Below are 65,743 nucleotides of genomic sequence, written 5' to 3' on the forward strand. Positions count from 1 at the left end.
AAACTACAAGGCACCACTCATGACATCACGAGAAGGACTTTTCCTGCCATTCCTGGATACTGCCTACAGTTACTTGTCCAACATCAAAAACATGAATGGTCAAGTTATGACCAATACGCGTTTGAAAACCCCCTTCATTGGTTTCATGATCTGCATAGAGAGTGTCAAAATTTTGTATTTCACATATGTCAAACCTGCCTCATCTCCCCTGCGATACCTGCTCACGTACAAAATGAGCCAAGACCACATTGAACTTTTCTTTGGAGCGGTCCGCATTGCATGTGGAAGTGGGAATAACCCAACGGCCCGGCAGTTTGTTGCCGCATATAAGCGCCTCTTGATGCGACATGACATCAAGTCTGCAAGTGGGAACTGTTCTGCACAGGACTCAACCAGAATCCTGAATGCGGCTTCCTTCAAGTGCGTTGCAAAGCAGGCTGTGCCTGACGAGAGTCACGACATGTTGGTGGCCAGACGATACGACCTGGAGTTGAGATCGCCGGCAAAAGAGGACCACGACTATGCGGATATTCCAAATTTTGAGCAACTTTCCATCTTTACAGAGTCATGTGTTGGCTATATTGCCGGCTATGTGGTGAGGATGGTGAGGAAGACTCTGAAGTGTAGCCAATGTCTTTCTGCATTGACCAGTAACAACGAAGAATGGCAAACCACACCAATGTACAGCCTGATTGTTACCAAGAACAGGGGTGGCCTCATAGTTCCCTCGCACAGTGTTGTTCGTGTCTGTGAGGCGACTGAACGCTGTGTCAAGAGGCTCCTGGCTGTAAGCAATGGCAAAATGCCTCGTGAAAGTGGGATAAGAGCGGCAATTTCCACTTCTGTCCTTTCTGAGGTCGGTCGGTCTACATTTGCTTCCTTGGATCGGCACATGTTTGACTGTGAGGCAGACAGCAACCATGTGTTTGCTTTAATACATTCTGTATCACAATCATACAGCAAGATACGTTTCCATCATGTTGTGAGAACACTCGATGATGACATGAAGGAAGAGCGCATCAGGAAAAAATATTGCAAACTGGTCCTGTTTGCTCACCAGTGAGGCAACACCAGAGCAAGCTGAAATATAAGAGCGACCTCATCTCTACATGGTGTGGGTGTGTTTTGTGGGTTAACTGTGAATTGTGTGGGTTAACTACATGACAGCGTTTCATGTCATTTATGTGACTGACTCACTGTTGATGTGTTGCTGACCCATGTCAGTGTAGAATAAACTCTGGTTATCATTATATCTGCGTGGTTTCTAACATCTCGGTAATAGAAACATACACATCTTAGTTACAATATAATGACTGAATTAAGTAACATCATATAACATGACAACAAATCAGATCTTTATATTGAGGAATATTATAGAACAAGCCAAAGAATGGCAAACGACGATGTACCTCAATTTTATAGATTTCTAGAAAGCTTTCGACTCCTTGCCCAGAGAAAGTCTGGGTCATAATGAAGAAATACAGCATACCTGGAAAATTAGTGAACCTTGTAAAAGCCCTTTACCAAGACTTTCAATGTGCGGTCGTCGACCAAGGTGAAACAACAGAATGGTTCAAGGTGAAGACAGGAGTTAAACAGGGGTGTAACATGTCAGGATTCTTATTCCTACTAGTGGGTGATTGGGTCATGAGAAGAACGATAAAGAACACCGAGCGGTAATTTTGGGCACTTTTTTTTCAAACAAGCTCTAAACCATTGGATTCCCCAGGAAAAATGCGTCTAGAACCAACTTCAAACTTAATGAACACCATTTCCTTAAAGAACGGGATTCTGAGCCAGAATATCAGTTCAAATATTAGTATTCTATATTAATTAAATAGTCGGCGGTCCTAAAATTCGCTCCAGCTGCATCATCAGTGCGCCACGCCTTTGCTTTGACAGGCTTACGATCGGCTTCCCAATATGGCCGCCAGACTATTTCCGGTGGCTTCACGGCGGCTAATGCTGCGAGGTGGCCAATTGGCTCTCCATATTATATACCTCCGTGATATCGACACATTGCCGGCGGTGTCATGTTGGGCGGTGTATGATACACCATGACGCTATTTTAAAAAATATATCTCTGCATTTTCCCGCGTGTGTGGAATGTTCTCAATTATTGCTGACACCGAGTCCAAAACCATCGATAAAAATGAAATCATATGGTGAGTTAGATTGGAGATAAAGGCGTGAGAGAGACTCAATGGCCTTGAAGTTACAGGCCTTTGAGAATTCATTTCGTTCTATAAACGGCAACTTTCATCGGATTTTCTTCCCGTTTTTTTTCAACCGAGTCTAAAACTATGTTAGCGACTGTGAAAAATGAAATGATTTATCGAATTTGATTTGAAATAAAACTGGGGGAGAGCAAGACACCACGGGCCTACAAAACAGGACTCAAAGCTATGCGAGTTAATAAAATGGTGGATATTTGTTTATAGCCACTCCCAGAATGGGTGGAGCTATGGGTGGAGCTACTCTGCAAACCGAGTAAGCCACACCCCGGACAGACACCCAACAGATAGACAGACAGACAGACAGAATCATCTACGGCTATTATAATATAGATATGAAGAAATCAAATTAATAATAACATCTGATTTATGACAGCATTTGATTTTAGAATCATTCTGGATCTCTTCTACTATATAAGAGATCCGTTGGTCTGTCTGTGTCACCTTTTTTCTCAGAGATGGCTGAACGGATCTTCTTCAAACTTTCAGAGGTTCATCAGTGAGTGCCTGGGAGTGTTTTCGGCAAAAAAGTTTTTTTTTTTTTTTTAAAATAAATCGCTCTATAGTGCCGAAGCCTTTTTCATTAATGACAGTTATATACAAGTACACATTCGCATAAATAAATACAAAACAATCACTAGACATTTAACCGGAAGTGGTCGAAATTTGGTGCAAGGCTTCTTCTTCCTCTTCCTTAACGTCATCACATCATACTTAACTCAGAAATGTGATGAATGGTACATTCAGCAGCATATATTTAACGAAAAGGTAAAATGATCATTTGACATTTGTGATGGATTCTGATTTGGATGTAATTGCTTTTCCATTATATTTTCCGGGAGTAATGCATTCGATCGTGTCCGTCCGTGTGTGTGTGTGCGTATCTGTGTTCGTATGTTCGTTTGTTTGTTTGTGTGTGTGTGTGTGTGTGTGTGTGTGTGTGTGTGTGTGTGTGTGTGTGTGTGTGTGTGTGTGTGTGTGTGTGTGTGTATATATATCTGTGTTCGTTTGTTTGTGTGTGTGTGTGTTTGTGTGTGTGCGTATCTGTGTTCGTATGTTCGTTTGTTTGTGTGTTTGTGAACAAGATATCTGGAAAAGTTCTGAATGGATTTGGATGAAAGTTGGTGGGCTGATTGCCCTTGGGATAAGGAAGAATTGTTTAGTTTTTGGTGAAGCTTAGGATATTATTCCAGATCCAGGAATTTTTTAAAGGATTTTTTACCATTGGAAGAAAGGGCTCCAACTTGACCCACGGCGGGAGTATGCGCTCTACTGAGTGGCGTTCTAGTTTCAAATATGTTAATGTTTCTTTCTCCCTTGAGCAACGCTGGGTACTTCAGCTATAAACGCTTATATATACTTTACTCGGTATACAAATACAACTTTTCTGGGCGGTAACATAGGCTATGTGGCGGGTGTGTGTGTGTGTGTTTGGGGGGGGGGGGGGTAGCACCAGGAGAGGGGCGTAAATTCTCTATGTAAATGTGTACCGTGTAGTGCCACCTGGTGATGGTGGCAGAGGGTATTACAATTTTCTTTTTTACCTGAGCAACACTGAGGTTAAAGCAGTCTTTGCACAGGTAAATTTTTCCTTCTTCCCTTCTCCCACTTCCTCAAAGCGGAGGGGCCTGTCAAAGCTACCTCCTCCACCCCCAACAAAATATGTATATGAAGTATATCTTTCCCCTCGCTCTCTCCTCACCTCTCCCTCCCTTCCCCTTCCACTCTCCCCACTCCTTCCTCACCCTCCCTCCCTCCCCTGCCCACCCCCCCTCCCCACCCCCTGCCCACCCCCCCTTCCCACCCCCTGCCCACCCCCTGCAACGCCGGGTTCTCCTGCTAGTATATATTACAAACGAAGCTGAGTTGCTGAGATGGTTGCCATGGCAAGATAACTTAGACAATCACAGTAAGTAGAAATCAGCCCATTCACTTCACGTACAGCACAAGACAGCCGCTATTCGCCATTTAAGCTTTTGTCATCAAATTTTCCTTTATTATGAGAAAATATGGAAAACCCCAGATGGCAATAACTTGTACATTTTTTTAGCTGCTGTTTACATCAAGTTTTTGTTCGAGTACAAAGTGGACGTGGACGGACTTAATTACCCTCGCCAGGGGAGAGGGTATTTCATTTGAGTCCGTTTTTCTGTCTGTCTGTCTGTTTGTCCGCACAGAATAAGTATACTTTTCTCTGCAACCGTTGGTCCGATTGACAGGAAATTTTCAGCACATGTGCAACTCCACCTGGATTTAAAAAAATGATAATTATGACGTCATAGTTCATGTGGTATGGGCGCCATCTTGCAAAAAACGAAAAACGTTGCATTTCTATATCTCTGAAAACGCTTTGTAGAAAAATTGAGACATGGCTCATTGTAAAGAACTGTCAATTGTGAATAACATTTGAATGTGAAGAGAGGATTGAAAATCCTCTCTATCTCTTTGCTGATGACTCTACTCTCTGTTGCTCCATTCTTCATCCCTCAGATCGACAGTCTGCAGCCTCCTCACTCTCTGCAGACCTGGACAAAATCACAGACTGGGCAAACAAGTGGAACATGTCTTTCAATCCTGACAAATCTCACACTCTTACAATGTCTCTCCGAAAAGACCGACTGGACAACCCTCCCATCTACTTTCTGAATAATCCTCTCCAAGAAGTTCTGTCACTCAAACTTTTGGGTCTCACTATCTGCCATGATCTTTCCTGGGAAAACCACATTTCAAATCTGGCCTCCAAAGCCAGTCGCCGACTGGGCATCCTCCGTCGTGCGAAGTCCTTCCTTGGCACACCTGAGCTCCTCACCACGTACAAGGCTTTCATCCGCAGCTCAATGGAATACTGCTCTCCCCTCTGGGCTGGTGCTCCTGCCTCACACCTAGCTCGTCTTCACGCTGTTGAAAGCAAAGCATTCAGAATCATTGGAATCTCCCGCGATGAAGCTAACTCCAAGGGCCTTTCACTCACTCACCGCAGGCAGGTTGGTGGTCTTTCCGTCTTCTACCGACTCCTCTCTGGCCTTGCCCCCCCAGCTCTCTCTGGGCTCTGTCCCGCAAATATTCCTACAGGTCGCACAAGATCTGCCTGCAACCCTCTTTTGGTTAAACTGCCGAAATCAAGACTCTCTGCTCACCTTCGCTCCTTCATTCCTCTTTTCTCCCGCCTCTGGAACAAACTCCCTCACCCTCTTCAATCCCACTCCACCCTCCAGGTCTTTAAAACAGCTGTTCACCACCATCTCTTATCTTCCCCCATCCAAAACCTTGATCTTTTCTATCCCCGATAATTCCACCCCAATTCCACTTTTTGAAATACCAACTTCTGACCTGGAAGTCCTTAGTGTCCTTGTGTTTTATACTTCTCCCACCCCCCCCCCCACCCCTTCCCACGCCTCCTCCCCCCGAGCCCTCTCCCTCCCACACATCTCCCTGCTCTCAAATGTTGTGTGCTCTCAAGTGTTTGTGTGCTTCCCATTCTCTTGTCTTCCGCTCCCTTTTTTTATATATTTTGTTTGTCTGGTTGATTTGTTTGTGAAGTAAATGTCAGCTCTTTCACGATCCTCGATTTAGTATACAAAAAACAAACAAAAAAAAAAACATATGTTAATGATGATGTCATGGGTGCCTCCATTATGACGTCATAATTCGACAAGTACAAAACTTTATCCAATCAAGATGAAATTTCTTGAGCATTATCTCGGGATAAATTAGTGGGGGGGGGGGGGGGGGGAAATGATGACGTCATCGGTCACGTGGTTTGGCCGCCATATTTGTTTTAACACAGCAGCCTTTAAAACCACTAAAAGCACACCTGTCGAGGGTCTGCAATCATGTGCTCTTTCTTGTTTAAATTTTGAGATGCTTTCCATGTTAGTCCTTGTTGAAATCATATTTATCTTTTCTATTTCAATGTTCGGCTACCGACTGACTCACTGTCACTGGTAGTTCGACTAAGTTTTTGTTCATCAACTCATTTTTCCTATTACCGTATTTTTACAGGTTGAAGTGCTGTGCACATGAACCAACGTACCACCTGCTACCGCCCCCATTTTCCATGTTGGTTAATCTGGATTCCTCAGATTAGAACTGGAATAAAACGGTCTCCATAGCAACTATATCTATAATAACATTGGTCTTTATACGGTAAGGAGGAATTAACTGTCCGTCAGGGAGACATTGGCAGCTGTCATCGGAGGATTATTATCATTTCTCTAAAAGCAGGACGTTTGAGACTGTATTAACCTTCGGGATTTTCCATAATAAATCAACATGAATAGGCAAGTCATATAGCAGGACAATCTGACATATATAGACTAACGTTGGGTGTCTCGGATTCTGGTACGGGAGGCTTCAAACTTTCAAAATTAATCAGGTGGCTTTTTTTTAGAAACGCTCAGGTATCACGTGATCAATGACGTCATCAAATATTTAAAAAATCCGAATAAAATTATTTAAAACTTTCAGCTATTTTTGATAGCTATTTTGAAAAGCTATTTTGCTATTTTGAAGGTTAAAGCACTGAGGTTGTTTTTTTGCTATTTTGAAAGCACTGAACAGCTATTTTGAAATAAGAATGAGATATTTAGACTCACTTTGCAACAAGCTTTCATTTGATGTACTTTATGTTTTAGTAGATTTGTTGACGTCAGCATTTTATGTGATGACGTCATCACAACTGTGGTTTTCACAGAAAGGGTTTTTTGACACTGAACCAGTGCTTGATTAAGCTCCCTGTAGGCCCTAGACACTTCTGTTTCGGCCCTTTGGTGGATCCATTTTTACCGAAGTTGGATGGAGGTTATGTTTTAACCTCTGTCTGTCTGTTTGTCTTTTTGTGAACAGGATATCTCAAAAAGTTGCTGACGGATTTGTACAAAATTTGCTGGAGATGTTGGGTATGTGACAAGGACGAAATGACTCAATTTCGGTGAAGATCCGAATCTTGATCTGGATCTGAGAATTTTTAAAGTGATTCTTCAACATTGAGAGATCAGGCCAAAAACGATATATAGCACGAAAAAGGTTGTGGACGGGTTTGGACGAAACTTGGTGGAGAGATTGGGTGTGATACACGGACGAATTGATTCAATTTTGGTGAAGATCCGGATCCGGATCAGAGAAATTATTAAAGTGATGAAATCTTCCTCCGTTTGTGATAGGGCTAAAACCGATATCTTATATAGCTGGACATCTCAAACAGTTATGGACGGATTCGGAAGAAGCTTGGTGGACAGGTTGGGTTTGTGCCAAGAAAGGATCGGTTCGATTTTGGCGAAGATCCGCATCCGGATCAGTGGGATACAAAACGTAAATTGTTCAGCCTGGCAGAGGTATGTTCCTACCGAGTGGTGTTCTAGTTCTGGGTGTATCGATTTATATTGGTAAATGAGGATCAAAAATTATCTTGAATACTGTGATAAAGCATACAGTAATTAATAAAGCATTCAGAAACGACCAAAAAACTGGTAAACTATTTAAGCGTTACAGAGACGTATTTGATAGCAGGATAATACTGTAACCTATCAAGTGTTCATACCCTAGGCCTAGAATGAACGAATACTCAAGTTGAAGTTGTTGTTGATGTTGTTTCCTCGCCTCAACAGATGGGTTATGATGTTTTAAGGGAGTGCAAGGTTTAAGGGGGTGCAGAGCATGACACTTGCAAAATCCACCACCCCCCCCCCCCCAAAAAAAAAGCTGACATGACTACATCAAATTGTCCATTTCATCAAGATTAAAATTGACGATCTTAATCAAAGCTCAGGTCAATTGGATTAAAATTGATGATTTTTCAGATGAAAATTGATATTAGAAGTTTGACCTTGAGTTGACCTTTGACCTTTTGACCTCAAAAATGGTTGGTTTCCCAATTCAGTGAGGCACTATGCAATTGATGTTTAATTTTCAAGTTGATAGGATGAAAATTGATGATTTTAGAAGTTTGACCTTAAGTTGACCTTTGACCTTAAATAGTTTGTTTCCTAATTTAGTGACTCAATATGCAAATGCTTTTCAATTTTCAAGTCAATCGGATGAACAATGACAATTTTAGAAATTTGACCTCAAGTTGACCTTTGACCTCAAAATCAATAGGCTTCTTCCTTATGACCAACCCTACCATCTGGTGAAGTTTCGTGAAGATCGGTTTAAAATTATGACCTGTAGGCAATTGACAGACAGACAGACAAACAAACAGACAGACAGACAGAATGAAAAATCGGTCAGAGACCGAGGACTTGCCGGAATTTACTTTTTTGTCGGCCATTTAGGACAAATATGGCGGCCGAACCATGTGACCGATGACATCATCATTAACATATTTTATTCCCCATGGAGAGTTCTTTACAATGAGCCACGTCTCAATTTTTTCTATTCAGCACTTCCGGAGATATATCGAGGTGCTAAGTTTTTTGGTTTTTCCAAGATGGCGGCCGAACCACGTGACCGATGACGTCATTATTAACATATTTTATTCCCCATGGAGAGTTCTTTCCAATGAGCCATGTCTCATTTTTTCTATTCAGCACTTTTGGAGACATGGAGGTGCAAAGTTTTTCGGTTTTTCCAAGATGGCGGCCGGACCACGTGACCGATGACGTCATCATTAACATATTTTATTCTCCATGGAGAGTTCTTTACAATGAGCCATGTCTCAATTTTTTCTATTCAGCACTTTCGGAGATATGGAGGTGCTAAGTTTTTCGGTTTTTCCAAGATGGCGGCCGACCACGTGACTGATGACGTCATCATTAACATATTTTATTCCCCGTGGAGAGTTCTTTACAATGAGCCATGTCTCAATTTTTTCTGTTCAGCACTTTTGGAGATATAGTGGTGCAAATTTTTGCCGTTTTTCCAAGATGGCGGCCGACCACGTGACATATGACGTCATCATTAACATATTTTATTCCCCATGGAGAGTTCTTTACAATGAGCCATGTGTCAATTTTTTCTGTTCAGTACTTTCAGAGATATAGAGGTGCAAAGTTTTTCGGTTTTTCCAAGATGGCGGCCGAACCACGTCACCGATGACGTCATCAATTGGGCACAGTCTATTCCAGGGCAAGACCAATATGTGTGCAAAGTTTGGCGATTCTACGTGCAATGGTGTAGACGCAGTGCTGCAAACAGACAGACAGACAGATGAAAAATCGGTCAGAGACCGAGGACTTGCCGGAATTTATTTTTTTATCGGCCATTTAGGACAAATATGGCGGCCGAACCACATGGCCGATGACATATTTTATTCCCCATGGAGAGTTCTTTACAATGAGCCATGTCTCAAATTTTTCTGTTCAGCACTTTTGGAGATATAGTGGTGCAAAGTTTTGCCGTTTTTCCAAGATGGCGGCCGAACCACGTGACTGATGAGGTCATCATTAACATATTTTATTCCCCATGGAGAGTTCTTTACAATGAGCCATGTCTCAATTTTTTCTATTCAGCACTTTCGGAGATATGGAGGTGCAAAGTTTTTCGGATTTTCCAAGATGGCGGCCGAATCACGTGACCGATGACGTCATCATTAACATATTGTATTCTCCATGGAGAGTTCTTTGCAATGAGCCATGTCTCAATTTTTTCTATTCAGTACATTCAGATATGGATGTGCAAAGTTTTTCGGTTTTTCCAAGATGGCGGCCGAACCACGTGACTGATGACGTCATCATTAACATATTTTATTCCCCATGGAGTTCTTTACAATGAGCCATGTCTCAATTTTTTCTGTTCAGGACTTTCGGAGATATGGAGGTGCAAAAATTTTCGTTTTTTCCAAGATGGCGGCCGAACCACGTGACCGATGACGTCATCATTAACATATTTTATTCCCCATGGAGAGTTCTTTACAATGAGCCATGTCTCAATTTTTTCTGTTCAGCACTGAGATATCGAGGTGCAAAATTTTTCGGTTTTTCCAAGATGGCGGCCGAACCACGTGACCGATGACGTCATCATTTGGGCACAGTATATTAGAGGGGAAGACAAATACGTGTGCAAAGTTTGGTGATTCTACGTGCAACGGTGTAGACGCAGTGCTGCAAACAGACAAACAGACAGACAAACAGACAAACGAACAGATCAACATACTTGCCGGAATCTTTTCCGGCAAGTAATGAAAAATCGGTCAGAGACCGAGGACTTGCCGGAATGTACTTTTTTATCTGCCATTTAGGACAAATATGGCGGCCGAACCACGTGACCGATGACGTCATCATTAACATATTTTATTCCCCATGGAGAGTTCTTTACAATGAGCCATGCCTCAATTTTTTCTATTCAGGACTTTTGGAGATGTGGAGGTGCAGAGTTTTTCGGTTTTTCCAAGATGGCGGCCGACCACGTGACATATGACATCATTAACATATTTTATTCCCCATGGAGAGTTCTTTACAATGAGCCATGTCTCAATTTTTTCTATTCAGCACTTTCAGAGATATGGAGGTGCTAGGTTTTTCGGTTTTTCCAAGATGGCAGCCGACCACGTGACTGATGACGTCATCATTAACATATTTTATTCCCCATGGAGAGTTCTTTACAATGAGCCATGTCTCAATTTTTTCTGTTCAGCACTTTTGGCGATATAGTGGTGCAAAATTTTGCCGTTTTTCCAAGATGGCGGCCGACCACGTGACATATGACGTCATCATTAACATATTTTATTCCCCATGGAGAGTTCTTTACAATGAGCCATGTCTCAATTTTTTCTGTTCAGCACTTTTGGAGATATCGTGGCGCAACGTTTTGCCGTTTTTCCAAGATGGCGACCGAACCACGTGACTGATGACGTCATCATTTACATATTTTATTCCGCATGGAGAGTTCTTTACAATGAGCCATGTCTCAATTTTTTCTGTTCAGTACTTTCGGAGATATAGAGGTGCAACGTTTTTCGGTTTTTCCAAGATGGCGGCCGAACCACGTCACCGATGACGTCATCAATTGGGCACAGTCTATTCCAAGGCAAGACCAATATGTGTGCAAAGTTTGGCGATTCTACGTGCAACGGTGTAGACGCAGTGCTGCAAACAGACAAACAGACAGACAGACAGACAGACAGACAGACAGACAGACAGACAAACAAACGAACAGATCAACATACTTGCCGGAATCTTTTCCGGCAAGTAACAACATACTTGCCGGAATCTTTTCCGGCAAGTAATGAAAAATCGGTCAGAGACCGAGGACTTGCCGGAATGTACTTTTTATTGGCCATTTAGAACAAATATGGCGGCCGAAAATACCGTCTACAAAGCGGAAAATATGGCGGTCTCAATGAGCCATGTCATGTCAACATGAGCAATGTCATGTCAATGTTCAATGAGTGTCAAAGTTTTTCGGTTTTTCCAAGATGGCGGCCGAACCACGTGACCGATGACGTCATCAGTAACATATTTTATTCCCCATGGAGAGTTATTTACAATGAGCCATGTCTCAATTTTTTCTGTTCAGCACTTTCGGAGATATGGAGGTGTAAAGTTTTTCGGTTTTTCCAAGATGGCGGCCGAACCACGTGACTGATGACGTCATCATTAACATATTTTATTCCCCATGGAGAGTTCTCTACAATGAGCCATGTCTCAATTATGTCTATTCAGCACTTTCGGAGATATGGAGGTGCAAAGTTTTTCGGTTTTTCCAAGATGGCGGCCGAACCACGTGACCGATGACGTCATCAGTAACATATTTTATTCCCCATGGAGAGTTATTTACAATGAGCCATGTCTCAATTTTTTCTGTTCAGTACTTTCGGAGATATAGAGGTGCAAAGTTTTTCGGTTTTTCCAAGATGGCGGCCGAACCACGTCACCGATGACGTCATCAATTGGGCACAGTCTATTCCAGGGCAAGACCAATATGTGTGCAAAGTTTGGCGATTCTACGTGCAACGGTGTAGACGCAGTGCTGCAAACAGACAGACAGACAGATGAAAAATCGGTCAGAGACCGAGGACTTGCCGGAATGTACTTTTTTATCGGCCATTTAGGACAAATATGGCGGCCGAACCACGTGACCGATGATGTCATCATTAACATATTTTATTCCACGTGGAGAGTTGTTTACAATGAGCCATACCTCAATTTTTTATATTCAGGACTTTCGGAGATGTGGAGGTGCAGAGTTTTTCGGTTTTTCCAAGATGGCGGCCGAACCACGTGACTGATGACATCATCATTAACATATTTTATTCCCCATGGAGAGTTCTTTACAATGGGCCATGTCTCAATTTTTTCTATTCAGCACTTTCGGAGATATGGAGGTGCATAGTTTTTCGGATTTTCCAAGATGGCGGCCGAATCACGTGACCGATGACGTCATCATTAACATATTGTATTCTCCATGGAGAGTTCTTTGCAATGAGCCATGTCTCAATTTTTTCTATTCAGTACATTCAGAGATATGGATGTGCAAAGTTTTTCGGTTTTTACAAGATGGCGGCCGAACCACGTGACTGATGACGTCATCATTAACATATTTTATTCCACATGGAGAGTTCTTCACAATGAGCCATGTCTCCATTTTTTCTGTTCAGCACTTTTGGAGATATAGTGGTGCAAAGTTTTTCGGTTTTCCCAAGATGGCGGCCGAACCACGTGACTGATGACGTCATCATTAACATATTTTATTCCCCATGGAGAGTTCTTTACAATGAGCCATGTCTCAATTTTTTCTGTTCAGGACTTTCGGAGATATGGAGGTGCAAAAATTTTCGGTTTTTCCAAGATGGCGGCCGAACCACGTGACTGATGACGTCATCATTACCATATTTTATTCCCCATGGAGAGTTCTTTACAATGAGCCATGTCTCAATTTTTTCTGTCAGCACTTTGAGATATCGAGGTGCAAAAATTTTCGGTTTTTCCAAGATGGCGGCCGAACCACGTGACTGATGACGTCATCATTAACATATTTTATTCCCCTTGCAGAGTTCTTTACAATGAGCCATGTCTCAATTTTTTCTGTTCAGCACTTTTGGAGATATAGTGGCGCAACGTTTTGCCGTTTTTCCAAGATGGCGACCGAACCACGTGTCTGATGACGTCATCATTTACATATTTTATTCCCCATGGAGAGTTCTTTACAATGAGCCATGTCTCAATTTTTTCTGTTCAGTACTTTCGGAGATATAGAGGTGTAAATTTTTTCGGTTTTTCCAAGATGGCGGCCGAACCACGTCACCGATGACGTCATCAATTGGGCACAATCTATTCCAGGGCAAGACCAATATGTGTGCAAAGTTTGGCGATTCTACGTGCAACGGTGTAGACGCAGTGCTGCAAACAGACAAACAGACAGACAAACAGACAAACAGACAGACAAAAAATGAAAAATCGGTCAGAGACCGAGGACTTGCCGGAATGTACTTTTTTATTGGCCATTTAGGACAAATATGGCGGCCGAACCACGTGACCGATGATGTCATCATTAACATAGTTTATTCCCCATGGAGAGTTGTTTACAATGAGCCATGTCTCAATTTTTTCTATTCAGGACTTTTGGAGATGTGGAATTGCAAAGTTTTTCGGTTTTTCCAAGATGGCGGGCGAACCACGTGACAGATGACGTCATCATTAACATATTTTATTCCACATGGAGAGTTCTTTACAATGAGCCATTTCTCAATTTTTTCTATTCAGCACTTTCGGAGATATGGAGGTGCGAGGTTTTTCGGTTTTTCCAAGATGGCGGCCGAACCACGTGACATATGACATCATCATTAACATATTTTATTCCCCATGGAGAGTTCTTTACAATGAGCCATGTCTCAATTTTTTCTGTTCAGCACTTTTGGAGCTTTCGTGGTACAAAGTTTTGCCGTTTTTCCAAGATGGCGGCCGACCACGTGACTGATGACGTCATCAATAACATATTTTATTCCCCATGGAGAGTTCTTTACAATGAGCCATGTCTCAATTTTTTCTGTTCTGCACTTTTGGAGATATAGTGGTGCAAAGTTTTGCCGTTTTTCCAAGATGGCGGCCGACCACGTGACCGATGACGTCATCAACATATTTTATTCCCCATGGAGAGTTCTTTACAATGAGCCATGTCTCAATTTTTTCTGTTGTGTACTTTCGGAGGTACAGAGGTGCAAAGTTTTTCGGTTTTTCAAAGATGGCGGCCGAACCACGTGACCGATGACGTCATCAATTGGGCACAGTCTATTCCAGGGCAAGACGAATACGTGTGCAAAGTTTGGCGATTCTCCGTGCAACGGTGTAGACGCAGTGCTGCAAACAGACAGACAGACAAACAGACAAACAGACAGACAGACAGACAAACGAACAGATCAACATACTTGCCGGAATCTTTTCCAGCAAGTAAAAACGAACAGATCAACATACTTGCCGGAAAATTTTTTCCGGCAAGTAACAAACAGACAGACAGACAGATGAAAAATCGGTCAGAGACCGAGGACTTGCCGGAATTTACTTTTTTATCGGCCATTTAGGACAAATATGGCGGCTGAACCACCTGACCGATGACATCATCATTAACATATTTTATTCCCCCTGGAGAGTTCTTTCCAATGAGCCATGTCTCAATTTTTTCTGTTCAGCACTTTTGGAGATAGAGGTGCAACGTTTTTCGGATTTTCCAAGATGGCGGCCGAACCACCTGACCGATGACGTCATCATTAGCATATTTTATTCCCCATGGAGAGTTCTTTACAATGAGCCATTTCTCAATTTTTTCCATTCTGCACTTTTGGAGATATAGTGGTGCAAAGTTTTTGCCGTTTTTCCAAGATGGCGGCCGAACCACGTGACATATGACGTCATCATTAACAAATTTTATTCCCCATGGAGAGTTCTTTACAATGAGCCATGTCTCAATTTTTTCTGTTCAGCACTTTTGGAGATTTCGTGGTGCAAAGTTTTGCCGTTTTTCCAAGATGGCGGCCGACCACGTGACTGATGACGTCATCATTAACAAATTTTATTCCCCATGGAGAGTTCTTTACAATGAGCCATGTCTCAATTTTTTCTGTTCAGCACTTTTGGAGATATAGTGGTGCAAAGTTTTGCCGTTTTTCCAAGATGGTGGCCGACCACGTGACATATGACGTCATCATTAACATATTTTATTCCCCATGGAGAGTTCTTTACAATGAGCCATATCTCAATTTTTTCTGTTCAGCACTTTTGGAGATATAGTGGCGCAACGTTTTGCCGTTTTTCCAAGATGGCGACCGAACCACCTGACTGATGACGTCATCATTTACAAATTTTATTCCCCATGGAGAGTTCTTTACAATGAGCCATGTCTCAATTTTTTCTGTTCAGTACTTTCGGAGATATAGAGGTGCAAGGTTTTTCGGTTTTTTCCAAGATGGCGGCCGAACCACGTCACCGATGACGTCATCAATTGGGCACAGTCTATTCCAGGGCAAGACGAATATGTGTGCAAAGTCTGGCGATTCTCCGTGCAACGGTGTAGACGCAGTGCTGCAAACAGACAGACAGACAAACAGACAAACAGACAGACAGACAAACGAACAGATCAACATACTTGCCGGAAAAATTTTTCCGGCAAGTAACAAACAGACAAACGAACAGATCAACATACTTGCCGGAAATTTTTTTCTAGTGAGACTAGTGCCGGAAAAATTTTTCCGGCAAGTAATAACGCACAAGACCGACCAATATACTTGAAAATTCTTCGATTTTGCAAGTAACAAGTTTTAACAGCTAGTAATTTGGTATTTCTAATTGCCTTATACAGTATTCAAAATGGTTGCAAAATTTCAAGAAGGCAGCTGTCTATTACTAAAATGAGTTGAAACATAATGGTTGAAAATGGAGTTGTGCTCAGGTTCTAAAGGATGGTTCACGGACTGAGCGTTGGCGTGATCAACAGACTTGAAACATAAATTAAGTGAAGAAAAAACGGAATACATTGAGAGGAGGAAGAAAAAAAACATGAGGCGCTCATGTCAGAGAAATACAAAAAATGTCATTGAAAGTTTGGAATTAAAGTAAGAAGCAATTGAGTTATATTAGGAGGTATACCACCCACCACAATTTAGCTTATTTGTCTGAGGTTTGAAGATCTGTTGAAGATGTCAGTAAAGTAGAAAATGGAGTAAATTCACATTCGTGGGTTCCAGATTGTTGGGGTAGGAGGGGGCAAGATTTTCTGCGACTTGCTTGATTTCACGAGTCAAGAGAGAGGCCATTTAGCTTGGACAGGAATCAAAACTTATAATTGATTTCCTTCTATGCTTCTGTTAGGACTGGACGCATCACTTGACAAAACGGTCCAGCTGAAAAATTCAGGAGAGTGAGGAGATATTGATCTCAACACCAAGCAGAATCCGAAGTTAGTGAGACTCATCGGAAGGAGATGCCTTGTTTGCTGCAATCTGAACAATGTGAGCACTACAGCGCTTTGGGATACAGGAGTTGAATGAAGACTGGAGGAGAAAATCCCTGTCACAGATACCGGTGAGACTAGTGGAGGAACTGTTACGTCCTAGCACTGTTGCGTTGCCACTAATAGGTCAGAGATCCCATTTCTGGGTTGGGTTGAAGTGGATTTCCAGCTTCACAGCACAGGAAGTCTGAACAAAAGGCTGTGGATCCAAATGCTGGTGTCAACACTGTCAAGTGGTCCGAATGTAGCGCAAGAACCAATAATAATTGGATACAATGTGATTGAAGATCTGCTTATTGGATCAGATGGGGCACCACCAAGGCGGATAGCAGTAGAAACAGTGAGACACACATTCTCCTTGGACGCCAGAACAGCAGAAGTCTTCATCCAGCTCAAACAGGTGAGGCCCTCCAAGGGTGATGGATGCCTAGTGCGGACAGGACGGTTACCGATCAGCATCCCACCAGGTCAGATGTTCACCATCCAATGTCGTGCACATCTTGGGAAGCTTGAAGAAAACACAGCACCACAGTTGGCAAACGCTCCATGTTAGGACACCTGCAACTAGTGAAAACCGTCTACCCAGCAGCTGTGCAGCCAGTTGAATTGATGGCAAGCTCCCTGACACCAGCCATGACACCTCATACAAGTGGTGATGACAAGTCCTGTGTGCTACCCAATGCACCAAATAGCCAACAGTTCAGTGGAGAAGTGGCGTGGGATCCACCAGTCAGCCTTGATGGCCTAACCACCAAGCAAAAGGCAACGGTGGAGAAGATGTTGCGAGAGGAGTGTCATGTTTTTTTTCCAGAAATAAGGAAGATGTTGGTTTCATTCCATCACAGAAAATACACATCACTCTTAAAGACTCAGCACCAGTCCAGTGGACGTACCTCTCAGTCCCTAAACCACTGCACAAGGAGGTGAAGGAGTACCTGCAGGATATGATGAATTGCAGGTGGATAAAACAATCAAAGTCTCACTACTGCTCGCCCATTGTTTGTGTACAGAAGAAGGATGGGACCCTGCTTCTCTGATGCAATTATAGGGAACTCAATCATAAGTCCATTCAAGATCGCTATCCAAATCTGCGGATTCAAGATATTGTCGTGTGATTGCCGTCGGTGAAGACCAGGCAATCACGGATGGAAACGAGCTTAATGAGGCGACGATCAATGGCGAATTTCCCATACACGCGGGAGGAAGAAGGAAAGAAAAAGAAGCGGCGAGATTTACCTCACGGTCCGCGCGCATCTTCAACCTGCGAAAAGTAACTCACAAACAAAAACGGAATTATGTGCAAAAAGAAACGATTTATTATTCGGAACCCGAGAACAATGGACGCAACGATAAATAAATAATGCTCCTAAATCGGGATCCCGCACACCTCACTTCAAATACAAGCACAGAGGAAGAGTGAATCAAAGAAACTGTTGTGTTCTTTCATGGGGACTTATCTCTGTCTGGCAGTCAGCGTCCGTCAGGAATCGGTGTTGGCGCGAAGCAGGCCTCCCTGCGCCCCCGTTCACCAGACCTCGATGCGTCCCTGTTCACCGCTCCGTCAGGCCTCACCGAGCGCCTCGCTTGCGCCTGGCTCATCACGCTTCGGCGGCGGGCCTCGCCCGTACGCTCATCGTTCGCACGCGAACGCAGGGAAGGAGAATTGTCAGCGCTCCGTCTCTCCACCGTCTTTCGAACTCCTCGTTCCTCCACCAAAGCCCGAAGGCAAGAGAAGGTCCAGCGCAGAGGGACAGTCCAACGCAAGAAGGCAAAGGGAAGAGACAAAATGCCCGTGAGCGAGAGGTTTTACTGGCCATCTTGTGACGTCAGCTTTCTTCCCCTCCAACCAGTGCATTGCTTACTTGTAGCTTTTCACGGCTTCTGCAGTGATTGGTCGAGCGTCTTGCACCTTTGGTGTCATCGGTCGGTGGCCAATCAGTGTGGCACGTCCTTAATCCTCCCTACTCTCAAATCGGTGACCTGCTCTTTGCTCGCCCTTCCCCCTGTCAATCAAAAGTCCTTCTGGGCATGGATATTGCCTGCCTGTTCAATGCCTGTTGCCATGCCGGTGTTGTCAGTCCAAGTGCGTGGTCGCTTCCTGTTGGTTCTTCCGGTCAGTCATTGTGAGAGGGGAGTATTTATTTAATGTGGTGCACTATTGGGCCTAACTAATGTATGTGATGTGTTGCCATAAGGGACACTGGAATGATCACAGAGGGGACGACATACAATGGAATCTTATCTTTATGCCCTAATTCTAGATACCAAGCCCCGCCTCTCGTGGCGGGGACACCGATACGCAGCTTACTCCGACAACCCGCCTAGACAGAACTTATTACAGGTGAGGTTCCCTATCATGACAGCCGGACACCTACCTATGCAGATCTACCGAAATCTATAAATGCCCCTACCCAAAATTCATAACAATATGTTAGACTGTCTGAGCGGAAGTTCATGGTTATCTGTACTGTAACAGTGAAGGCATACCACCATGGGAGTGTGGATAAAGAAAGTAGGCTTCTCACTGCCTTCATCACTCATTGGGGCCTAGATGAGTGGATTTGTATCTCTTTCAGCCTGAGTTCTGCTGCGGTTAAGTTCCAGCGTAACATGCAGGAGTGTCTAAGAGGTCATTGGGATGACATCTGGTTACCATACCTAGATGATCTGGTCCACAGTAAAACCTTTGACTATGTCCACCACATTTGAACGGTACTACAGTGACGCCAACAGCATGGGGTGAAGCTCTCCCCAAACAAATGTGATATGTTCAGGTGGAGTATGAGATTCCTGGGAAAGATGGTGTCAGAGGAGAGTGCACTCTGAACCCAGCAGAAACGGCACCAGTCCAGGCATTGAAAGACCAAAGGCCAACCACAGTGGGGGAGCTGAGGAAGGTTCTGGGTGTCCTCTCCTACTACAGGTCTTACATACAACACTTTTCACGCATCACAAAGCCGCAAAGCCACTGTATGACATACTGGCAGCACGTCTAGTTGGAATGGCCCCTGGGCTAAAGTCACAGTCAAAAACAGAGGAAGAGGGAGGAGGGGGGGGGGGGGGGGGGATCAAGATGCCTGAAAACCACACAAGTTGTCCAGCAAGTATCCTATTGTCTGGGATGAAGAACACCAGCAGGCAGTGGAAGAGATAATCAGCCACCTCACCAGCCCACCTGTCTTAGGTTACCCTCGGTTTGATCAGTTATTACCCTGCGCTCGCGAAGCGAAAAGTGGGGTTAAGCAATCTGTGCATATGTGTGGCATGTCTGCATTTTAAAAATTCATTTTCTTGGCAACCGTTGGTCCGATTGACATAAAATTTTACCCTAGGAGCACCTCTGCCTGTAGATTTTTTTTGCTAATAATTATGACGTCATAGGTCACGTGGTACGGTCGCCATATTGGAAAAACGTTACACCTCTATATCTCCCAAACCGCTTAATGGAAAAAATTGAAACATGGCTCATTGTCAAGTACACCCCATGGGGAATAAGATATGTTAATGATGATGTCAAAGGTGCCTCCATTATGACGTCATAATTCGACAAGTACAATGCTTGATCTGATCAGTATGAAAAAAAAAATTCCTCTGCAACTGTTAGTCCGACGAACACGATTTTCAGAATATGAGCGGCTCCTCCTGTAGAATTGTTATAATGATAATTATGACGTCATTGGTCACGTTGTACAGGCGCCATCTTGGAAAAATCGAAAAAAGTTGCACCTTTATAGTCTATATCTCCGAAACCACTTAGTCTAGATGGACATAGGGGTCCACGCGTCCCCCCCCCCCCCCGGTTTTTTTTATGCCACCTGATTTTTCTTAATCTCAAAGTGTCTACTTTCAGAATCTGCCAGGTATCAAGCTGAAATAATGTCCAAAAGGCTTAATTTTTAACCCTTTATTGCAACGGGCGACGGTTCGTTTTTTCGCAGGTCTCCACGCTCTCCATCGAAATCGAAGTTAAGTCATTGTTCCAATTTGTATTTTCGTTATAACTGTATTTCTTTTATGGTGTATGTACGTATATTGTCCCGTCAAAGATTTTCGGTGCAAATCTTTCATACCTGTATTGAAAATCGCGTTTAATTCGTGTCGTCTCGAGGTCTTGTACAGTGTACACTGTACAACCTTGAGGCTTTGTTTTTCTCTCAGCGCCTGTCGTTTGTGATCCAATAACTTTCGTTCTCTGTTTTCGCAGTCTTTCCACCCCAAAGCCTACTTCCTTATGTAAATCTCAACTCAAAAAACAAAAAAAAAAGACTACCTTCTCTGTGCTCATTCGTTTATTCATTCTTATTCGTTCGTTCGTTCTTCGACCACGTGTTTCTCCCCCATTTCCCCAGATAGATTGTCAAATTTCAATTCGTTATTTTATCGTCCATGTGATATTGTTTGATTTATAGTTAGTTTTGGTTTGAATTTCCTGTAACTCGTAATTAATTAATCGTTTTCTGCTCATCGTGTGTGGCCTTGTAGTTGTACCCCCGTCGGTGTTTTGTTAACTTAAGTGTGTTTTGCTTGGCTCTTGGTTTTTTCCCTTCTACCCCGAACATAATACTGTCTAACGTTCTAAATCCCCACCCCCCCCCCCCCCCAAAAAAAAAAAAAAAAAAAAAAAACATTTATTTTCTTTTCTCCACGTGTACTGTTGTCTCATCCTGTATTTTCTGTCCAGGTGTGCTGTTCGCCCCACCCCCATTATCTCCTTGCCATCCACCGTTTGCCCTGTTCACGTGACTCGTGGTGGTCCCTCTCGGCTCTCCCCCCGTTGGTATTTTTGTGCATATAAGATTGTTCATAGTTCTGTTTAAATATTTTTAAATATGTTTAACCTTTCCCCTTCTGTTTTTTATTCAGTGGTATATTACAACACGCTGTTTTTCTTCCTATTTAAAAGGCTTTTCTCAATTTCCTCTCCAACTCATTCCACTTCAAAAAAAAGAAATTCAATATCTTATACGTCTCCCTCACTACATGGTCTAAATTCACATTCATTCCATCCCTCCTCCATCATCCTGAACCGGATTGCTAACTTGAAAATCACAACAAACCCAATTTGTTATCAATGTTCGTCTTTCATTAATCATCCACTTTCTAAACTCCCCTCTTGCCCCTCCCATCCAAATCCCCCCCCTTGCACCTACACTCCGAAACTTCCCCCTTGCCCCACCACTCTTAAACTCCCCCCTTGCCCCTCCACTCCTGAACTCCCCCCTTGCCCTTCCCCTCCTAAACTTCCCCTTTGCCCCTCCCCTCCTAATCCCCCCCCTTGCCCCTCCACTCCTGATCTCCCCCCTTTCCCCTTCCCTCCAAAACTCCCCCCTTGCCCCTCCCCTCCTAAACTCCCCCCTCACTCCTCCCCTTCAAAACTCCCCCCCAATCCCTCCCATTCAATTCTCCCCCCATACCATTCCTCTCCAATTCTCTCTCCTCCCCCCTCCTCCTCCAAGCTGCCTCCTCCCCACTTCGTCTCCCTTCTATCTCATACCTCCACCCCCCCAAACCTTCTACTTTCCTCTGCCCCCCCTCAAACAACCCCTCACTGTGCCGCATCCCTTCACCAGCAAACCTTTCATCCTCCTCATCCTTCCCTTTCTTGGAACTCTTCTGCAACATCTGAAACACTATCAACTGCTCTCCCTACCTCCCCCTCTCATCCTTCATCTTACCCTACTCCTCCCCTCCCCTGTCCTGTACCCGATGCTCCCCCTCTCTCTTCATTAACGGTATGGACCTTAAACATCCGGGGCCTTCGCTCAAACCTGACTGATCTCTCCATACAGGTTGCTTCTGACAATCCAGACTTGATCTGCTTAACAGAGACTTTCCTCCTTCAAGATGTCTCTGATTCCTTAATATCTCTTCCTGGTTACTCCCTCCTCCGGTATGATAGACCTGAGCCTCGGCCTGGTGGTGGGGTGGCTATCTTTGTCAAAAACTCTCTTCCTCACTCTCCTTGCACTGCTCTCCTTCCTCCTCACCCGCAGGAGTACCTCTGGTTACGGCTTCCTCTCCGCTCCCACCTTTTGTTCATATGTGTTCTGTACCGTCCCCCAAACAGTGATGACTCCATCTACATTTCAATGTCTGACAACATGGACCAACTTCTATCCACTCATCCCAACTCTCTCTTCCTCATATGTGGTGACTTCAACTGTCATCATGCCACCTGGTTGGGTGTGGGTTCCTCTCTCACTAGTCATGGCACCTCAGCAAAGGACTTCTGTGACTCACTGGGATTGACACAATCTGTCAATTTCCCGACCCGGATCTCAGCCAATGGAGTATCTTCTCTTCTAGACTTGGTTATGACAAACTTCCCTGCTAATGTCTGCTGCTCTTCTTCTGCTCCAATCGGTTCTTCTGATCATGTGCTTGTCAAAGTGGACATCTCTCTGGCCATTCTCAGAGAGCCTCCTCAGCGTCGACGAGTCTTGCATTTCACTCAGGCCGACTGGGACGGTCTTCAAGCAGCCATCAATCGTCTGGATTGGTCTCCCATCTCCACTGCCTCTGACATCAATTCTTCCTGGGAATTCTTCCAAAGCAAACTGATCTCTCTCATGCACAGATTTATCCCATCTCGCCTTCAATTGTCTTACCCTTCCTCCCGTCCATGGTACACTGAATCTTGTGGTGAGGCAGTTGCCCTGAAACAACTTGCCTTTGCCTCTTGGAAGGCTAATCCAACTGAAGGAAATCTCAGTTCCTTCCACCAAGCTCGGAACAAGTGTGTGTCTACCCTCAGGAGTGCCAGGAAGCACTATCTCTCCTCCCTCAAGAATGAACTCTCAAACCTGTCTCCTTCCTCCAAATCCTGGTGGCGTCTGGTCAAATCCGTTTCTGGTGTTTGTTCCCCCTCCATCCCCTCCCTTACCTCAAATGGCCACACAGTTGACATCGCACGTGACAAAGCCGAATGCCTCAACTCTGTGTTCGCCTCGAAATCCTTAGTCCCAAACCCATCTCTCTCTGTTCCCACCTTTCCCAGTCGAACCCAACTGCTCCTGGACTCTGTGTCCTTCTCTCCTGACAAGGTGGAGGAGTTTTTGTCAAACCTCGACTCTGATTCTGCAACTGGACCAGACGGCATCAGCCCACGGGTCCTAAAATCCTGCTCTGCCGCTCTATCTCACCCTCTCTCTGTTCTTTTCACCCTATCTTTTGCTCAAGGTCATCTGCCAGCATCCTGGAAATCAGCTAACATTACCGCTTTACACAAAAAAGGTGCAAAAACAGATCCTTGCAACTACAGACCAATCAGCCTGCTCCCAATTATCAGCAAAGTCATGGAATCCATCATTGCTTCGGATATGAAATCTTTCCTCTTCTCCAATGGCTTGATCTCTGATCATCAATTTGGTTTCAGACCAGGTCACTCTACTCTGGACATGCTGCTTCTGCTGTCTCAACAATGGATGGAGGTCCTCAATGCCAAACAGGAAATCAGAGCTGTCTCCCTTGACATATCAAGGGCCTTTGATACGGTCTGGCACCCAGCTCTGCTCACCAAACTCTCCTCCTATGGTATCCATGGAAATCTCCATGCATGGCTTGCGGACTTCCTCTCTGGTCGTAGTCAACGTGTGGCCCTGAATGGATTTCTCTCATCTCCCCTTCCTGTTCAGGCTGGAGTTCCCCAAGGAAGTGTGCTGGGCCCTGTGCTTTTTCTGGTCTTTATCAATGATCTCTCTGACTCTCTGGAAAATCCTCTCTATCTCTTTGCTGATGACTCCACTCTCTGCCGCTCCATTCCTCTTCCCTCAGATCGGCAGTCTGCAGCCTCCTCACTCTCTGAAGACCTGGACAAAATCACAGACTGGTCAAACAAGTGGAACATGTCTTTCAATCCTGCCAAATCTCACTCTCTTACTATGTCTCTCCGAAAAGATCGACTGGACAACCCTCCCATCTACTTTCTCAACAATCCTCTCCAAGAAGTTCTGTCACTCAAGCTTTTGGGTCTCACTATCTGCCATGATCTTTCTTGGGAAAACCACATTTCCAAGCTGGCCTCCAAAGCCAGTCGCCGACTGGGCATCTTCCGTCGTGCGAAGTCCTTCCTCGGCACACCTGAGCTCCTCACCACATACAAGGCTTTCATCCGCAGCTCAATGGAATACTGTTCTCCCCTATGGGCTGGTGCTCCTGCCTCACACCTGGCTCGGCTTCACGCTGTTGAATCCAAAGCTTTCAAAATCATTGGAATCTCCCGCGATGAAGCTATCTCTGAGGGCCTTTCACTCACTCACCGCAGGCAGGTAGGTGGTCTTTCTGTCTTCTACCGACTCCTCTCCAGCCTTGCTCCCCCAGCTCTCTCTGTGCTCTGTCCCCCAAATATTCCTACAGGTCGCACAAGATCTGCCAGCAACCCTCTGATGGTTAAACTGCCGAAATCTCGGCTCTCTGCTCACCTTCACTCTTTCATTCCTCTTTTCTCCCGCCTGTGGAACAAACTCCCACACTCCCTTCAATCCCTCTCCTCCCTCCAGGTCTTTAAAACAGCTGTTCACCACCATCTCTTATCTTCCCCCATCCATAACCTTGATCTTTTCTACCCCCACTAATTCACCCCAGATCCACCTTGTTTGAAATTCCAACTTATTTCCTGGAAATCCTGGCAGTGTCCATATGTTTATACCTCTCCCACCCCCCCCCCCTTCACATGCCTCCCCCCCTTCACATGCCTCCCCCCCTTCACATGCCTCCCCCCAAAGCCCTCTCCCTCCCACAGATCTCTCGATGTCTCCATGTCTCTCGGTCCCTGCTCTCAAATGTTGTGTTTGTGTCCTTCCCCCTCTCTCCCCATCTTGTCTACCGCTCCCGATGTTATTTGTTTTATGTGTCTGTTTGTCTTTCTGTGTGATTAATGTTCGCTCTTTCACGAGCCTCGATCTTGTATACAAAACAAAACAAAAAAAAAAAAAAAAAAAAAAAAAAAAAAAAAACTAACCCGAAACCGAAAAAAAATAATTGATGTAGAAAGAGGCATAACTTTTGAAGTAAACAACATACAGAGACAAATTAATACACTTTTCCATACAATTCTGACCCCAGGAATTCAATGGGATGGTTATTTTAGACATTTGACAACATTATGACTCTATTTCTGGACAAAAACAGCAAAAAAATGCCAAAAATGTGTGTATAACCAACTATCTTTTCATTTTTTCAAGCGCATAGGGTGAATTTTTGTTCACCACCAGTTTTTTCTTAATCATTTAAGTGTCTATTTGAAGATTATATTGGGTACCAAGCTGAAATAATGTCCAAAAGGCTTCATTTTTAACCCTTTATTGCACCAAACTCAAACCTGAAAAATCATAGTATTATATAAAGTTGCATAACTTTTGATGTAAACAACTTGCAGAGACAAATGAACACATTTTCCATACAATTCTGACCCAAGGAATTCTTTATTACTAATTATGTATTGACATTCGACAACATTTTGACTCTTTATTGTAAAAAACAGCAAAAATACAGCCATGAATGTTAATAAGACAACTATAGGCCTATGTTTTCATGTCACTACCAACTAGCTGACCTAAACTACTCATTGTCCTCATCATCACTGAAGAAATCTTCTAATTCGATTTCTTCCAACTCCAGCTCTTCATCCTCATGCTCGTACTCTCCATCCTCTTCACCCACATACAAGTTATTGTTGGCGTAATCAGCCACCTTGTCAAGAGCTGCCTGCTCTTCTGGCTCTGCTCTCTGAGCCAGTACCTCAACAAGAGAAGGAGGGAGGATGGGTCCAATTGTCCAAATGGGTTCCAACGCCTCCGCTTCTCCTGTCTTCTCCCAGCCCATGCCTGGATCACATGGTTTTGGGCTCTCGATTATTGCCTCGTCTGCTCTCTTATAGAAGGCTACTCTGTAGTTGGCTCGCTGCACATGTGGAATGAGACAGACCTTGGGGGGAGGCAGGCGTTCCAGGTCCACTTTTGACTTTGAGTCCAGGACTTTGTCAGCACCGACCATTATTTTAAGCATCTTCACTCGTACTGCGTCAACTGATGTCATCCGTGCTTGGCCATACATGATGCACGTGAAGCTCTCCATCTCCTGTTGTAGCTCATCTGTGACCAGCCAGTCTGCACCAAGCTGCCTGAAAGCGTTGTGGAGTTTGGGATTCTTCTGCAGCTTCTTCAGGGGATTCACCTTGCCTTTGCCTTTAAAAGCGCTGGTACAGTCCTCCCCAGTAAATACATAGAATCCCAGCAGGGTGCTTCAGTAGTCAGGGCCCAGTGATTCAGACAGTTCCGTCACATTTATGAGTGTGCGATGTTTGCCAGAGCCGTGGTCAAGGTAGATGGAGAGGTTGATCCTGCTGGTATGGTAGAGGAGGATCATCAGAATGTCTGTGTCAGGTGTCCTCACCACACAGGACTTGTACCCCCATTTGACAGCCTGGTGGAGGTACAGGACAATACGGCTGTCTGTCTCCTCCTGGTTGGACCGCAGTTCGTAGATCTCAGAAGTCTGCACCTGTAACAAATAAAGAAACTAAATACTACTACACAGTGTAACAAATAATACATATGACAAAAACTGCATGACTTAAAATGTTTAAGAGCCCAAATATGGTCTGCAATTGTACATGTGTGAAGTCGAGAATATTCACATTTCAAGAGCCATTTGGTCTATCTAGTATTGTAGAGTCTAAAGATGTATTTCAAAGCATTGCGTATAGGGTGACTGCTTAAGTCACGCATCTTCTGTCAACTGACTTTTCCATTTGTTGATGTTAAGTCATAGGATCTCCCGTCAACACACACCACTGCTTTCATGCTCTTCTCAATCCGGGATGCTGCCGCATTGCTCCCCCAGACCTTGAGAAGCAGGTCACATAGCTGCTTCTTGTTTAGCTCATTGCCAAGGAATGACTTAAAGTCATAGGGCCTGCGGGTGTTTGGACCATCAATTATGTACTTCTCAGTAGAGCCGCGCCTGAGCCTCTCCTGGGCTTTGATGGAATCTGGCTGGTAGCAATCTGTGGAGAACACAAAATGGTGCTTGGCAACCATTTGGTCCAGGAGCTGCATGCAAATCTCTCCACAGGTTGGTGGGAGGTTGGACATCATGTGGAAGAGGGCATTTCCATCCTGTATTAAGAGGGCATCCTTGGGGTAAGGTACCTCTTCGTCCCTGTCCTGCAGCAGATGGTGAAGGATGGTGGCCTTGTTTGTTTTGGCAAAATAGCCATCCGGAGAGCCAAGGGCATGAGGAACAGGTGAGAGGGGATACCGCATGAGTTCCTCAAGGTTTATGGGCATCTCCATAATCTGCGATTTAACAAGAAGCTGAAAGGCGAGGTTGCTCTGCTCCTTGTATACAAAGAGCTGCAATGGAAAATAAAGAAATGAGGAAGGCATAAATACAACAGTTTAATTTTCTTTCTGAAGAATGTTTTTTTGTGTAATGAAATATGCAATTAGTATAAGTTGAATCAATATCCACCTTCCCCTGTGCGGATGTAAGTTTGACCCTCTTGCTGCAGTGATCCATCGTCTTGAGCTTAAGTTTCTTGAGGCGATCAAAGAACTCCTTCCTCTTGGAAACAAAGCGCTCTTGGATGAACTGCTCCTTGGCAGCCCTGCCTGCAGCCTCGGCCCGCAGCACGTCAGCCTCAACTTCTGGATCGATGGGAGCTCCAGATGCTCGGGAGTACAGTCGGTTTTTGTCTGGGATTCTCCAGGGGTTTGTGAAGCCCTTGATGGCAGAGATGACGCTCTGCACGGCCTCTTCAGACTTTTTGATTTGGGCAGGCTCCAGCTCACGGTGCTTGCCTGCCTTCGGCATCTCAGGGTCGTCAATCATGCCGCACATCTCAAGAGTAAGCTCATAGAGCTGAGCGCGGCAGAGGTTGTGCGGCACCACTTCTGGTATGCGCCACAGTTGTTGAAGAGACCGAGTAGACCACCTGCAATGTAGAGAGGGAGAAGTTTGAATTTTATCATCACAACCAACATGAACCTGTAATTAAATATAGGTGATATATATATATATATATAATATAGTTATTGTCTCCACACACTGACATACCTGAAGACTTAGCAAACCTCATGAATGTCTCCTCCATGGTCTTGTCCACTGCTGCGAGAGCCCCTGGGATCAGTGATCTTGCAACAGCTATGGCTCCAAGCTTGATGTAATCAAGAGCAACAGGATGGGAGAGGTCTATGTTTGTGAGAAAGGCCTCAAACCAGGTCAGGTACCTGTAGGAAATGAATAATAATTAAAGTTAATACTACAAGTAAGCTCCACTTACACATTTTTATATATCGAGTATTTAAGGGAATGAGTGTATAGATTACCTGGCGTAGTTGTGGCCATCATACGCAAAGAAGAGATCTGCCATGGCACCGTTGCAGTGATGGAAGAGCTCGAAATCGTTGGTTTTCACAGCAAAATCCATCATGAAGACCAGCCTTGCATGATCCATCACAGAGAGCCAGAACATGCCCGTTTTGCCCAGGTGGCCCCTGCGTACCTTGTCTTGGTATCAGAGGAACTGATCAATCAGCTTGAGCAGTGCGGGATCCTTCAGAGTGGAGTCAAGGCTCTCAGAAGTGCAGCAGTGGATGAGGTTGATGAGGGTCTCGTATGGGATGTCTGGTTTCTCCTCCTCCAGGAAAACATTGAACAGCAACCGTTCAAGTGCCTCTGTGACCACCTTCAGACTGAAGAGAGCCTTGGCATATGACTTCCCGCTCAGGATGCTTTTCAGGCAATCACTGGTTGCGAGGCCAGCTTCTATGAGGATCTCAGCGTAGCCAGCTCCAAGACACTTGCGCCCAATGAGCCTGCCCATGTAATTCATGGCCGTGTGAAACTTGCCAATGAGGATCACATGCTTACTGAATTCCTCCCCATACTTCCATACTATAGGACAGGCCTTCATGACCACTCCCAGGTCAAACGTGTTGATAGTGTATGACTGTCCAACCTCCTCCGTTGCTGCCTCGGACCTCTTGAGTAGCTCATACACCACTGCGTTGTCTGTAATGGGCTGGTTGATGGGGGTGTAAAAGTCAATTGTAGATTTCCTAGGAGGCACTTTCCCTGGCTTGAAATAAAACCACCAAATCCAGGAACCTGCTGCTTGCCCTGGCTGCTTAACCATCTGCAGAGGAGATGGGCGTTGTACTGCAACATTGAGGCATCATATGACTCTTGGTTTTCAGCAGGAGGGGTAAAGTTGGCCTGCATGGGGAATTTGGGGCCAACTCTTTTGAATGCCAGCTCTGGCAGCGTCTCGGGAGGCGTGATCTTAAGGCTTCTCATCTTGGATGACCTGTCATAGAGAGGAAGGGTCCTGTTCTTGGTGCTCACATGGCTCTCTTTCACCTCTTGAATCATGATTCCCCCGGCGCTGTTTACAACATTTGAGCCATGAACGTTGGTGGTGATTCTGTTCAGGTTGTCCCACTCGCTGTGAAAAACAGTGTTTCCCTCGCCGGTGATGATTTGAGGGGTCAGGTGGGTGGAAATCTCATCAAAAGCCTTGGCCATTGCTGTCTCAAGTTCCATACTGAAGTCATATGTCTCTGAGTGTCCTAGTCGTGAAAGGATGGTTGTGAGCTGCAAAGATAGAAAATTGCTTTATATCAATATCAAATACCTGTATCAAACACAGTAAAGCAATGACAATGTAGGACCTCATAAGCAGTAAATTAGCTGATTACTCACCTGTTTGCTTCGATAGAGGTGACGAAGTGTGGCACATAGGAGGATGTGCTTTGGAAGTTTCCACTTGCTGTTAGTTGCTGCTCGACACACATCTTGTGTAATCGAATAGACCAGCCTCTGTGTCCTTTCACACTTTTCTCCATCAAGTATCCCGGTCACCACTGAGCTCAGAAATTGTACAAGATGCTCTGGAAGCAGCTCATCCATCTTCACAGCATCCAGCTCCTGTGCTGTTGAGGGCCATGGTAGCTCCTTTGACTCTTTGAATGCCTTTATAATGTGAGAATGGAGGGTGAGTGCTGCTTCTTGTAGTTGGTCAGCTGTTCCAAGTTTGTACGCACATCCAACTGCTTCATCTACAGTAATGCTAGAGCTGTATATGAGGCTCAAATCAATACAACCACGGTGGGGCACCTTGGAGAATGTGAGTTCACGAGATATGTCTTTGTCTCCTTGTAACCGTCTTGCCAATTTCTCACTGCGGTATTCAGGATTAGGAAAACCTTCACTTTCCAGTGTCTTCATGTACAAGTTGCGCAGGGATCTTAGCAGGACGACTTCTTTGCGTTCAATCACATTCCTAAGAATGTAATCATTTACTACACAATAGGACTTGTCATGTGCTGCTATATTTCGGGCCTGCAGGCTGTCAATGTTGTCTGCTGCCTTTTCTGCCCTCTTGCTTCCACGCTCATGGTTTTGGTACTCACTATTGAAGTTGTTTCTGTCCACGCTCATGGTTTTGGTACTCACTATTGAAGTTGTTTCTGCAATATGGATGATACTTAGCTTCCATTGCAAAGAGGTCCTTGCCCTGCACCTTGCGATAAAGAGCCTCTTTCTTCAATTCCTGTGCCCTAGGTTCGATAACTTTCCAGGCTGGTTCCTTGTGTTTCCAACTCTGAAACGTTGTAAGCACTTCAGTCTTGCCCTTGAACTTGGTTAGTGCTTTGTCACAGAAAATACACTGATTTGGAAACAAGAAGGAACACCGAGCTTCTTCAGATTGACTTGACAGAGATTTGAGATGGCGCAGGGAGTCCTTTATCGATGATGATGATGATTCACCAGATAAAGAAGCCGTTGACACTTGTAAACGATCTAATTTCCCTGAGAAGCTTTTGTAGCAGTTTTGATGATAGCCAGTTTTATCCAAAGGCAAGCCCTCTAATGTCAATGGTATTTGGTCACGAATATTCTTCATGCGGTATGGTGAAGTGGCTGCTTCACAGAGTCTCATATCACGAATTCTTTGTAGATATAATAGCTTCTCGCTTTGCCCCCCATTGCATGCGTTGAACGCAGTAAAATTACCATAGACAGAAAGACTTGATACATGTAAAATACATGTTTGGGATCGAATTCTCTTTGGAGGCACTTCAGCTGTGATACAATGTTTCCTTTTCCCCAAGGTCGGTATGTATGAAGTCATCAGCCTGAAAATAAAGTAAAACATTAGCTAGCTACCAACTTAGCTAGCTAGCTACCAACACTAGCTAGTCAAGAATACAGTCAGATTTGATTTCTGTAGGCCTATGATAATAATAATAACTGTTGAAAAATTACTTGTAGGCTTGTACATGACTATAAGGTATATCTTAATAATAGTTTCAAATACTTACTAAGAAAATCCTTGAGATTGTTCCAAAAGAGAGAGCAGTGGGAGAGGGAGACTGCCATCTGCATGTACCAACCAACGGCAACCAACTGCCAACCAACTGCCAACAGCATAATATAACTGCTACATATAACTGTTAAAAATAAACCCCATGGGACATTATTTCAGCTTGGTACCCAATATAATCTTCAAATAGACACTTAAATGATTAAGAAAAAACTGGTGGTGAACAAAAATTCACCGTATGCGCTTGAAAAAATGAAAAGATAGTTGGTTATACACACATTTTTGGCATTTTTTTGCTGTTTTTGTCCAGAAATAGTCAAAATGTTGTCAAATGTCTAAAATAACCATCCCATTGAATTCCTGGGGTCAGAATTGTATGGAAAAGTGTATTAATTTGTCTCTGTATGTTGTTTACTTCAAAAGTTATGCCTCTTTCTACATCAATTATTTTTTTTCGGTTTCGGGTTAGTTGCAATAAAGGGTTAAAAATTAAGCCTTTTGGACATTATTTCAGCTTGATACCTGGAAGATTCTGAAAGTAGACACTTTGAGGATTAAGAAAAATCAGGTGGCATAAAAAAAACCGGGGGGGGGGGGGGCGCGTGGACCCCTATGTCCATCTAGACTAACTCCTTGTAAAAAATTGAAATATGGCTGAATGTCAAGCACTCCCCTTTGGGAATAAGATATGTTAATGATGATGTCATCAATACCGTAATAATGACGTCATAATTCGGCAAGTACAACGCTTGATTCGATCAGTATGAATTTTTTTCTCTGCAATTCTTGGACCAATTGACACGAAATTTTAACCATAGGAGCGCCTCCTCCTGTAGAATATTTTAACGATAATTATGACGTTGTAGCGGTTACCGCTGGATGCACACAATCGCCTTGCACCGGCCAGAACACGGCCAGACGCGCCTCTCCCGGGCATGCCCGGACTCACTGTTCCCGGGCACGCCCGAACCTCCCGGGCACGCCTGGTCTCGTCTTTCCCGGGCATGCCCGCTCTCGCCTTTCCAGGGCTCGCCCAGAGCGTCCGGGCATGCCCGCTATCGCCTTTCCAGGGCTCGCCCAGAGCGTCCGGGCATGCCCGCTCTCGCCTTTCCAGGGCTCGCCCAGAGCGTCCGGGCATGCCCGCTCTCGCCTTTCCAGGGCTCGCCCAGAGCGTCCGGGCATGCCCGCTATCGCCTTTCCAGTGCTCGTCCAGAGCGCCCGGGCACGTCCAGCCTCGACTTGCCAGGCCGCAGCCAAACACGCCCGGGCAGGTCCAGACTCGCCTTTCCAAGGCTCGCCCTTGACACCCGGGCATGCCCGGTATAGCTTTTGCCGGGCAAACTTCCCGACATAAATGTGTATATATATTGCTGCCCGATAAACGGGCTTGTCAGAATACCTGAGCTGTTTTGTTTCAATAAAGCAACTCGGACGAATTCCGTCTTTGGTCGCGTCAATTCTTTCGACTCGCGTTGGAGCGCAGTTCCTTCAACGTCATAGTTCAGCAGTAAAGGCGCCATCTTACAAAAACCGAAAAACATTGCCCCTCTATATCTCCGACCCCGCTCCATGGAAAAAATTGAAACATGGCTCATTGTCAAATGCACCTCATGGGGAAAAACGGAAGAGTTCACTTGCACCAAGTACTTCTAAACTAAAGAATGCGCACTTGTGCGCAGGGTAAGGATTCTATGAATACCATCTAGTTTGTTCTGCACTGTGATGCATCACAGGAGGGCTTGGGAGCAGTGTTGTACCAACGGCAGGAAGGGAAACTGAGGGTAATCGCTTTTGGATCAAGAACTGCCACTCCACCAGGAAGGAAGTACAACCTGAATTCAGGGAAGCTGGAGTGCCTGGTATTAAAATGGGCTATATGTGAGCACTTCAGGGACTATTTATATCATTCGCCCTCTTTCACTGTCTACACAGACAACAACCCACCCACGTATGTACTCACAACAGCAAATCTAAATGCCACTGGGCAGAGATGGGTTGCTGAATTGGCGGACTTCAACTTTGATGTCAAGTACAGGCCAAGTTGAACAAACACAGATGCGGATGGACTGTCTCACATGCCTCTTGATTTGTGTAAGTTCATGGAAGGGTGTACAGAAGGAATGAGTCCAGAGGTGGCTGAAACTGTCATTTAAGGGGTGTCCATCACACAGAGGGACTTCATGCCACATCTAACTCCAATTGCCATCACTGTAATGCCCACAAGGATTCAACTTGACCGGCTATCCACTTCATTACATCCCATTCCACTGAGTGAATTTCAATCAGCACAGAGAGAGGATCCTGCCATAGACCATGTGCTGATGTTAAAAGACCAGGATGAACGCCCAAGCAATGTGACAGTGGAAAAGGAAAGTTCTAACTTGAAGGCCTTGCTGAGGGAGTGGTCAAAGCTGCAGGTAAATAGCAAAGGTTTTCTGTATCGCAAGACTGCAACAAGGAACCAACTCGTGTTGCCCCACGGCCACCATCCACTTGTATACAAGTCAATTGGATGAAAATTAACAATTTTATGTGACACTGACATTTGACCAAATTATTCATTTGTTTTCTCAATATTCTCATAATACAGCTTTATTGAAAATTTGATGGCGAAAGCTCAAATGATAAAAAAAAAAGTTATGGCCCAGACAGACACACAGAAGTGATTGCAAAACCCTGTCTCACTGTGCGGGGTATGTGCTAATAAACATGTGTGGCAAACTTCCATGAAACACTCGGTATACAGCCTGAAAAATCTACAGGAAGGGCATTAACCCCTAGAACACGGGAAATGTTGCGAGAGTATTTTCCTAGAAGATGATGTCCAGATTTCCCCCCTCCCCCACCCCACTTCAACCCCTCTTACCCCTCTCTCCTTTCTTCCACCGCCCCATCCTTCCTCTCCCCCGCCCCATCCTTCCTCTCCCCCCCACCCTTCCTCTCCGCCCCCACCCCACCCTTCCTCTCCCCCCCCACCCCCACCCTTCCTCTCCCCCCCACCCCCACCCCCACCCTTCCTCTCCCCCCCACCCCCACCCCCACCCTTCCTCTCCCCCCCACCCCCACCCTTCCTCTCCCCCCCCACCCCACCCTTCCTCTCCCCCCACCCCCACCCTTCCTCTCCCCCACCCCCACCCTTCCTCTCCCCCCCCACCCCCACCCTTCCGCTCCCCCCACCCCCACCCTTCCTCTCCCCCCACCCCCACCCTTCCTCTCCCCCTACCCCCACCCTTCCGCTCCCCCCACCCCCACCCTTCCTCTTCCCCCACCCCCACCCTTCCTCTCCCCCCACCCCCACCCTTCCTCTCCCCCCACCCCCACCCTTCCTCTCCCCCCACCCCCACCCTTCCTCTCCCCCCACCCCCACCCTTCCTCTCCCCCCACCCCCCCCCATCCCTCCCTTCTCCTCTCCTCTCTCTCCCCTCTCTCTCCATGCCTCCTCCTCTCTCTCCCCTCACTCTGTCCCTCCTCTTTAACCTCCTCTCTCCACCCTCTCTCCGTCAGCGAAGCAACATGTGTCATGTGGTATTTTCCGGTTATGAATAATAATAATAATAATGGTCTTGGAATGGATACCTGAGATATCCCACTATTTACATCCTCCAAACCCGACATTCCCCCATTTACCACCATGCTTTGTTTGAATCCGTCCGAACGGTAAAAACCTGTATAAATCAATAATTTCCCCAAAAACGAAACGAGCAAGTTTAACTCGAAGTTTGTAACATTTGGACGAAGCTGAAGGGACAACACTATAAACATTGACAGGTGTGTGATGCAGTCACCAAATGAAACTTGCAGGTGCAGAATGACAGGTGATCGAGATTTTACTAAAGGCGACATTGCTGTCATTCACCGAGTCACGTATTTATTTATTAATGTGGGGCCTGGAGAGGATCCGGGGGGGAGAAGGTGCAGGCGAGCGGCACAGCGGAGGTGGTGTTAATGGTGGTGTTAATGAACCACAAACCAACCAAGTCATGTATTTTGTGTACGGACCATGACATTCTGGTTTAGTTTAAAGGTCGAACCGCAATAAGAAACCGTCACGTGACCAGGAAGAGAGGGGTTCCACATGACCTGCTGTAGCCACGCCCTTCACGCTTCTTCTTCTTCGCAATGGCCGCGATGCTGCGCAAATTCACTTCCCTCGCTTGGCCTGTGCACCGGGTCGCGACGTGCACGGTAAATGTACCTTTATTGATGTCTACATGACATATTTTGTACGTCTCCATCAGTTTCTCGCTTTGTCTGTTCTATGTTCTTGAGATGGTCGTTTTGACTTCTGTGCGCACCTTTCAGATCCTGTTTCTGTCAATGTTGATCTTTCTGTTGTTCGCGAACCTGGTCACCTGGTCACCTGGTCTTGGCCTTTATCTTGCTTTTTCTAACCCACCCTTTTTACCTTGGACCGTCATACTGCACACGTGATTTTCTCTCGCCACACATGGCACTCACTACCTGCACTCGTAAGACGTATGATACGATTGGTCTCACCTTCCTTCCAGTGCACGACCCCCCACGACTTTTGGTCTTGTGTTAGTTTCGTACTAATTCTGCCAATCAAATCTCTCGTACCGAATTGTACGCCATAACTTACCCCTTCACCTCCTTAAAGCTGCCTCCCCGCCCCTCCCCCCGAATTCCCCCCATCCCACCACACACTCCCTCCTCATTACCCCCACCTCACCACACACTCCCCTCAGTACCCCCACCCCACCACACTCCCCCTCAGTACCCCCACCTCACCACACACTCCCCCCTCAGTACCCCCACCCCACCACACACTCCCCCCAATCAAAACTCTTCCGCTTCCCATGTAATCCACTCCATACACCCCTCCCCCCCCCTCTTCATAACCTCCCCCCCCCCCCCTCTTCATAACCTCACTCCCCTCACCCCATTCTCCCTGCTCTTGACCCCCTTTCCTACATCATCCCTCCTCTTAACCCGATTCCTCTCTGCACTGTCCACCCTCGTACCACTCTCCCCTTCCACACACTCTCCCCTCGTAACCCTCTCTAGAACTCCCAGACCAACTTCCTTCTCTCATCGCTCACCCCTTCATCTTGTCCAAACTATGTACCTACCTCCAAGTAATTTCCATAATTATAATCCAAAGCATACAAAGTTCCTCATTTTGGGATATTCTCTCACTATCCCTTGTTTGCCCTCCCATCTCCATTCTTGAATCCTCTTCCCTCTCCCACCTCCCATCTCCATTCTTGAATCATCTTCCCTCTCTCACCTCCCCATCTCCTTTCTTGAATCCTCTTCCCTCTCCCACCTCCCCATCTCCATTCTTGAATCCTCTTCCCTCTCCCACCTCCCCATCTCCATTCTTGAATCCTCTTCCCTCTCCCACCTCCCCATCTCCATTCTTGAATCATCTTTCCTCTCCCACCTCCCCATCTCCATTCTTGAATCATCTTCCCTCTCCCACCTCCCATCTCCATTCTTGAATCCTCTTCCCTCTCCCACCTCCCCATCTCCATTCTTGAATCATCTTCCCTCTCTCACCTCCCCATCTCCTTTCTTGAATCCTCTTCCCTCTCCCACCTCCCCATCTCCATTCTTGAATCATCTTTCCTCTCCCACCTCCCCATCTCCATTCTTGAATCCTCTTCCCTCTCCCACCTCCCCATCTCCATTCTTGAATCCTCTTCCCTCTCCCACCTCCCATCTCCATTCTTGAATCCTCTTCCCTCTCCCACCTCACCATCTCCATTCTTGAATCATCTTTCCTCTCCCATCTCCCCATCTCCATTCTTGAATCATCTTCCCTCTCCCACCTCCCCATCTGCATTCTTGAATCCTCTTCTCTCTCCCCCCTCCCCATCTCCATTATTGAACCTTCTTCCCTCTCCCACCTCCCATCTCCATTCTTGAATCATCTTCCTTCTCCTACCTCCCCATCTCCATTCTTGAATCCTCTTCTCTCTCCCACCTCCCCATCTCCATTCTTGAATCCTCTTGCTTCCCCCATCCCCCCCCCCCCACCCCACCTCCACTTTTGTTGTGTTTTGTCTGCATTGATTCTTGGAGCATTTAAACCCTCAATGACCATAAGTCCGCCTCACGGTGACATTTAATTTTTTTTTTTTTTTTTTACATTACTATGGATAATCGTTTATAAGGTAACAGATCTTACAACTCCATGATGAGTGCATTGCCCGTTCCTCCTTCCCTCTTTTTTCTTCGGACAACTCCAATCTGCAGGCCTCACTCTCCACCTCCTCACATCGCAATGCCACTTTTATAGACTGCCCGTTGAAAGCTGTGAAGAACATACCTGACGGAGCTACTGTATTTGTTGGGGGTAAGAGAGGGGCAGGGGAGGGTGGTTTGTAAAAAGTTTTGTTTATGTTCTGCTGGTATCCTGAATTCCTGAAACTGAAGTTTATTTTGTAAGGACATCTAGGTGGTCTGCGCTGGAAAATCGACTCCAATTTATTCGCAGTTTAGCTGGCATAAAGTTAAATTCTAGTTTGTCAAGGTGTTGTCAAGGAACACTATTGTTTATACAATCTTACTCTAATTCACCAAATGTCCGTCCGTCTGTCTGTCTGTCTGTCTGTCCGTTCGAAGGTACCGTAAAAACTGCTGAACCGATCTCAACGATATTTTGGGTGGATATCCTGGGATCTCCAGGATTAACATAGGCTATTTAGTTTTCCCAATTTCAGCTTTGGTCTCCAGCATTCTCAGGTTTGGACTCCCGCATAACATTCGCGTTCGCATAACGTTCATTGTGACGATGTTGTTTTCCCGGGTGCCGCACAAACGGCTGCACCGATCGGACTTGGTGACCTCAGACAAAGACCTTTTATAAGGACACGGGTTGAATCCCTGCTTGAGAGAATTCCAAACCCCTCCCCGCCATCACGGCCGTCTCTCCAACTTACAAATTTTTTAAAATTGATCGTCAGAAACGGCATTTCGTGTGTTCTTGGAAGTTTCTGCAGTTCCTTGCGTTCTTCCCTGGTCCAACAGTTCAACAGATTCGCGATGACTAATGGTTAGATAGAGGAACTGGTGAAACGACTTGCCTAGCTGTTCGTTCTGCTATAATAAATTGATGAAGTGTGTGTGTGTGCATGCGGCATGTTTTTTGTGTAGTTCTACTGGAGCTTTCTGATATGGAATTTCTGATTTGTGTAGTTCTCGCGAAATGATGGTTATGATCTCCTGGGTTAATTAGCCCGTTGATTCCTCTCTAATTAGGCTAATTAACTACAAAGAATCCAGAAGAATTCCCATGTTTCTAAACGCACGCCATGTTAAGGTGTATAGAGTAGTTTAATAGGTGCTGGTCAAAGCCCGGCACCGCCATGCGCCGAGGTTGTGCAGCTCAAGGCAGGGGGTTCTCCCCACAAAAGAGATAAGATTGGACAGCGGAATGCGAATTATTTTATTAATCCTAAATTATGCTATTTTGGAATAGACGGCGCTTGTGTTTCTGAATGAAAATGTTACACACATCATGTGGGGATATGGATAGTCTACACGTTGCTGCGATAGACAAATTTAGCACATGACTTGCAGTGAGTGTAGAGCGCCAAAGGCTGGACAGCTTTAATCTGCGCTAGAGTTCCGATTCTGGATGACGCCATTGATGATGCACCGTCATAGCTTTGCCCTCTTGCCTTACTGATGTCCACACCTCTTCTGAATAAACAATCTCTGATGACCTTTCCTATAGCCTCCCCAGTAGTTCTCTCTAGCTCTACGAAATCAAATGATATTCTGTGGGTCGGATTTCGGACACTTTCCATCAAATCATAAGCAGCAAGCACGGCTTGTTTATCGTAGTTCAGTGAATCGTGTGTCGCCAGTGCACCGTCTGTACCAGTTGCTTTCCGTAGGTTGGTTAAGGGTGATCGGACTAGCACCCCTGACTTAATTTGATCATTTTTTGGAGGGAACATATGGCAGAACTTACACATCCCACCTCCAAGTACAGAACTGTAAGCCAACCATTTGTAACGATCGACACTCTCTGCGAAAATTCAGCACATATGAACCATTTTGTCCCTCACGGTTGATCCGTTGAACACACAGGGAATCAAAATGTTGTGGGCAGTGATGCTCGTTGAAGCACTTGATTTTCTCGTCACTCGGAAGCGACTCAATACGAACATTATCGGCCACAATATCACCGACATCATAAGCTGGCGCGGCCTGTTTGCCTTCCAACACAGGCACTGATTTGTCGTTTGTTGCATCACTCACTTTAAGAGTGTTTCTATTGTCAAGGGGATCGGAAGACGTGCTTGCTTCATTACGGCGTACTCGTACTAGAGTCCCTGTATAAAGAGAGTTGCGCCATGCGCTGACCCGAGATTTCTGGTCACGTGATTTCGTGGCGCCATTTTGTGTCTAACTTCACCGTGCGTGAACGTCAGCTTGGTACGGGAATGTTGTTTATTGCCAAACAAAATGACTGGTTGTTCTGCTTTTGGTTGTTCAAACCAATCTGGGAAATATAAGATGTATAGATTTCCAAGTGATAAAGTCAGAAGACAAATTTGGGAAGTGAAAGTCAGACGAAAGAGCTGGAAAGCGATCGACTCCTCGAGACTCTGCCAGGTAGGCCCACGCCGCTTGATGATCGATGTTCAAAAGCAATTCTATCTGCTCGGTTTTTTTTTGGTTGTCTGTCCGTTGAAAACCCTTTTAAAGGGAAGTGATTTGTGTTTGTTTATAATCTTCAAGGAGCTGACCAAAAATGCATTTCCGTGGGAAGAACCCTGCTCAATTTTTTTCGGGTAGTCCTAGCGGACCGCATATTGTCATTGATTGATCAAATGTCCCGGTACAGTGACATTGCCTGCTCTGCGGTTGGGTAGTCTGCGGGCAATGTCACTGTACTTTTTTAGAGGGAATTAATTTTGATTTTATAGGGGTGGGAAACCCATGCTCCGTTTTGTTTTCAGTTGTCTGTCCGTCCATTCAAAACTTATTCCGAGGCAAGTTATTTTTTTGGTTTAAAATCTTTAGCCTAATCGGCAATCATAAAAGCAATTTTAGGGGGGGACCTGCTCAATTTTTTTGCGGGTTGTGCAGCCATCCATACGTCCAAAATTTGACGAGTTATTGTTTGCTTTGTACAGTGCTCATGCGTCTTGTGGCATATTTGCTCAAATATTTCCCACCCCGGGATTTATGGCCAAATTGTAGTGATGGAAGATTTTGCACATTGGACAATCCCTATATATTTAACCTGGTGACAGCTATCGTTCCCAAAACATACAATATTTCTAGGTGATTAATGCAGTAAAACAGGTGTATTTGTGTACCCGCATTTAAAACTGGCTCAACTTTCAAAAGCTGTTATCCCTGTTTGATATCAATATACATGTGGTCGATAGAGCTAGCGATTTGTCTGGCCATCTTCCGGAAGATTGTCCATGTGATTTTCTGTTGTGGAAGTACTAGTACATGACAGCTCATTAAAATTAAACTGTGTTGTGTTAGAATAAAAATTTCAATAAATAAATACATCAAGGATACATCAAATACAAGTCACTTGTGAGGAGTGAACGGAGTAGTGATGGTGTCTCACTTGTGAGGAGTGAACAGAGTAGTGATGAGTTTGACTTGTGAGGAGTGAACGTAGTGGGATGAAGTGTTGGTCTGGTCAGAGTGTTGTATTACGGGCAGAGTTTTCTTACGGTCTGAATGTATGAATCATGTTCTGTACTGAATGTATGAACCAAGTTTTGTACTGAATGTTTACTGTGTTGGCCTCATCGTGTTCCTGGTGAAATTAAACAAGTTATGGTGAATACGACGTCTTATCTGTGCTTTTCCATATCTGTTCGACTAGACGAACCGTGCACACTGCAGGTATTTTTAAAAGTTTTTTCTCTGTTTAATTACGGCTTGGCGCAGTCGAAAATTAAGTGTTAATTAAGTTGCCAGCTATGAAACATATTAATCGATAAGGCAATATCCATCAGAGTTCTGGGCAAGGGTGTAGTAATAAATGAACGTTTCAATCTTACTAGATGCCGATGACGTTTTCCTTATGTCAGAGACAGAAGTTGACTTGCAGCTTGTTAAATCATTACAATGGAAATTGAATATAAATGTCGATAAAACTAAAGTTGTACACTATAGAAATATGGCAATACCACGTACAGAATTTGTTTTAAGTGTGTTAGACTATATGTCGGCTGGAAGTCCTACACCGGAATTGCTCTTGGCACCCTTTAAAAAATATTGGATATGCCCACACTCCTTTCTAAAAGTTATTAAAATTCAGAGAACAACAGCATTGGTTTGTCTTACTTATAATGTTAGCTCTTATATGCAGTGTTGGCTTGTAATATGCATTGCCATACCACTTTTAATATCACCACACAGCTCTTTTTCACGGCAATAGCTGAGTTTTTGACAAAACAAATATCACCTGTATGTAATAATAAGACTAAATATGTGTAGTAAAATTTTTTTTAGCAGGTTTAGAATATATCACCCCATATCGCGAATGTACATGTATATCTAATCCGACACACTTAGACACAAAATGGCGTCCAAATTTGAGTTGACACAACTCTCTATATACAGGGACTCTAACTCGTACCTCTGGTTGGGCCTCAGTTGCTGGTGCTGCTGCAGTCCTACCCAGTGGGTGTTGTGCCTCATCGGTTGTTATAAATATGGTCTGTCGAAGTGATGGACGAAAAGAAGTCCGTAATCTTCCTCTTTTTTTGGATCTTCCATGACACTCACTCGTTTTGTCTTAAGACAAAGTAAGTGATCCGATGTTTGTCGATATGATACCTCTGTAGACCGCATTGACCAGTTGCCTCAGCGCTCCTCAATGCATTATTGGATGGACGACTCCACTAACGCGCTCGGCGAGGGGTGTTGCAATAGCATTGTACTATTGTGAACGTACCTCACGTCGAGCGATTTAATGAACTCGTCGACATAGCACATGAGTGTCCTGTACACACACGAATAATTGAGACGAACATGAAGAGAAATTTGAATTCTGCGCAAACTGTACTGCAACCATTATAATTGTGCTCCGCTGTAAACGAGTTTCAATGTAATGCTGTATATTTATGCTCCGCCCATGTTTGCCTCATGCATATCATGCTCCGCCCATGTTTTCCTCATCACATGTTCAATTCATGCTCCACCCATGTGTTGCGTCATCGCCATGGCGTTATTCTCCGCGTCATATCCGCTGGAGTGGCTGCTGCTGATTATTTCGCTTTGGACGGTGGATTTATGTGATGAAAGTATGGTTTTTAAAGTTTTTTACCATCGCACTTGGAGTGTTTTATAATAAAGCAAAAGTGATTTGTAACCTCTGAGCATTGGTAATCTGCCTGAAACGTCCCTTGTTCAAAATAATCTGGACACGAGGGCTGTTCCAGGATATTCAAAGCTTATAATTTATCAAAAATCCAGAGGGGACGGCGGGATGCGCACCCCCTGCACCCTCATCCTGGATCGAAGGGGGGGGGGTGCGCACCCCCAGCCCCCCTGGATCCGCCCCTGTATCGGGAGTACATACGACATCGGGAGTACTAACTGCACGCGTCTTCAGTATCAAGATTAAATCTCTCATGGTGGATCTGAAGAGCGGAATGCTTGGAGAAGTGGTGGGCTACTTCGGCATGAAGGAGGATCAGAAAACGTGGACTCCCACACTGCCACATCCTGCTGATACTTGCTCCCGCATGACGTTATTTTCCCGGGTGCCGCACAAACGGCTGCACCAATCGAGATTTAACGTATGTTTATATAAATCGTTTTAAAGAAAAAAAAGCCTTCAATTTCTGATTTTTAGCCTTTTCATTTGGGCCTCCCAATTGAAGCCCCGCCCGTAGGGCAGGTACCGTTACTAGTGTGAATAACAAGAGCTCCGACTCTATAAAAAACACATACTTCAGAAAAAAGTATGTATGTATGTCCGTTCTATACGCATTGGTTGGACAGCTTGCCTGACACCACCGACAATTGTAACCTGAAATGAAAACATAGGGACAATACCCCTAGCGCTCACCTGGTAGAATAAACAGTATACTGCACCGACTAAGGGTATTTTAAACCAATTTCAGTGGTTGCTAGAAGACAGCACAGCATGTGGAATCATACTAACATAATCATAAGACTTCAAACAAACCTAAAAAAATACCTATTTTGGTGGGTAAACCTCCATAGACCCCTAAATGGGGCAGATTTTTTTTAGTGCCATGGACAAACTTTGGTACATCATGGGTGATGAAGGTTGTGGTCAAGTTTCATCGAAATAGTGTTTGTAGTTTCGGAGGAAAAAGCAAATACCTATTTTGGTAGGGGGGGAGGGGGGGGGTCAAACCTGGATCCACTTTGACACCGGGAGAACCTCTTAGACCCAGATTTTTTTTTTAATGCCATGAACAAACTTTAGTCACAAGACAACAAATCATCATTTGTGCCAAATTTGTTCGCAATCCCATCAGCGGTTTTGGAGAAGAAGTTTCAAGTGTGGACGGACTGACGGACGGACTGACGGTCTGACGGACGACGCGCCATCGCATAAGCTCCCCTGAACTTTGTTCCAGGTGAGCTAAAAAAAATCATACGTCCGCCATGTTGGTGCTATGCTCGGTCAACACATCTTCAGGAGTGTCATATTCACAATTGCCATGCCTTTCCTATAAGTTTTCCGTTCTGTGTAAAACGACCAAAGCAACTGTTAAAAGGATCATCGAAATGTTAGCAGATGGGCATCATGGGCCTTGTGAAGGCAATAGTACCTATAGGCTTCAGGACTTAGGCTTCAGGGTTCTGGTGTAAGCTTATGGGCCATTGCAATTTGAATTATCTGAATCTGAGCTATATCTGAATCTACCACGATCTATTACATATGCACATAAGCAGTATGCATGTTTTTGCTTCATGTACGCAACCTTGGTTATTTTATATTATCGGGAGAGATTTAGGCAGTGGTCTGTTGCCGATACACCATCCAAATAAAGGGACGTGCAGAAGAACTTGTTGCATGCTTGGAACAAGATCGCCGTAGGATGGGTACTCTGCTTGTAACATTTATTTGAAGATGTCTGTGTGGGAGGGAGTTGGACATTTGTAGCATGGGTTGGTTTTTTTATTTATTATTATTTTGTATGCAGCCTATGACTGCTGGTTGCATTATTGCTAGGAGTGCGGTTGTGCTGCTGATGTAGTGCCCCCTGTTTACAGTTAGCTGGTACTGATTTTGCCGACCTCGGAAGGATGACAGGCTGAGTTGACCCACCTGGTGTTATTTAATGGCATGCTAGGGTCTCTAACTCAAGACCCTAAAATCTTAAGCCAGGCACCTTGACCATTAAGTCAACACCAGGTATATGTGGGCTGGTGTAATTATGTATCACTTGTCGTGGGATTGAGATGGAAGAATGTCAAAGGTTGTGTGTACCTGAAAGCAGGTTCAGTGCAGTCAAAACAACCCCACTGAAAGGAATATACTAGGTGGTTTGCCTTTGCTTTCCCAACATCATTCAGAGCAGGAATTTGTAATTTGTTCTGAATGCCAGCAAAAACTCACCAATTCGTTGTGAGAAACACCATGGGGTCTTTGAACACACACACACCAACTAATGCAAGCAGATGGGACATCCAGCTTGATGGCAATCCAAAGAATGGTGCACTTTGCGATGCAACACCCTGCTGGCAAAGCACTGCTGCGGCAGTTTGTAGTTGGGTCAGTAATCAAAGCCAGGTTAGACGGCTCAATGGTAACCACTAATCCTACACCTTTATGTCTAGTTAAACTATAGACAGCGTTCTAGCCAATTTATTATTATTATTATTATTATTATTATTATTTTTGTATACAAGATCGAGGCTCGTGTAAGAGCTAACATTATTCACAAAAAACAAACGGACACATAAAACATATAATAAAGGGAGCGGGAGACAAGATGGGGAGAGAGAGAGGGAAGCACACAAGTATAACAGTAGAGAACAGGGACATCGTGGGAGAGGTATAAACCAAATGGACACTGCTAGGACTTCCAGGAAAGAAGTCTGTATTTCAAAAAAGTGGATCCTGGGGTGAATTAACAGGGGTCGAAAAGATCAAGGTTTTGGATGGGGAAGATAAGAGATGGTGAACAGCTGTTTTAAAGACCTGGAGGGAGGAGTGGGATTAAAATGAGTGAGGGAGTTTGTTCCAGAGGTGGGAGAAAAGAGGAATGAAAGAGTGAAGGTGAGCAGAGTTGATTTTCGCAGTTTAACCATAAGAAGGTTGCAGGCAGATCTTGTGCGACCTGAAGGAATATTATTGGGGGGACAGAGCCCAGACAGAGCTGGGGGAGCTAGGCCAGATAGGAGTCGGTAGAAGACAGAAAGACCACCAACCTGCCTGCGGTGAGTGAGTGAAAGGCCCTCGGAGTTGGCTTCATCGCGGGAGATTCCAATGATTCTGAAAGCTTTGGTTTCTACAGCGTGAAGCCGAGCTCGGTGTGCAGCAGGAGCACCAGCCCAGAGGGGAGAGCAGTATTCCATTGAGCTGCGGATGAAAGAAAGCCTTGTATGTGGCGAGGAGCTCAGGTGTGCCAAGGAAGGACTTCACACGACGGATGATGCCCAGTCAGTGACTGGCTTTGGAGGCCAGCTTGGAAATGTGGTTTTCCCAGGAAAGATCATGGCAAATAGCGAGACCCAAAAGCTTGAGTGACAGAACTTCTTGGAGAGGATTGTTGAGGAAGTAGATGGGAGGGTTGTCCAGTTGGTCTTTTTGGAGAGACATAGTAAGAGTGTGAGATTTGTCAGGATTGAAAGACATGTTCCATTTGTTTGACCAGTCTGTGATTTTCCAAGTCTGCAGAGAGTGAGGAGGCTGCAGACTGCCGATCTGACGGTTGAGATATGGAGCGGCAGAGAGTGGAGTCATCAGCAAAGATATAGAGAGGATTTTCCAGAGAGTCGGAGAGATCATTGATGAAGACCAGAAAATGCACAGGGCCCAGAACACTGCCTTGGGGAACTCCAGCCTGAACAGGAAGGGGAGATGAGAGAAATCCATTCAGGGCCACACGTTGACTACGACCAGAGAGGACCATGATACCATCGGAGAAGAGTTTCGTGAGCAGAGCTGGGTACCAGACCGTATCGAAGGCACGTGATATGTCAAGGGAGACGGCTCTGATTTCCTGTTTGGCATTGAGTACCTCCATCCATTGTTGACACTGCAGAAGCAGCATGCCCAGAGTCGAGTGACCTGGTCTGAAACCAAATTGATGATCAGAGATCAAGCCATTGGAGAAGAGGAAAGATTTGATATCCGAAGCAATGATGGATTCCATGACTTTGCTGATAATTGGGAGCAGGCTGATTGGTCTGTAGTTTGAAGGATCTGTTTTTTGCACCTTTTGGTGTAAAGCGGTGATGTTGGCTGATTTCCAAGCTGATGGCAGATGATCTTCAGCAAAAGAGAGGGTGAAGAGAGCAGAGAGAGGATGTAAAAGAGCGGCAGAGCAGGATTTTAGGACCCGTAGGCTGATGCCGTCTGGTCCAGTTGCAGAATAAGAGTCGAGGTTTTAGAAATTTCTCCACCTTGTCAGGAGAGAAGGACACAGAGTCCAGGAGCAGCTGGGTTTGACTGGGTAAGGTGGGTACAGAGAGAGATGGGTTTGGGACACACGATGTTGAGGCATTCAGCTTTTTCACGTGCGGAGTCAGCTGTGTAGCCATTTGAGGTAAGGGAGGGGATGGAGGGGGAACAAACACCAGAAACAGATTTGACCAGACGCCACTAGGATTTGGAAGAGGGAGACAGTTTTGAGAGTTCAGTTTGAGAGTAGAGATATATCATTTCCTGGCTCTCCTGAGTGTAGACACACACTTGTCCTGGGCTTTGTGAAAGGAAATGAGTTTGCCTTCCAGGAGACGAAAGCAAGTTGTTTCTGGGCAACTGCCTCACCACAAGCTTCAGTGTACCATGGACGGGAGGAAGGGTATGACAACTGAAGACGAGATGGGATAATCTGTGCATGAGAGAGAGCAGTTTACTTTGGAAGAATTTCCAGGAAGAGTTGATGTCAGAGGCAGTCGAGATGGGAGACCAGTCCAGATGATTGATGTCTGCTTGAAGACCATGCCAGACTCGTCGACGCTGAAGAGGCTCTCTGAGAATGGCCAGAGAGATGTTCACTTTAACAAGCAAATGGTCAGATGAACCGATTGGAGCAGAAGGGCAGCAGACATTTACAGGGAAGTTTGTCATAACCAAGTCTAGAAGTAATTTGAGCCATTTAAGAAGTGTTTGTGGTAGATTTGTTGTGTATCTTATTGCAGCTGATCCACGTACTCCATTTTGAGTCCATTGTGTTATAAACTCCAGATCCTAGGTATCTCACACATGATAGCAGCTCTTGTGAAAGCCGCTCACTTACTGATTAGAGCTGTTTACAACTGAGAATACCAATATATAGTTCCCGAGTTAATGTTTCATTTTGACATAGGAGTAGCTTTGGAGTTGTACTTCTGTTGAAACTACATCTAGTAAGTAGTAAAGCTCGAAGCCTACTCTTATTTTATTTATTTATTTATTATTATTATTATTATTATTATTATTATTATTATTACCTCTACCACCAAAGGTGGATGGCGTCAAGTTTTCACCCATCTGTTTTTGCTGTGTCTGTGAACAGCTGTGAAAAAGAAGTGGATGGATTCGGACAAAATTTGGTGAATAGATTGGTGTGTGTGAGAAGGATGAAATATAGTCTAGTAGGAAGACTAGGTCCCCCTGCACCCCCCGGAGATATACTTCTAATCAGTGTTTCTAGATTGGAAAAAATGTGTAGAAAATGACTAGCTATGGCCCCAAGCTGAAAAAATGTCCCACATACCATTTTTATGCAAATTACTGCTGCCATTATCAAAAAAACGATTTTTGACATATCTCAGCCAATATTGCAGATAATTGAAAAATGAAGGTGTCTAGACCCATGTTTTGAAGGGCATAGATCATGATAGAACTATTCATAACATGATTACATGTGTCTATGGTATACTAGTATGCATATTAATGCTGTAATTACAAAATAATCAGTTTTACAAATGATAAGGATACGTTAATACTGCAGATAACTTAACATGGTACATAAGGGGTCTAAACCCAGGTATTTTCAAGGTTAAATGTCAACAAGATGCTCCTGAGTCTTGCATAGGGGCGGGACATTGGCAGTAACATTGGTACCACTCAACTTTTCTTCCCACCATTGACTTTGTATTGCGAGAGATTTTCACTTGCTTATTTAAAGGTTTCTCACCCAGCCCACGTAAAATCTACCAACTCCTGCTGTTAACTCCCAAACATATTTTTTTATGTTATCCAATCACAGTGCAGAAATGACAGACTAGAGATCCAAATTAGTGCTGCTATAGCTGCCATTTTACATTTCCATCCATGTAACATGCGCGCTCGCGCGCTCGTATCAATTGGTAATGTCGCGCGCTCGTATCAATTGGTAACGTTGATGTTATTGAATACCTCAGTTGAAAGTTCAGTCTTCCATTCCATCTGTGTGTTGTTCTTGGTATTCATCCTCCAATCTAGCCAGGTAAGATGCTAACTATAATGTTACTCACACTCTTGACTTCAGTTTCTGCATGAAATCATAAACAGGCAGAATAACAGCTGAGCCAGCTAGCACCATGTTAGCTAACGTTAAAGCTAGCCTCATCTATGTACAGTATGTTCCTAATGTCGGTGTAACTTAAACTTTTGTTAATGCCAAACATGAGACATATCTGTTGACTTCTGTATATGAATTGAACCAGAAAGAGGCACGACAGCTGAGCTAGCTACAGTAACTTAGCACAATGTTTCATTGGCCTAGATAGCTAACGTTAGTGTGGAAGAATTTAGATGTTTTAGCTATTAGCACTTTTGATGCCACTAAACATGGTTTAGTCAGCTAAAAAGTACCCTAGTGTAGAACATGACTCAGAACCTCTGTTACCTCACTGAAAACTCAGAGCCTCCTTTCACAGGCACTTTTAACATCATTCGTGATTTCTTATTTGTCATTTAACAGTGATGGTAGACATCGACAGCAAGCATGCCCAAAAGAAAACGGAGTGTAGAACCTGCAGCCCAAAGCTCTCCTCCTACATGCATCCTTCATGTACCATCCATGTCTGATCATGGGGATTTCACGCCCCTCCGTAAAATTAAAGGATCTGCTTCAGAAAAACTGCAACTGCTTCAAAAGATCCGGGATAGACGTCTCAACCAACCGCATGACTCCCCATGTCGTATGCAATCAGTATGTGATCAGATCCCGGCAACTCTTCCTGATGACCTAGAAAGAGTAGGATATCACAGCAAGTGTTATAAGCACTTTGTCCGCCACTTTCATCGTCTGGGAGATGATACAGAACCAGGGCCATCAACCTCATCATGGCATCACTCTCCTCGTAAACCAGGAGGTTCTGCTGAACCCATCTTCCCGCCAGTGTATATTTTGTGAGAAAGTTGAGACCAAAGATGCTCATCGCAATACTGAGAGGCCTACAACCTTCCCATCCTTTAAAAACAAAGAAAATGCATGGGAGCAAATCGAAACACGGGCTGAGAAAATGGGTCTCTATCGACTCCATCGAAAGGTGAAAAACAAAGACCTCTTTGCATGTGAGGCCAAACACCATCCGTCATGTTTTAAAGCTTTCCGCACAGCATTCTACAACTATGAGCGTGCGATTCACAGAGCCGAAGCACCAAAGGAGCAGGCTTGCATGTCAGCCGCCCATGAAAAGGCATTCAACTCAGTACTGGAACACATTCAAACCCAGGTCATCCAGCAGAATAAAGTTCTACAGCTTTCTTCCTTGCGCTTGCTCTATGTCGAGGAACTGAAACTGAATGGATATGAGAACTCAAATTATCGGTCAGAGAAACTACTGAAACGCCTACAGAATGACCCAATCAAGGAGCATATCCACTTCACGAAGGTTGATCATGACAAATGTGATGTCATTTCTTTCTGGCTTGTGCACAGCTCAAACATAACAGTTTCCAATGCTCTCGCACGAGCATTCACACTCGGAAGCACAAACAAGAACCAAAATGTTGCCCTCCAACTTCGCCAGGGTATTCTACAGGCTTTCAGAGAGTGTAAAGACCAACCATGGCCACCAACAGCTGAAGACATGGAGCTCAATCCTGAAGACATCCTACCTCCAGACCTTGTCCGCTTTCTCAGCGTGCTAATGACTGGCAAGGAGGGCATCGAGACAGAAAAGGTGAAGCGTCTGGTCTTCTCCATTGGACAAGATCTGTGCCGTGCAGTGTCAGATGGAAAATGGAAGTTACCAAAGCACATTCTCCTCTGTGTGACTGTAAGGCACCTGTTCCGAAGCAAACAGCTCACCACATGACTAACTTGGAAAGGCTGAGGCGGGGCAGCTCAGAGAAGATCATTCTGGCTGGACCAGCAACCAGGAAGCCATATGACTTCAAAATGTTCCTTGCAAATGACGACAACAAAAAGCAGATGTGCCAGCTTCTTCTGAAAGTGTGGAGTGGACAAGAGGCAGCTACCAGGCTGGAGAGAACAGAGATGGCTGTGCTGATCGTGGAGGGGAAGGCCCACCAACTTGCCTCAACGAATGGCAAGGTAAAATTGAAAGCCCTTCGTGAATGGCGATTCAATTTGTAATTTTTCCTGAAAAAAAGGTGATTACCTGTGATGTTTGTCTAGATCTGAAACTGGCAGTGACTGGTGATTGAAATGCGGTGCCTTTTTGTGTTTCAGGTCGAGGTACGTGAACTCCCCACGATCTACAGCAACCAGGAAGAGACTGATACCAGGGTGGTTCTGTACCTCCATCATGCTGCTACCATCGGATACAAGAACGCTGTAGTCAGAACACCGGACACAGACATCCTCCTGATCCTGCTCCACCATGCCCACAACATCAAGCTGACGGTGTACCTGGATACAGGGTCAGGGAAGCATCGCCAACTTGTCAACGTCTCTGAGCTGGCAGAATCCCTGGGAGAGGACTACTGTGCCACTCTCCTGGGGTACTATGTGTTCAGCGGAGAAGACTGCACCAGTGCCTTCAAAGGGAAGGGAAAAGTCGGGCCCTTGAAAAAGCTGGAGAAGAATCCCAGGTTTCACAGGGCATTCGGTGAACTGGGTGACAACTGGGATGCCAACCCTGAGGTGGAGAGGCAGTTAGAAAAATTCACCTGTGTGATGTACGGCCAGAGTCGCGAGTCATCAGTGGACATTGTCCGTGCCAAGCTGCTACGAAAAATGGTGGGAGAGGACAAGACCCTCACATCCAAGTCCAAGGTTGATCTGGCTCGCCTTCCTCCATGCCAGTCTGCCCTGAAGCCGCACATCCAGCGTGTGAACCACCGCGTAGCATTGTACAAAAGAGCCGATCAACCTATCATCGAAAAGCCAAAACCTTATGAGGAGCAAGGATGGATAAGGACTGATGAAGGACTGTTGAAACCAATGTGGTCCAGTGGTCCCATCCTACCAACCTCACTGGTGGATCTTCTGAACACAGGAGAGCACGAAGAGGAGGAGGAAGAGGAAGGAGAAGTAGAGTTTGACTCTGACGATTTCGATGAAAATGATGATGACTGACTCAGTGTAGAATCACTAATGCTAATGATGTTTATCTAAAACAAGCAAGAGAAGAGTGGTCACATTGAGTGCTAGGACTATTTTGACAGTTGTAATATTTAGAAAAATAAAACTTTGTGTTAACGTCTGTGTAGACGGACCTTAATATGAGTCTATTATTTCGTAAAACTGTGATTATTTTGTAAATAAAGCACTAATTAGCATACTAGTATACCATAGACACATGTAATCATGTTATGAATAGTTCTATCATGATCTATGCCCTTCAAAACATGGGTCTAGACACCTTCATTTTTCAATTATCTGCAATATTGGCTGAGATATGTCAAAAATCGTTTTTTTGATAATGGCAGCAGTAATTTGCATAAAAATGGTATGTGGGACATTTTTTCAGCTTGGGGCCATAGCTAGTCATTTTCTACACATTTTTTCCAATCTAGAAACACTGATTAGAAGTATATCTCCGGGGGGTGCAGGGGGACCTAGTCTTCCTACTAGACTATATACGTTTGCTCTATTATAATAAGATATGAAGAAATCAAATTAATAATAACATCTGATTTATGACAGCATTTGATTTTAGAATCATTCTGGATCTCTTCTACTATATAAGAGATCTGTTGGTCTGTCTGTGTCACCTTTTTTCTCAGAGATGGCTGAACGGATCTTCTTCAAACTTTCAGAGGTTCATCAGTGAGTGCCTGGGAGTGTTTTCGGCAAAAAGTTTTTTTTTTTTTTAATGCGGATGAGCTGCGGATGAAAGCCTTGTACGTGGTGAGGAGCTCAGGTGTGCCAAGGAAGGACTTCGCACGACGGAGGATGCCCAGTCGGCGACTGGCTTTGGAGGCCAGATTTGAAATGTGGTTTTCCCAGGAAAGATCATGGCAGATAGTGAGACCCAAAAGTTTGAGTGACAGAACTTCTTGGAGAGGATTATTCAGAAAGTAGATGGGAGGGTTGTCCAGTCGGTCTTTTCGGAGAGACATTGTAAGAGTGTGAGATTTGTCAGGATTGAAAGACATGTTCCACTTGTTTGCCCAGTCTGTGATTTTGTCCAGGTCTGCAGAGAGTGAGGAGGCTGCAGACTGTCGATCTGAGGGATGAAGAATGGAGCAACAGAGAGTAGAGTCATCAGCAAAGAGATAGAGAGGATTTTCAATCCTCTTCACATTCAAATGTTATTCACAATTGACAGTTCTTTACAATGAGCCATGTCTCAATTTTTCTACAAAGCGTTTTCAGAGATATAGAAATGCAACGTTTTTCGTTTTTTGCAAGATGGCGCCCATACCACATGAACTATGACGTCATAATTATCATTTTTTTAAATCCAGGTGGAGTTGCACATGTGCTGAAAATTTCCTGTCAATCGGACCAACGGTTGCAGAGAAAAGTATACTTATTCTGTGCGGACAAACAGACAGACAGACAGAAAAACGGACTCAAATGAAATACCCTCTCCCCTGGCGAGGGTAATTAAGTCCGTCCACGTCCACTTTGTACTCGAACAAAAACTTGATGTAAACAGCAGCTAAAAAAATGTACAAGTTATTGCCATCTGGGGTTTTCCATATTTTCTCATAATAAAGGAAAATTTGATGACAAAAGCTTAAATGGCGAATAGCGGCTGTCTTGTGCTGTACGTGAAGTGAATGGGCTGATTTCTACTTACTGTGATTGTCTAAGTTATCTTGCCATGGCAACCATCTCAGCAACTCAGCTTCGTTTGTAATATATACTAGCAGGAGAACCCGGCGTTGCAGGGGGTGGGCAGGGGGTGGGAAGGGGGGGTGGGCAGGGGGTGGGGAGGGGGGGTGGGCAGGGGAGGGAGGGAGGGTGAGGAAGGAGTGGGGAGAGTGGAAGGGGAAGGGAGGGAGAGGTGAGGAGAGAGCGAGGGGAAAGATATACTTCATATACATATTTTGTTGGGGGTGGAGGAGGTAGCTTTGACAGGCCCCTCCGCTTTGAGGAAGTGGGAGAAGGGAAGAAGGAAAAATTTACCTGTGCAAAGACTGCTTTAACCTCAGTGTTGCTCAGGTAAAAAAGAAAATTGTAATACCCTCTGCCACCATCACCAGGTGGCACTACACGGTACACATTTACATAGAGAATTTACGCCCCTCTCCTGGTGCTACCCCCCCCCCCCCCAAACACACACACACACACCCGCCACATAGCCTATGTTACCGCCCAGAAAAGTTGTATTTGTATACCGAGTAAAGTATATATAAGCGTTTATAGCTGAAGTACCCAGCGTTGCTCAAGGGAGAAAGAAACATTAACATATTTGAAACTAGAACGCCACTCAGTAGAGCGCATACTCCCGCCGTGGGTCAAGTTGGAGCCCTTTCTTCCAATGGTAAAAAATCCTTTAAAAAATTCCTGGATCTGGAATAATATCCTAAGCTTCACCAAAAACTAAACAATTCTTCCTTATCCCAAGGGCAATCAGCCCACCAACTTTCATCCAAATCCATTCAGAACTTTTCCAGATATCTTGTTCACAAACACACAAACAAACGAACATACGAACACAGATACGCACACACACAAACACACACACACACAAACAAACGAACATACGAACACAGATACACACACACACACACACACACACACACACACACACACACACACACACACACAAACAAACGAACATACGAACACAGATACGCACACACACACACGGACGGACACGATCGAATGCATTACTCCCGGAAAATATAATGGAAAAGCAATTACATCCAAATCAGAATCCATCACAAATGTCAAATGATCATTTTACCTTTTCGTTAAATATATGCTGCTGAATGTACCATTCATCACATTTCTGAGTTAAGTATGATGACGTTAAGCAAGAGGAAGAAGAAGCCTTGCACCAAATTTCGACCACTTCCGGTTAAATGTCTTGTGATTGTTTTGTATTTATTTATGCGAATGTGTACTTGTATATAACTGTCATTAATGAAAAAGGCTTCGGCACTATAGAGCGATTTATTTAAAAAAAAAAAAAAAAAAAACTTTTTTGCCGAAAACACTCCCAGGCACTCACTGATGAACCTCTGAAAGTTTGAAGAAGATCCGTTCAGCCATCTCTGAGAAAAAAGGTGACACAGACAGACCAACAGATCTCTTATATAGTAGAAGAGATCCAGAATGATTCTAAAATCAAATGCTGTCATAAATCAGATGTTATTATTAATTTGATTTCTTCATATCTTATTATAATAGAGCAAACGTATATAGTCTAGTAGGAAGACTAGGTCCCCCTGCACCCCCCCGGAGATATACTTCTAATCAGTGTTTCTAGATTGGAAAAAATGTGTAGAAAATGACTAGCTATGGCCCCAAGCTGAAAAAATGTCCCACATACCATTTTTATGCAAATTACTGCTGCCATTATCAAAAAAACGATTTTTGACATATCTCAGCCAATATTGCAGATAATTGAAAAATGAAGGTGTCTAGACCCATGTTTTGAAGGGCATAGATCATGATAGAACTATTCATAACATGATTACATGTGTCTATGGTATACTAGTATGCTAATTAGTGCTTTATTTACAAAATAATCACAGTTTTACGAAATAATAGACTCATATTAAGGTCCGTCTACACAGACGTTAACACAAAGTTTTATTTTTCTAAATATTACAACTGTCAAAATAGTCCTAGCACTCAATGTGACCACTCTTCTCTTGCTTGTTTTAGATAAACATCATTAGCATTAGTGATTCTACACTGAGTCAGTCATCATCATTTTCATCGAAATCGTCAGAGTCAAACTCTTCTTCTCCTTCCTCTTCCTCCTCCTCTTCGTGCTCTCCTGTGTTCAGAAGATCCACCAGTGAGGTTGGTAGGATGGGACCACTGGACCACATTGGTTTCAACAGTCCTTCATCAGTCCTTATCCATCCTTGCTCCTCATAAGGTTTTGGCTTTTCGATGATAGGTTGATCGGCTCTTTTGTACAATGCTACGCGGTGGTTCACACGCTGGATGTGCGGCTTCAGGGCAGACTGGCATGGAGGAAGGCGAGCCAGATCAACCTTGGACTTGGATGTGAGGGTCTTGTCCTCTCCCACCATTTTTCGTAGCAGCTTGGCACGGACAATGTCCACTGATGACTCGCGACTCTGGCCGTACATCACACAGGTGAATTTTTCTAACTGCCTCTCCACCTCAGGGTTGGCATCCCAGTTGTCACCCAGTTCACCGAATGCCCTGTGAAACCTGGGATTCTTCTCCAGCTTTTTCAAGGGCCCGACTTTTCCCTTCCCTTTGAAGGCACTGGTGCAGTCTTCTCCGCTGAACACATAGTACCCCAGGAGAGTGGCACAGTAGTCCTCTCCCAGGGATTCTGCCAGCTCAGAGACGTTGACAAGTTGGCGATGCTTCCCTGACCCTGTATCCAGGTACACCGTCAGCTTGATGTTGTGGGCATGGTGGAGCAGGATCAGGAGGATGTCTGTGTCCGGTGTTCTGACTACAGCGTTCTTGTATCCGATGGTAGCAGCATGATGGAGGTACAGAACCACCCTGGTATCAGTCTCTTCCTGGTTGCTGTAGATCGTGGGGAGTTCACGTACCTCGACCTGAAACACAAAAAGGCACCGCATTTCAATCACCAGTCACTGCCAGTTTCAGATCTAGACAAACATCACAGGTAATCACCTTTTTTTCAGGAAAAATTACAAATTGAATCGCCATTCACGAAGGGCTTTCAATTTTACCTTGCCATTCGTTGAGGCAAGTTGGTGGGCCTTCCCCTCCACGATCAGCACAGCCATCTCTGTTCTCTCCAGCCTGGTAGCTGCCTCTTGTCCACTCCACACTTTCAGAAGAAGCTGGCACATCTGCTTTTTGTTGTCGTCATTTGCAAGGAACATTTTGAAGTCATATGGCTTCCTGGTTGCTGGTCCAGCCAGAATGATCTTCTCTGAGCTGCCCCGCCTCAGCCTTTCCAAGTTAGTCATGTGGTGAGCTGTTTGCTTCGGAACAGGTGCCTTACAGTCACACAGAGGAGAATGTGCTTTGGTAACTTCCATTTTCCATCTGACACTGCACGGCACAGATCTTGTCCAATGGAGAAGACCAGACGCTTCACCTTTTCTGTCTCGATGCCCTCCTTGCCAGTCATTAGCACGCTGAGAAAGCGGACAAGGTCTGGAGGTAGGATGTCTTCAGGATTGAGCTCCATGTCTTCAGCTGTTGGTGGCCATGGTTGGTCTTTACACTCTCTGAAAGCCTGTAGAATACCCTGGCGAAGTTGGAGGGCAACATTTTGGTTCTTGTTTGTGCTTCCGAGTGTGAATGCTCGTGCGAGAGCATTGGAAACTGTTATGTTTGAGCTGTGCACAAGCCAGAAAGAAATGACATCACATTTGTCATGATCAACCTTCGTGAAGTGGATATGCTCCTTGATTGGGTCATTCTGTAGGCGTTTCAGTAGTTTCTCTGACCGATAATTTGAGTTCTCATATCCATTCAGTTTCAGTTCCTCGACATAGAGCAAGCGCAAGGAAGAAAGCTGTAGAACTTTATTCTGCTGGATGACCTGGGTTTGAATGTGTTCCAGTACTGAGTTGAATGCCTTTTCATGGGCGGCTGACATGCAAGCCTGCTCCTTTGGTGCTTCGGCTCTGTGAATCGCACGCTCATAGTTGTAGAATGCTGTGCGGAAAGCTTTAAAACATGACGGATGGTGTTTGGCCTCACATGCAAAGAGGTCTTTGTTTTTCACCTTTCGATGGAGTCGATAGAGACCCATTTTCTCAGCCCGTGTTTCGATTTGCTCCCATGCATTTTCTTTGTTTTTAAAGGATGGGAAGGTTGTAGGCCTCTCAGTATTGCGATGAGCATCTTTGGCTCATTGTAGAATAGACATAATTGAGACATGGCTCATTGTAGAGAACTCTCCATGGGGAATAAAATATGTTAATGATGACGTCATCAGTCACGTGGTTCGGCCGCCATCTTGGAAAAACCGAAAAACTTTACACCTCCATATCTCCGAAAGTGCTGAACAGAAAAAATTGAGACATGGCTCATTGTAAATAACTCTCCATGGGGAATAAAATATGTTACTGATGACGTCATCGGTCACGTGGTTCGGCCGCCATCTTGGAAAAACCGAAAAACTTTGACACTCATTGAACATTGACATGACATTGCTCATGTTGACATGACATGGCTCATTGAGACCGCCATATTTTCCGCTTTGTAGACGGTATTTTCGGCCGCCATATTTGTTCTAAATGGCCAATAAAAAGTACATTCCGGCAAGTCCTCGGTCTCTGACCGATTTTTCATTACTTGCCGGAAAAGATTCCGGCAAGTATGTTGTTACTTGCCGGAAAAGATTCCGGCAAGTATGTTGATCTGTTCGTTTGTTTGTCTGTCTGTCTGTCTGTCTGTCTGTCTGTCTGTCTGTCTGTCTGTCTGTTTGTCTGTTTGCAGCACTGCGTCTACACCGTTGCACGTAGAATCGCCAAACTTTGCACACATATTGGTCTTGCCTTGGAATAGACTGTGCCCAATTGATGACGTCATCGGTGACGTGGTTCGGCCGCCATCTTGGAAAAACCGAAAAACGTTGCACCTCTATATCTCCGAAAGTACTGAACAGAAAAAATTGAGACATGGCTCATTGTAAAGAACTCTCCATGCGGAATAAAATATGTAAATGATGACGTCATCAGTCACGTGGTTCGGTCGCCATCTTGGAAAAACGGCAAAACGTTGCGCCACGATATCTCCAAAAGTGCTGAACAGAAAAAATTGAGACATGGCTCATTGTAAAGAACTCTCCATGGGGAATAAAATATGTTAATGATGACGTCATATGTCACGTGGTCGGCCGCCATCTTGGAAAAACGGCAAAATTTTGCACCACTATATCGCCAAAAGTGCTGAACAGAAAAAATTGAGACATGGCTCATTGTAAAGAACTCTCCATGGGGAATAAAATATGTTAATGATGACGTCATCAGTCACGTGGTCGGCTGCCATCTTGGAAAAACCGAAAAACCTAGCACCTCCATATCTCTGAAAGTGCTGAATAGAAAAAATTGAGACATGGCTCATTGTAAAGAACTCTCCATGGGGAATAAAATATGTTAATGATGTCATATGTCACGTGGTCGGCCGCCATCTTGGAAAAACCGAAAAACTCTGCACCTCCACATCTCCAAAAGTCCTGAATAGAAAAAATTGAGGCATGGCTCATTGTAAAGAACTCTCCATGGGGAATAAAATATGTTAATGATGACGTCATCGGTCACGTGGTTCGGCCGCCATATTTGTCCTAAATGGCAGATAAAAAAGTACATTCCGGCAAGTCCTCGGTCTCTGACCGATTTTTCATTACTTGCCGGAAAAGATTCCGGCAAGTATGTTGATCTGTTCGTTTGTCTGTTTGTCTGTCTGTTTGTCTGTTTGCAGCACTGCGTCTACACCGTTGCACGTAGAATCACCAAACTTTGCACACGTATTTGTCTTCCCCTCTAATATACTGTGCCCAAATGATGACGTCATCGGTCACGTGGTTCGGCCGCCATCTTGGAAAAACCGAAAAATTTTGCACCTCGATATCTCAGTGCTGAACAGAAAAAATTGAGACATGACTCATTGTAAAGAACTCTCCATGGGGAATAAAATATGTTAATGATGACGTCATCGGTCACGTGGTTCGGCCGCCATCTTGGAAAAAACGAAAATTTTTGCACCTCCATATCTCCGAAAGTCCTGAACAGAAAAAATTGAGACATGGCTCATTGTAAAGAACTCCATGGGGAATAAAATATGTTAATGATGACGTCATCAGTCACGTGGTTCGGCCGCCATCTTGGAAAAACCGAAAAACTTTGCACATCCATATCTGAATGTACTGAATAGAAAAAATTGAGACATGGCTCATTGCAAAGAACTCTCCATGGAGAATACAATATGTTAATGATGACGTCATCGGTCACGTGATTCGGCCGCCATCTTGGAAAATCCGAAAAACTTTGCACCTCCATATCTCCGAAAGTGCTGAATAGAAAAAATTGAGACATGGCTCATTGTAAAGAACTCTCCATGGGGAATAAAATATGTTAATGATGACCTCATCAGTCACGTGGTTCGGCCGCCATCTTGGAAAAACGGCAAAACTTTGCACCACTATATCTCCAAAAGTGCTGAACAGAAAAATTTGAGACATGGCTCATTGTAAAGAACTCTCCATGGGGAATAAAATATGTCATCGGCCATGTGGTTCGGCCGCCATATTTGTCCTAAATGGCCGATAAAAAAATAAATTCCGGCAAGTCCTCGGTCTCTGACCGATTTTTCATCTGTCTGTCTGTCTGTTTGCAGCACTGCGTCTACACCATTGCACGTAGAATCGCCAAACTTTGCACACATATTGGTCTTGCCCTGGAATAGACTGTGCCCAATTGATGACGTCATCGGTGACGTGGTTCGGCCGCCATCTTGGAAAAACCGAAAAACTTTGCACCTCTATATCTCTGAAAGTACTGAACAGAAAAAATTGACACATGGCTCATTGTAAAGAACTCTCCATGGGGAATAAAATATGTTAATGATGACGTCATATGTCACGTGGTCGGCCGCCATCTTGGAAAAACGGCAAAAATTTGCACCACTATATCTCCAAAAGTGCTGAACAGAAAAAATTGAGACATGGCTCATTGTAAAGAACTCTCCACGGGGAATAAAATACTGTATGTTAATGATGACGTCATCAGTCACGTGGTCGGCCGCCATCTTGGAAAAACCGAAAAACTTAGCACCTCCATATCTCCGAAAGTGCTGAATAGAAAAAATTGAGACATGGCTCATTGTAAAGAACTCTCCATGGAGAATAAAATATGTTAATGATGACGTCATCGGTCACGTGGTCCGGCCGCCATCTTGGAAAAACCGAAAAACTTTGCACCTCCATGTCTCCAAAAGTGCTGAATAGAAAAAATGAGACATGGCTCATTGGAAAGAACTCTCCATGGGGAATAAAATATGTTAATAATGACGTCATCGGTCACGTGGTTCGGCCGCCATCTTGGAAAAACCAAAAAACTTAGCACCTCGATATATCTCCGGAAGTGCTGAATAGAAAAAATTGAGACGTGGCTCATTGTAAAGAACTCTCCATGGGGAATAAAATATGTTAATGATGATGTCATCGGTCACATGGTTCGGCCGCCATATTTGTCCTAAATGGCCGACAAAAAAGTAAATTCCGGCAAGTCCTCGGTCTCTGACCGATTTTTCATTCTGTCTGTCTGTCTGTTTGTTTGTCTGTCTGTCTGTCAATTGCCTACAGGTCATAATTTTAAACCGATCTTCACGAAACTTCACCAGATGGTAGGGTTGGTCATAAGGAAGAAGCCTATTGATTTTGAGGTCAAAGGTCAACTTGAGGTCAAATTTCTAAAATTGTCATTGTACATCCGATTGACTTGAAAATTGAAAAGCATTTGCATATTGAGTCACTAAATTAGGAAACAAACTATTTAAGGTCAAAGGTCAACTTAAGGTCAAACTTCTAAAATCATCAATTTTCATCCTATCAACTTGAAAATTAAACATCAATTGCATAGTGCCTCACTGAATTGGGAAACCAACCATTTTTGAGGTCAAAAGGTCAAAGGTCAACTCAAGGTCAAACTTCTAATATCAATTTTCATCTGAAAAATCATCAATTTTAATCCAATTGACCTGAGCTTTGATTAAGATCGTCAATTTTAATCTTGATGAAATGGACAATTTGATGTAGTCATGTCAGCTTTTTTTTGGGGGGGGGGGGGGGGTGGTGGATTTTGCAAGTGTCATGCTCTGCACCCCCTTAAACCTTGCACTCCCTTAAAACATCATAACCCATCTGTTGAGGCGAGGAAACAACATCAACAACAACTTCAACTTGAGTATTCGTTCATTCTAGGCCTAGGGTATGAACACTTGATAGGTTACAGTATTATCCTGCTATCAAATACGTCTCTGTAACGCTTAAATAGTTTACCAGTTTTTTGGTCGTTTCTGAATGCTTTATTAATTACTGTATGCTTTATCACAGTATTCAAGATAATTTTTGATCCTCATTTACCAATATAAATCGATACACCCAGAACTAGAACACCACTCGGTAGGAACATACCTCTGCCAGGCTGAACAATTTACGTTTTGTATCCCACTGATCCGGATGCGGATCTTCGCCAAAATCGAACCGATCCTTTCTTGGCACAAACCCAACCTGTCCACCAAGCTTCTTCCGAATCCGTCCATAACTGTTTGAGATGTCCAGCTATATAAGATATCGGTTTTAGCCCTATCACAAACGGAGGAAGATTTCATCACTTTAATAATTTCTCTGATCCGGATCCGGATCTTCACCAAAATTGAATCAATTCGTCCGTGTATCACACCCAATCTCTCCACCAAGTTTCGTCCAAACCCGTCCACAACCTTTTTCGTGCTATATATCGTTTTTGGCCTGATCTCTCAATGTTGAAGAATCACTTTAAAAATTCTCAGATCCAGATCAAGATTCGGATCTTCACCGAAATTGAGTCATTTCGTCCTTGTCACATACCCAACATCTCCAGCAAATTTTGTACAAATCCGTCAGCAACTTTTTGAGATATCCTGTTCACAAACAGACAAACAGACAGACAGAGGTTAAAACATAACCTCCATCCAACTTCGGTAAAAATGGATCCACCAAAGGGCCGAAACAGAAGTGTCTAGGGCCTACAGGGAGCTTAATCAAGCACTGGTTCAGTGTCAAAAAACCCTTTCTGTGAAAACCACAGTTGTGATGACGTCATCACATAAAATGCTGACGTCAACAAATCTACTAAAACATAAAGTACATCAAATGAAAGCTTGTTACAAAGTGAGTCTAAATATCTCATTCTTATTTCAAAATAGCTGTTCAGTGCTTTCAAAATAGCAAAAAAACAACCTCAGTGCTTTAACCTTCAAAATAGCAAAATAGCTTTTCAAAATAGCTATCAAAAATAGCTGAAAGTTTTAAATAATTTTATTCGGATTTTTTAAATATTTGATGACGTCATTGATCACGTGATACCTGAGCGTTTCTAAAAAAAAGCCACCTGATTAATTTTGAAAGTTTGAAGCCTCCCGTACCAGAATCCGAGACACCCAACGTTAGTCTATATATGTCAGATTGTCCTGCTATATGACTTGCCTATTCATGTTGATTTATTATGGAAAATCCCGAAGGTTAATACAGTCTCAAACGTCCTGCTTTTAGAGAAATGATAATAATCCTCCGATGACAGCTGCCAATGTCTCCCTGACGGACAGTTAATTCCTCCTTACCGTATAAAGACCAATGTTATTATAGATATAGTTGCTATGGAGACCGTTTTATTCCAGTTCTAATCTGAGGAATCCAGATTAACCAACATGGAAAATGGGGGCGGTAGCAGGTGGTACGTTGGTTCATGTGCACAGCACTTCAACCTGTAAAAATACGGTAATAGGAAAAATGAGTTGATGAACAAAAACTTAGTCGAACTACCAGTGACAGTGAGTCAGTCGGTAGCCGAACATTGAAATAGAAAAGATAAATATGATTTCAACAAGGACTAACATGGAAAGCATCTCAAAATTTAAACAAGAAAGAGCACATGATTGCAGACCCTCGACAGGTGTGCTTTTAGTGGTTTTAAAGGCTGCTGTGTTAAAACAAATATGGCGGCCAAACCACGTGACCGATGACGTCATCATTTCCCCCCCCCCCCCCCCCCACTAATTTATCCCGAGATAATGCTCAAGAAATTTCATCTTGATTGGATAAAGTTTTGTACTTGTCGAATTATGACGTCATAATGGAGGCACCCATGACATCATCATTAACATATGTTTTTTTTTTTGTTTTTTTTTTGTATACTAAATCGAGGCTCGTGAAAGAGCTGACATTTACTTCACAAACAAATCAACCAGACAAACAAAATATATAAAAAAAGGGAGCGGAAGACAAGAGAATGGGAAGCACACAAACACTTGAGAGCACACAACATTTGAGAGCAGGGAGATGTGTGGGAGGGAGAGGGCTCGGGGGGAGGAGGCGTGGGAAGGGGTGGGGGGGGGGGGTGGGAGAAGTATAAAACACAAGGACACTAAGGACTTCCAGGTCAGAAGTTGGTATTTCAAAAAGTGGAATTGGGGTGGAATTATCGGGGATAGAAAAGATCAAGGTTTTGGATGGGGGAAGATAAGAGATGGTGGTGAACAGCTGTTTTAAAGACCTGGAGGGTGGAGTGGGATTGAAGAGGGTGAGGGAGTTTGTTCCAGAGGCGGGAGAAAAGAGGAATGAAGGAGCGAAGGTGAGCAGAGAGTCTTGATTTCGGCAGTTTAACCAAAAGAGGGTTGCAGGCAGATCTTGTGCGACCTGTAGGAATATTTGCGGGACAGAGCCCAGAGAGAGCTGGGGGGGCAAGGCCAGAGAGGAGTCGTAGAAGACGGAAAGACCACCAACCTGCCTGCGGTGAGTGAGTGAAAGGCCCTTGGAGTTAGCTTCATCGCGGGAGATTCCAATGATTCTGAATGCTTTGCTTTCAACAGCGTGAAGACGAGCTAGGTGTGAGGCAGGAGCACCAGCCCAGAGGGGAGAGCAGTATTCCATTGAGCTGCGGATGAAAGCCTTGTACGTGGTGAGGAGCTCAGGTGTGCCAAGGAAGGACTTCGCACGACGGAGGATGCCCAGTCGGCGACTGGCTTTGGAGGCCAGATTTGAAATGTGGTTTTCCCAGGAAAGATCATGGCAGATAGTGAGACCCAAAAGTTTGAGTGACAGAACTTCTGGAGAGGATTATTCAGAAAGTAGATGGGAGGGTTGTCCAGTCGGTCTTTTCGGAGAGACATTGTAAGAGTGTGAGATTTGTCAGGATTGAAAGACATGTTCCACTTGTTTGCCCAGTCTGTGATTTTGTCCAGGTCTGCAGAGAGTGAGGAGGCTGCAGACTGTCGATCTGAGGGATGAAGAATGGAGCAACAGAGAGTAGAGTCATCAGCAAAGAGATAGAGAGGATTTTCAATCCTCTCTTCACATTCAAATGTTATTCACAATTGACAGTTCTTTACAATGAGCCATGTCTCAATTTTTCTACAAAGCGTTTTCAGAGATATAGAAATGCAACGTTTTTCGTTTTTTG

The 65,743-nt window shown here is 44.5% G+C and overlaps 3 protein-coding genes across 4 annotated transcripts; 1 reads left to right on the forward strand and 2 right to left on the reverse strand.

Annotated features, from left to right (window-relative positions):
- Positions 1-25,897: 25,897 nt before the first annotated feature.
- Positions 25,898-30,544, reverse strand: LOC137422707 (uncharacterized). 2 transcript variants are annotated; one of them, XM_078771247.1, is made up of 4 exons: positions 30,318-30,544; positions 28,086-28,843; positions 27,356-27,967; positions 25,898-27,113 (listed from the first exon to the last, which is right to left on the reverse strand). In XM_078771247.1, exons 2-4 carry the CDS (start codon positions 28,452-28,454, stop codon positions 26,856-26,858), a joined length of 1,239 nt encoding a protein of 412 aa, XP_078627373.1. In that variant the 5' UTR covers positions 28,455-28,843; positions 30,318-30,544; the 3' UTR covers positions 25,898-26,855. The 2 variants fall into 2 exon arrangements, with proteins under 2 accessions (XP_078627373.1, XP_078627375.1); XM_078771249.1 differs by lacking the exon at positions 30,318-30,544 and adding an exon at positions 28,943-29,083.
- A 20,788-nt stretch (positions 30,545-51,332) lies between these two features.
- LOC144890786 (uncharacterized) lies at positions 51,333-52,562 on the forward strand. Its single transcript, XM_078772615.1, has 2 exons — positions 51,333-51,575; positions 51,714-52,562. Exons 1-2 carry the CDS (start codon positions 51,333-51,335, stop codon positions 52,560-52,562), a joined length of 1,092 nt encoding a protein of 363 aa, XP_078628741.1.
- A 3,596-nt stretch (positions 52,563-56,158) lies between these two features.
- LOC144890899 (uncharacterized) lies at positions 56,159-57,520 on the reverse strand. The gene is made up of 2 exons (XM_078772794.1): positions 57,296-57,520; positions 56,159-57,157 (listed from the first exon to the last, which is right to left on the reverse strand). Exons 1-2 carry the CDS (start codon positions 57,449-57,451, stop codon positions 56,309-56,311), a joined length of 1,005 nt encoding a protein of 334 aa, XP_078628920.1. The 5' UTR covers positions 57,452-57,520; the 3' UTR covers positions 56,159-56,308.
- Positions 57,521-65,743: the final 8,223 nt, after the last annotated feature.

Source organism: Myxine glutinosa, chromosome 2 (genome assembly GCF_964187855.1).
Source record: "Myxine glutinosa chromosome 2, kmMyxGlut1.1, whole genome shotgun sequence".
NCBI classification, from domain to species: domain Eukaryota; kingdom Metazoa; phylum Chordata; class Myxini; order Myxiniformes; family Myxinidae; genus Myxine; species Myxine glutinosa.

Excerpts from the sequence above, each read along its gene's own strand:
- LOC144890899 (XM_078772794.1), bottom strand. The coding sequence starts at position 57,451 with ATGTTCCTTGCAAATGACGACAACAAAAAGCAGATGTGCCAGCTTCTT. Across the intron at positions 57,158-57,295 it reads TTGCCTCAACGAATGGCAAG|GTCGAGGTACGTGAACTCCC; the intron begins GTAAAATTGAAA and ends TTTGTGTTTCAG.
- LOC137422707 (XM_078771247.1), bottom strand. The coding sequence starts at position 28,454 with ATGTGCGGCATGATTGACGACCCTGAGATGCCGAAGGCAGGCAAGCAC. Across the intron at positions 27,968-28,085 it reads TTACATCCGCACAGGGGAAG|CTCTTTGTATACAAGGAGCA; the intron begins GTGGATATTGAT and ends TTTCCATTGCAG. Across the intron at positions 27,114-27,355 it reads TAACATCAACAAATGGAAAA|GTGCAGACTTCTGAGATCTA; the intron begins GTCAGTTGACAG and ends TATTTGTTACAG.
- LOC144890786 (XM_078772615.1), top strand. The coding sequence starts at position 51,333 with ATGACTAACTTGGAAAGGCTGAGGCGGGGCAGCTCAGAGAAGATCATT. Across the intron at positions 51,576-51,713 it reads TTGCCTCAACGAATGGCAAG|GTCGAGGTACGTGAACTCCC; the intron begins GTAAAATTGAAA and ends TTTGTGTTTCAG.